The sequence below is a fragment of the Solanum dulcamara genome, chromosome 1, assembly GCF_947179165.1.
Source record: "Solanum dulcamara chromosome 1, daSolDulc1.2, whole genome shotgun sequence".
Taxonomy (NCBI): Eukaryota; Viridiplantae; Streptophyta; class Magnoliopsida; order Solanales; family Solanaceae; genus Solanum; species Solanum dulcamara.
In genome coordinates, this window is record NC_077237.1 from 75,454,464 (window position 1) to 75,526,552 (window position 72,089).

Sequence of the window (72,089 nt, forward strand, 5' to 3'; positions counted from 1 at the left end):
ACATCTGAAGACGTAATCATTTCTTTTATTTACCAAGCTCACCTACGACTGCCTTTATACATACCGTAGGACCTTGTACGGCCCATAGGTCGACTCGTAAGAGCTAGCACTAGAAACGTTTTCTGCATCATTTCCTTTCAATCACACTTTTTGACTTTGAGGTGCTACAAATTTTAATCAATAACTGATCCAAATCGAATCATGAACACCCTAGTCATTACAAGTATTAAACTATGCTCATGGAGAATTTTCTTAGGTTTAAATAGTTTTGTCCGGTTGTCAATATTGGCATGCAAGATCCATCCACTGATGTTGCCTTGTCGGAAGTAAAAAAGACAAAGTTGGACAGTCTAAGATTAAAGGACCTCAAAGCCAAAAAGTACATTTCTATGGCTATTGATCACCCAATACTGAAAATCATTCTTTTCAAGGATACTACTAAAGAATGGCATTCCATGATGAAGAAGTATCAAAAAATGAGGAAGGAAAAATGAGTGCAACTTCAAGCACTATGTGGTGAGTTTAAGGCCCTACGTATACAAAGTGGTGAGTCGATAATAGATTATTTTTATAGGACGTTGTATATCACTAATAAAATGTAAATTCATGGAATAAAAATTGAAGGATGTTACCATCATTGAAAAAATATTTCGCTCAATAATATTAAAGTTCAATTATATTATTTGCTCTGTTGAAGAAACGAAAGATATCCATACTCTTTCTATTGATGAGTTGAAGGATTCTTTGTTGGTTCATGAACAGAAAATAAACCCGCAAGACAAGGATGAGTAACATTGAACACAGTGATGTCTTCAAAAGAATCAAGAAAAATCCAAAGGGAAGGAAACAAATTGGCACCGTAAAAAAGAAGAAGAGAGAAGGGTTAGCTTTTAGGGTTTATTTAGGACCAAGTGTCGTGTCTTTACATGGTTAAAGTTCCATATTGATTGAGGAATCGACTAATGGTCTTCCTATATGATCATGAAAAATCCTCCCCTCATGGCTAACTTTTGGGGGTTGAGTTAGGTCTAGGTGTCATATCTTTTCATAGTAAAAAAGTCAGGTTCATCCTTGTTTGGACTTCCGATTAAAGATGGAAATGGACTAATTTTTTTTGGTCTGGACCTTACCCCATTAACCCCCTAATACTATAAATATATCCCATTTTCTTTCATTTTTCTCACAAATTCATAAAATATTCTATTAACATTTTATAAATTCTCTCAATTCTTAAACTTTCTTATTGATTATAAATTTTATATTTGTGCTATTGGTTAGTTGGAGTTCGGAGATTTTTTTGAAGTAATTTGCAAGCTTCAATTGGCATCTCTCAATTCCGACTTTTGGTTATACGCCTATTTTTACATAGACGTTCGGTACATTCGTTCCAACTTTAATCTCTTTATTTATTTATTTATTAAGTTACTATATTTTTTTGTTATATTTATAATTCTTGTTTTTATTATATTTTAATTATTTTAAACTTTAAATATGGACTCAAAAAAATAGTGGAAAAGGAAAACAACCAATATCCTCCAAGAATAAATCTACTAGTATGGGTGGAAGTAGTTCTATACAATTACCCCCTTGATTTAGAATTAATTTTGATGATTATACTCATGTTGATGAAATTTCTTTTATGTCACATCCAAGTCCAATAGATTTTAATTCTGAAAATGAAATAGACCATGAGACATTAAATAGATGTTATACAAATTTGGAGGAAGAATTAGAGGAAGAAGTCGAAATACAAGACCATGAAAAAAATGACACCCCTACTAGTCCGGTTATAGATTTACCGCAACAAAGTGATCTTTCACCTTTACCAACATTTTCTAAGGCCGCGACCGGACGTCCTAAAAGATCTTTAGTTTGGCAATTTTTGATACAAAATCCAGATAAAACAACTGCCAAATGCATTAAATGTAAAAAGGTCAAGAATCATTTGACTACGGGAACGCATGGGGAGACGGGGCGACTTACTACGCATTTGAGAAAGTGTAATAAAGAATTTGCTCATCTAGAAGCTATTAATGGGGCTAAAATAAGAGGTACACTTCTACTGAAAGAATCTGTAGCAGGTTCTAACATGGTTCAAAGTGTGTTAAATATGTCTAACCCGGCTAGCTCAAGCAGACAATGCACATATAATAAAGAAAAAGATCATTAAGAATTAGCTAAAATGGTTGTTGTTTGTAGTTTGCCTTATAGTTTTTCTTCACATCCCGTATTTATTTATTATATTCAACAAGTGTATAACCCATCTTTTCAAGGTATTTCAAGAAATACCATTAAAATGATCTTTTTAAATATCAAGCTAAACATTGACATTATCTTCGTTGCTTATTTGCTTATTTTGATGGTAGAATAAGTGTTACTTCTGATATGGCTCGTAGTCCTAATGGTAATGATTATTTTACTATTACTGACATTGGGTTGACCATGATTGGATTATGCAAAAATAAATAATTGGTTATAAATATGTTGAAGAGAATAAAACTGGTTCTTATATAGCGTTAAAATTAGGTCATATTTTGAAATATTTTGAAATATGTGATAAAATAATGAGTGTTACTTTAGATAATGCTTCTAATAATTTAAAGCAATTGATTTTCTAAAACCTGGAAATTTGTCCAATTGATAATGATGTTTTTCATATTAAGTGTGCTGCGCATATTTATAATTTGGTAGTAAAAGATGGTATTTTGCAATTTGGAGATTCTTATAACAAAATTAGAATTGGTTGTGATTGGATTTTTAAATCTAAAATAAAGGCTAGAATTACAGTCACGATCCAAAAGTTGAGATCATGATGTCACACATCTCAAACCCCATCCCGATGTGTAAGTCGAAAAGTAAAACCATACGAGATTTCCAAAGGAAAGTCAGGCCATAAAAATATACAATAAAAGGACAACAACAACAAAATTATTCTCAAAACCTAGTGTCATAAGTGTAAGAGCATCTAGTACAATAATCGAGTCTGATACACATCATAAGTCTTCAAAAAATAGTAAAGACTGAAAATAAAAGTTAGAACTAATGGCGGTCGGAATCCTAAGAACTCACCACTAATCTGAATGATAAAATATCCGCGAGAGAAGAAGATCAACTACCACGCGGGATACCCTGACTAGGATCTGCATCAAAAAAGGACACCAAAGTAGGGGTGAGTACAATCCACATGTACTTAGCAGGTTTAACCGACTGAGTTTAAGGAATTAATCAAAAGCTATGAAATAAACTAAGGAATGTTTCCACCTGCACGCAGAAAAGTCCCACTCTGGTTACGCTGCCGCCAATTTATATAGAACAATGTAAATAAAGTAAACACATAAATACAATTCAATATCACAATCCATAGGTAGAATGAATATCACATGTATCAATGCAATACAATACATTGTGATGATGCAATGATATGATGGTACGGTGGGATCAAGGCGGTCTCACAACTTATTGTATACACCTGCCGAGCTGTGTTACCAAGAAAGACCCATGGGGGTCTCACAAACCATATACCTCATCACAATCTCAATGTATCAACTATCTCGCCACCCAGCTCGTGCGCAAGGACTAATGATATTAATATCCCATTCGCTTGCCACCTATCTCGTGGTCAAGGATACAAAAAAAGTCACATTTTCTTTCTCAAAAGGATTTACACGGTTCTCAACTTTCCAATGATCAATGATAGTATGAATGAGGATGAATGCAATCACAATATATAAGGTATTGAGGTAATATTCAACTCAACATGTTGTACAAGGTTCAAAGTTCTCAAAACTTAACATCCATGCCTTATATATTGTGATTGCATTACTCAATAGACAGTAATGGAAGGAAATACATCGAATTAAGTGTTTACCCCTTTCTTGACAATATCTCAATACTCAGGCATGCTCAAAACCCTCAACTCAACCCCTTAGGCAGGCATTACAAGTCAATTGTAATGACCCTCAAGGTCATTTTTGAAAATTTGTAAAATGACCATTTTACCCCTCCCTTTAGATACCCCGAGTCGCTTCTGATTATTACCAAGTGTTGATTTTTAGAAAATCCTATAAAAAGTTAAGTCCTTGGAAATTTTGAGTTTCATAAGTTTTAAGTATTAAAAAGTGGTATTTGGGGTCAATTGGAGCTACGGATCTCGAAATGGAATTCCGTTTATTCCAGCAGCTCCGAAATGTCGAAATAGGCTTAGGAGACTTTACAGAATCAGTTTTGGAGTTGTAACGAAGATTTGAGGCCTTGAGTTGAGAATTTAAGGAACTTTAAGCCAAGGTTTGACTTTGGTCAACTTTTGGAGTTTCGATGCTCGGAATGGAATGACTATCGAGGCAATGGATACGAGTTTGGGGCCATTTGACGCTTTTGACTTTGAAACTTAGCCTATGGTTGACTTTGGTCAATATTCTTGGAACACACGCTCGAATGAAAATTTTGACAACGCGGTTAGTTCTGAAATATTGATTTTGTTCTAGAACGACCCTTCATTCATTTTTCGAGGCTTCCGAACTAATATCGAGGCTCGTTGTGGAATGAGGCTTAAAATGACTCTTGGGTGTGGGATCCACTTTTTATTAAAATGATCTCGTATGGGAATTTTAAATACGCCATTGAGTCCAGAACGTCGAATTTAGTGTGTTAGCATATTCAGTTTATTTCTTAAGTTCTAGAGCTCCAAATTGGGTGATTCAAAAGGCAAAATTGTGAGGTTTTTCATGGAAAACGCATTGGAGAGATTGAAAACTGATTTGGAGCATTCGATTCAGGTAAAAATCATGATTTTATTTGCAGCAATATCCATTTTCGGAATGGATTTTTGAAGAACTTTGATAAGTTATATCTTGACCAATATAAACCCGATTTTGGTGATTCAAGGGTCTAAATTCAAGAGAATTTCGTGAGGAATCTCATGGTAATCTCAGAAACGCTAGGAGAAACTTCATTTGAGATACAAATGCATGTTTAGTTACTGATTTAGTCATTTTTAGAATTAAATTTTGTGGAATTTTGGAAAAGTGTATCTTGGTCAATATAACTCCGTTTTGAGTGATTCTTGAGGTAGATTGTGGGATTTTCGCAAGGATCATCATAGTGCAATTTTTTTGGGTTGAAAGAGTCTCGTATTTCCAGAATCTACTGATTTCGATGCTGCCATTTTTGGTCCTTTAGTTCGAATTTATGAGTTTTTGTTGTTTGATCGTCTTGCGTAATTTTCCACCCCAAATTATGTTATAAATCTGATTTGTGAGTTTGGGTGATGTTAGAACCTGTTTTGGGGGTTAAATCCGAATTTCATATGTGGGTCCCACATTTTCCGTTTTAGATTCCAAAATGGCCCGTCTCCAAAAATTATGAAATTAGTGTCTAAACGACCGTATTGACGTCGTGGTTCTGTTTTTTGACAGTGTGGAAGCATTTCGAGGTAGTTCAGAAGGGGAAAACTCTGGTATAGTGACTTGAAGCCCGCGTGTTTAGCCTACAGGTAGGCTACGTTTTTTCTTTATTTAGATTGAGGTGAAATATGTGAAAGCATGTTGAAATAGTTGGAATATGGGTTGGATAGCTTAATTGTATATCTTAGGTGGTTAGAAATTATGCTTTAGGCTTGTTATTACCTTTCTTTAGATTGAGCTTGAATGTGTGAAAGCATGTTGAAATAGTTGGAATTTGGGTTGGGTAGTTTGATTGTATATTTTAGTTGTTAAAATCATGCTTTAGGCTTGTTATCAGGTTTTTCTGATATTTAGAAGCATGTGTATCTTGTCGTTATTTGTTAGTATTATAAGGAGAGTTAAATGCGCATGTTGTTGATACTATGGAGTATGTTGGCCTTCGTATAGGACCACACCGATGTATTACGACGAACATCCGGGTATCCAATCCCGATCTCGGCCGCACCGATGTTTTACGGTGAGCATCCAGGTACCCAGTCCTGGCCTCGACCGTACTGATGTATTATGGCAAGTATCCGAGTACCCAGTACCGGCCTTGGCCACTATGAATATTCGGGCGAGCATCTGGGTTCCAGTCCCAGCCTCGATCCCTAAGGCACCCCTTATTCGTTGACTTTTGGAGATTTTGGGATTGGAAATGATGCAGTTATTCGGTTCCTAACATCGTAGATTTTTGGTTCCTAGCCTTAGTAGTTGTAGCTATTCTGTGTACTCAGCGAACTTATGGGGGTTCATCCGAGTTTTTATTTAAATTGTGCACGAGTGTCCCGATTGGGCTTATGGGGGCCTAGTTGGGTATAGTTAGTTGTAGCTCTAATAGATAGTACTCTTTTCACTTTAGATGCTTATGTTGATCCCTATTTAGGCTTATTCCTCTTTTTCATATTATTTTCACCTTTTATGCTCAGTCGACCTATGATGCCTACTCGGTACCTGTTGTCTTGGTACTCATACTACACTCTGCATCTACTTTCGTGATGCAGGATCGAACACCAGCTACCATCATGAATAGATCAAGCCTGTTACAGTCAGCTTCGGAGACTAGGGTGAGTACTTGGCGTTTTTGGATCATTCCTGTCTCTTTCAGTATGGATGACCCGTCTTTTGCCTTTTGAGACTAGTCAATTGTTATATTTATTTCTGGTCCACTTTTAGGACTTGTACTCGTATTTTATTTTATAGCAGCTGTGTACTTATGACTTCCAAGTTCTGGGAGGTATCTTTAGTTGTTAAAAATCATGTTTTAGTTTATTTTCGCTTAATTTTTCTGCCTATCTTTATAATTCGCTACTCTTATTTGGTTTCTTCCCTCAAACACATTACTTGAAGTTCCGAGTTGAAGAGTTGGCTTACCTATTGGTGGGTTATAGTAGGTGCCATCATGACTTGAGGAATCGGATCATGACATCAATTAACCTCTTCACATCTCTACTCAGTTAAGTCATAGATTACACAATCCCAATCATAGATAAAATGTCACAAAAGGCCCCCATACGAGCTACACAACACATATAAACCCCCATACTGGCATCACAATATCAATTATCACTCCCAAGCTATACTACGACCCCATCCCAACATCTAGAACATAGAATTTGACTAATCACCCCAACTCAGCCTAAGAGAATTAGCCAAACCTACCTCAATTGTCGAAACCGCACTCGAACGCTCTATCGAATGATCAATCTTTGAATTCAACGCCCGAAATGATAATCCACTATCAGAAATAAAACATATACATCATAAGGAGTCTAATAACACCTATATTGATAGGTTTCAAAAGTAGGGGTAAAATAACCCAAAAATTGATTAATTTCAAAAGGGTTCAAATCTGGATTTTATTGCAAAATCACGTTCTACTCATTGAGGGGAGTTTGTGGGTGAAATACCCATAAAAATAGGCCAAGAAACAAGGTAGAGATCAATGAAACCCAATAGAAATGTAAGCATCAAATCCCCCAACCATACTCACTTAAAACTAGACTTATTCAGGGATTAAAGGAAGGAAATTCATAGATAAATGATGGGGAATTGCAAAAGAGACTTTCCCATAAGATATTCCTCAAGAAATCTACCCCAAATATCCTTCTCCAAGCTCTAAATCAACAATAATGGTGATTTTTCAAAAATGAGACTGTTTTTCACAACTTCACACTGTTCACACATAATTTGTGCATCGCAATCGTGCGCCACTTACTCTCGCGATCGCGAAGGACTTGGAAAAGACACTTCGCTATCGCGTCCCCACCTCCTGCGATCGTGATAAAAAGAGAAGTAAACCTTTGTGATCTCATGGATAACCTTCATAATTGAGTAGATTAATTATTGGGTAGGTCGCAAATGCGAAGAACAAAGTGACCTGCATCAGAAACTAGATCACAACTGAATGTTAAGTCTAAAAATGCTCTCGATTGGACCCTCATAAATTATTTGGGGTTCGATAAAAATAAATTAGATATTCTACTACACTAAAATTGATATTTCAAACTCAATGAAATCATCATATTTCTAAAAAAAAATTGTTTTGCCCAAGATACCCTCCCGGACCCCTTATTGGCCTAAAGCTCAACTTTTGGCCTAAAAACTCGAAATGACGATTAAGGTCCAGGGTCTCTAAGTCAATATTCAACTAGACCAAACTCATCATTTTGGATACAACGAAACTGACAAAATTCTCATTCAACGCTCAGATCTCAAAATGTTGACCAAAGTCAAACCTACTCATTTAAAACCTCACTTTTCAACTTGAGACCTCAAATTCACATATTAACCCCAAATCTGATTCTGACGACTCCACTAGACTAACTTCCACATTTTGGAGCTGGTGGAAGTAATGGAATCTCGTTCTGAGATCCGTAACTCTGATTGGTCTCGAAAACCACTTCTTCACCTTTTAACTCTATAAAACTCAAAAATTGCCCAATTCACTAACTATTAAGGCTTAACACATTCAATCACACGAACTGAACAAATAATACTTGGGGTCACTAATGATAGCGGTAAAATGATAATTTTGCACAAATTTTTGAAAATGACCCTTAGGGTCATTATAATTACAGAATTCAAAAATCTTTGTAATGAATGTGGTTTGTTATAGAAAAGTTCCAAAAGAAATGTCTACTAGATGGAATTCATTATTTGAAATGCTTGAAGTTGCTTATATTTATCAATCTCCGATACAATTAGTTTTTAACACTCATAATGCGGACCCAAATTTAAGACTTAGTAAAGAAGATTGGGAAGATGCAAAAGAACTTATTGATTTTTTAAGAATTTTTATATAGCTACAAATGTTATTGCTGATCAATATTATCCAACAATTTCTTCTGTTTTGGTAAATATTTGTGCTATTTCATCCCAATTTGTAAAATATAAAAGAAAAGATAAGTTTAGAGAATCAATTGAATTTATGATTGAAAAATTCAAAAAATAATTTTTCCCATTCCTCAAATTTATTTGACAACTACTTTATTTAATCCATCTTACAAATTAAAAAGGTGTTGAAAAAATGGTTGAAAAACTTTATGCTAATTAAGAAATTGAACCTAATGAAATTTCTAGTGTTAAAGATTATAAAAGTAGCATAATAACAAATGCTAAAAAACTATACGATACATATAGAGCCATAGAAAAAAATGGTCCATCATATATACCTCTATCTCGTAGACCTAGAAAAGATGATATAGATGATATGATGGATGATTATCTTGGTCTTGAAACTTCTAATAATAATGATTTTAATGAATATATTAATTAGGGACTAAAAAAGATCAGGGATAAGCATGGACAACCTCAACTATTATACTGGTGAAGGAATCACGGAGAATAATTTCCGAACCTTGCTAGAGTTGTTTGAGATTTGCTAGTGATTCAAGTATCATCAGTAGCTTTGGAGCAATCTATCGGTGTTGTTTAGAGATTGGATTAATGCTAAAAGACAGAATTATGAACTACCAAAATTATCTAGTCAAATAGAAGACAAAATAGATGAAATACTTGGAGATAACAGTGATGATGGCATGGAACTAATAGAGGAAGAATGGCAAATACAAGTGGTATGACCCCGACCCGCCCTGACTGAAACTCACACTAACCCTCCGGTGGAAGAACTAATTATACATCCCAAGCTAACACACTTGTGTGATATAAAATTTAAGGATTTGCAAAAGAAGGATTAAATCAAAAAATAATACCAAGTCTCCATAAACTCAAAAACTAAATCTAGACAACAAACTAAAAATGCGAAAATATCCTAGGAACTGAAAGTCATCGTACCAAAACTTTAAAACTAAACAAGTCTAAGACAAGGTGATATAACCCTAAAAGAAGAAGAAACATAGTCACGAAGCTTAAAACAGAGTTTGAAATTTAGTCCTGGAAAAAGGACTAGAACCAAGGAGAGTCTACAACAGTTTGAAGGAAATAACTTACCCTTGGACTCGAAACAACTACTCCTCTAGGTGAAATCTCTCCGCAACCAGCTGAATATAAATTGTACAAAACAAAAGACAGAGCAAATGTAGTATCAGTACACAAAATCAATGGTGTACTAGTAGGATTACACGGTTAGCCAGTAAGAGGATCATGGACAAGTAAACTCAACATGATAAACACATGTATACATAATAACTAACTCATATCACCTCAATAGTACTCAGCAAGATCATAGTTCATAACCTTAATATCATAAAACTTCACATAAGGGTCCACTCAGGGGACATGCAAATACATAACTTGTGTCGAATTATGACACCTGGTCCATGATTTGTGTTGGCACATGACACCTAATCTAAATACGTATCGAAAAATGACATCCGATCCAATTTATCTGTCAGAACGTGACATTCGATCACAACATACAAAAACAACCACATTATACTCAGTATTCAACATCATATCACCAAGAATAGATTCATCACGAAACAGGCCAGTAATTGATCATTTCACATATAATCTAACAGGTTCCCCTATTCATATACACATATGCAAATCATGAAGCAATTTAACATGTACATGAAATCCATATGGGAACAAACTATCACCTATATAGAATTCAACCTTCAACAACTCAAAGATGCAAGAGCTTTCCCTTTTCGGGTTCTTTCTGCTAGATCTTGGTATAAAAACAAGTCACATATACAAAAGGATCAATAGAATAGTCTAATTCACAAGAATTATAACATAATTCCCTCCTAGGCAAAAACCAACGATCCTAACCTCACCCTAGGGCTATTTCACACCATTAGTTTCAGTTCACACCCTCCCCCAAAGACTACCTACAATAGTTTCTAGCTTCTAGGAATCAAAGGATGAGTTTAGGGAGTAAAATTCTAAATTTAACCATGGAATTCTTTGGAAAATTGATAAAAATCGCCCTAGGCCGTCTCCTATTATTTTAGAAATTGTTTTTGGCGAACTGGATTATTTCTGGGGGTTTTCCCAACTTAAGTGGCGACTGTCCCGCCCTAGCTACACCATCCCGCTCTGGCGGGATATGCGGAAATAGTGAGCTCAGAGTTTGAGCTCCAAGCCCTCATTTCACAACGCAACCCCTTCCAAAGACGTATTAAATTATACCCTTCATGCTAAGTTCAATTTCGAGAGTTTTAATCATCAGAATGAGATTCCACAAAGCCGTAAATGCTCTATATCATCTTGGCTATCATCTTACCTAATCAATCTAGAGATTCATTTGCCCACCATTTGCAAAGTCAGCCTTGACTTCACCTGACTCAGAATCCATCCAAGTCTGGCGTAGGCTATATTTTTCCAAAGTTAATACCTAAAGTTTTCTGACCCAAAATCCTTCCCCATTTGTCTATCCTTAACGACAAAAATAGATCGTTACAATAAGTTCCAGATAATGTTTCTCAAGAAATGATAGAAAATTTAAGAAAATAATATTTCGAAAATTACAGATATTAATATAATATTCGAGACCTAGTTGAAATAGAACCCTTCCTAGAAAGTGGTTGCGTAGATTAGGTACTCTTTCTAGTATTTGTATTCGTATAATTTTATTTATTTGAATAAATAAAATGGCTATTCGCCTTGATTTTCTTTTAAAGTATTCTTTTATTTAATTCAAGTGTGCAACTCATTATAAAATTTAATTTTCATTTTTCAACTATCTTTTTAACATTAGCCTACTACAAAATAAATTTAAAGTTCCTATTGTTCACTACTTTTTATTCTTTAAACTTTAAAGTTTAAACTTAAACTTAAACTTAACTTTAAACTTTAACTTCAAACCTAAACTTAAACTTTAAACTTAAACTTAAACTTTAAGCTTAAACTTAACTTTACTTAAATTACAATTCTTACAAGTTACAACCTTGAACCTACAAAATTCAAATTGAAAATTGAAAGTTTTATAAAAAGTTACAAACTTTTTGTAAAAAAATATAAATATAATATTACACTAAGCTACTACTTATAATATTTAATGAGTTATTAATAAATATTTAAATAATATTTTAAATAATAAATATTTTTAAAAAAAAGTAATGACTCGGTTCTAGTACTGGTCTGATTCAGTTTTAGAGATTTAGAATAACTCAGAAGTGGTATTTGAGATCATTCTGACTTTCGAGTCTCGAAATGGAATTCCATAGATTCTAGCAATTCCAAAACATTGAAATTGGTCTAGGAAAGTTGACAGAATCGTGTTCGGGTTCATATCGTGGATTTGATGGATTGAGTTGGAAATATTTGAGTTTTTTGGTCATAGGTTTGACTTTGGTCAACATTTGAGGATTGGATGCTCGAAATTAAATTTTAATGACTTCATTGGATTCGAAAGGTGATTTAAGGCTTAGGGAGAGTTCCTGTGTATTTTCGGAAGCTCCGAGGGAGTTTTGGTCTTTTGAGGCATAATATTGGTTTAGTTGCGACTTTTTGGTTTTCGAGTTAAGGAGGCGTTGAAATTGAATTCCGATGATTCCGTTGAGTCCGAAATGTCAAATTTAGTAGTGTTACATATATGATTTGTCTATATAGGGTTCCGAATAAATTCTAAGGGTCATTCATAGACTTTGAGACTTAAGGAACATTGTTGTTATCTGGTGCCTGAGAATCCTTCTCCGCGTTCACGGAGAATTTCCCGCATTCGCGGAGACTTGGTCATATTCGCGAAAGGACAGTTGTCCCTTCTTCGTGTTCACAGAGCTTATGCAGCGTTCACGGAGAGACTTCTGGTTAGCCTCTGCGTTCGCGGAGTTAGTGATCCACGTTCGGGGAGAGAAAATGACCCTTGAACAATGTAAAGTCGGTGTTTAGCCTATTTTCACCATTTTTGGTGATTTTGAAGCTTGGGGAGGCGATTTTCCAGAGGGTTCTTATGGGGAAACTTTTGGGTAAGTGATGCTAGCATCAAATCTTGATTACCCATTGATTATTTAAGATTTTTAGCATGAAATTGAGCTTTTTAAATTGGAAAAATTAGGGTTTTAAGAACTTGAATTAGCTTCAATATTTTGATGATTGTGAGCTCGTTTTAAGTCCGAATCCACTTCTATTTTTGCTTGTAAATCCCAAATACTTTGAGGATTTGGGTATTTCAGATTAGTTTTGTCCTGATTTTTGATGATATGGATATCATTAGTTTCGTATTTTTATTGGAAACTTAAATTTGCATATATTGTGTTGATTTGGAGTGCATTCGGAAGGAAAAAACTTACATGGATTGATCGATCGCGTATTGTCTAAGGCAAGTGGACTCTTAAAACTCCGTCAATCTCTTAGAATTCCCAAATATCTCATTGTATGTGTTGGGGCGTAATAGGGATAAGGTTACGAGTTTTATTATGATATAAACTAATATAAAATGAATTGAAGGGGTTAATAAAATATGATGTATGATATTGTTGAGTATTGAATATTACATGTCGAAATCTAGATATCTATGTGTATTTGATTAAATACTTGATAGTCTAATTGTGATTGCGGTTGTTTGAACTGATTATTCCTCATTACTTGTGTGAGCATGTTGTTTGCATTGGTTCTGAAATACTGTGATGAGAGGTATATGATTGTGAGACCGAGGTCAATTTTGATCAGAGATATAATATGGCCCAGGTCATTTCTGGTGAGAGATTGATAGACTGAGGTCATTTATCCGGCGGGATTATGTCTCCGAGGTCATTTCCCATAAAATTTTATTGCCTAGGTCATTTTAGGTGAGATTATGTGGTCGAAGTCATTTCTGGTCAGAGATTTTATAGCTGAAGTCATTTTCGGTGAGATTGTGAGACCAAAGTCATTTTTGATCAGATATTATGAAACCGAGGTCATTTATAGTTAGAGTTTATTATTTTGAGGTCTTTGCCGATAATTGCACACATGATCATTGAGTGTACATATATATATCCTACATATCTGTGTTGGCAATTTGATGCCTATTTGTGACTAGTGAAGTATTTGTACGATATGACTTGTGATATTGAGTTGTGATCTAAACCTTATTGAACTGTTTAGTATGAACTGTTAGGTTGGGTTGATTTCTGTGCAGGTTATAGTCTGGAGGTTCGGTTGGGTTGGAAAAGGAGTCTGTGTATTCTATTAGATTTACTTAGTTTTTCTAGTTAGCTTGCTGGGTACCGTATCGTTTGGAACTCACCCTTGCTTCTACACTTGTGTAAGTTCTGAGCCTAGACTTTGATCACCGTCTCTTTCTAATCATTCGAGGCTTCCAAGATTTTTGGGAGAGGTAGCCATTGACATTCAGCATACTCTCTGATTTTTTGTACTTTTATGCTTCTCTCTGCTTGAGAGTTGAAGACATATTGAGGCTATATTTTATTCAGTTTTATTTTCTTTAGCGGTTTGTATATGTGACAACCAATCTTTGGGGGTAATTTAAGTTGAAAGACTTCCGCTTTTATTTATTATTTACCTATTTATACTGTTTTCGCTTTATTTATCAAAATGTTGGGTTTTAGGATGACTTGTCTGGTGGGAAAGAACAGGTTCCATCACACCTGGATTTGGGTTGTGATAAATTGGTATCAGATCCCGAGGTTCATAAGTCTCACATGTACAAACCAAGACTAAGTAGAGTATCGAGGATCGGTATAGAGACGTCTGTACTTATCTTCGAGAGGCTATGAAAACTATTAGCAAACTTTCTTTATTCATTCTTTTTTATCATGCCAAGTCATTACCGCTAGTGCTGAGTGTGATATGTTATTTTGGCAGATGCCGAGGACCACATCTACGTCTATTAGTAGAGGCGAGGCCATCCCCAAGGCAGCTATAGAGACCCTAGCTAAGGGTAGAGGTATGGGCCGAGGTTATGAAGCAGTTGCTGGTAGAGGTCGTGCCCCAGGAGTGGCACCTGTACGAGGTCATGCTAGAGAGGCCTCCACAGAGGCACAGGTTAAGATTGTTGAGGACCAGGTTCCTTTAGAGCCTGCACCACCGTTGCTTCAGGAGACCTTATTGAGGATGCTGGGTATGCTGGAGAGTTTCACTCAGGGTGCTGCAGGCACACCATAGGGTTCATAGACTAGGATTGGTGTACAAACTCCAGAGAAGCATCAGGTTCTAATGGTTCAAGATCATATGGGCCAACCACCATTGATTCCTGCACCAACTATTGGTGCGCAAATTACTCTAGATATGGTTATGATTATAGTAGATCAACAGTGCTATGAGAGGTTTCAGAAGATGAAACCTCCTCAGTTCCAGGGTGGTAAGAGCAAGGATGCACATGAGTTTTTGATATTGTGTAGAGAGATGTTAAAGGCAGTGAGGATGACTGATACTCGAGGTGTTCGATTTGCTACACTACAGCTCCGTAGGTCAACCAGGGAGTGGTGGAGGACATTTATGAGGTCCAGACCAGTTGGATCTCCTCCGGTTGAGTGGGGAGTTTTTGCTAGTTCTTTTGAGGATAGCTTCATCCCATGGAGCGCATGGGAGGATAGTAGATTGAGGTTTGAGATTTTGACTCAGGACGGCATGTCAGTTGCCGAGTATGAGGCTCATTTCTGCCAGTTATCGAGACATGCTATAACGTTGATCCCGAATAATGCAGAAAGAGTCCACAGGTTGTTGAAGGGTTTGACCTTGTCTATTCGATCCTATGTGTTCAGATCAGCACATGAGGGGAATTGCTTCCAGTCCATTGTTAGCACCGTCAAAAAGGCAAAATTAATGGTCAGAGAGGAGTTTAGGGACCCCAAGAGGACCCGTGCTAGTGTTCAGTTTTTTGGTACCTCATCTGGAGGTAGAGGTTCACATAGGGGTGGCAGTCAGTTTTAGTGTCAGGGGCCTGTTTATGCTTCTATGCTAGTATCCGATAGTGGGCAGTTAGTTCGAGGGTCTCAGAGTTCGGATCGATGTGGTTATGTTATTCCATCAGGGTTTTCATAGCAGTATTCTATCTTGAGGTCGTGTTTTAATTATGGATATTTAGATCATTTGATGCTCCATGCCCACTACAGTCTCATTCAGGGCCCCAACACACTTATTCAGCGGCTCTAAAGAGAGATGCGTGCCTACAGCTAGAGGTCGAGGTAGGGCTCAGACAAGTAGGGGTGGTAGATACTCTAATGGTGGTGCTGTGGTTTTGTGAGGTAGAGGTACGGTTCAGGAGGGTGGTGGTAGAAGAGCTCAATGCTATGCTTTTCTAGGGAGACCCGAGGCTGAGGCTTTTGATGCGGTCATTACAAGTATCATTTCGATTTGCCATCATTCTGCATATGTGTTATTTGATCCTGGATCTACATTCTTCTATATATCTACCTATTTTGCATCTGGATTTAATTTGACTTATGATCGCATACTCGTGTCGGTACATGTCTCTACACCCGTAGGTGAGCCCTTAATGGTAGATCAAGTATATCGATCCTTTCTTATTTCCTTTGTCGGGTATGATACTTGGGTAGACATAATTATACTGGGGGTGGTAGACTTTGATGTGATATTGGGCATGGATTGACTCTCTCCTTATCGTGCTATTGTTGATTATTATGCTAAGATTGTGACTTTAGCGATAACGGGTGTCCCCGAGGATTGAGTGGAAGGGCACTAGTAGTTCCTATTATCCTAGTAAGATCATCTCCTATATGCGTGCCCAGAGATTGATTGATAGAGGATATATGTCCTATTTGGCTTTTATTCGGGATACTAGTATTGAGACGCCTCCCATGGAGTCTATTCCTATAGTTAAAGAGTTCACCAATGTGTTTCCTACTAATCATCCGGGAGTTCTTCTGGATAGGGATATTGACTTTGCTATTGACCTAGAGCTGGGCACTAAGCCCATCTCTATAAATATTACAAAGATTTGATTACATTTGCAATCAAGGGATGAGAGCTTGAATTTATCAAAATTTTGAATGTTTACACCACTATTAATCTTTCAAGTAACAAATTTGAAGGACGTATTGCAAGTATCATGGGAAACTTATTGCACTTCGTGTGATGAGTTTCTCTCATAATAGATTGTAAGGTCATATACACCATCACTCAAAAATTTATCTGTAATCAAATTAGTAGACCTTTCGCTTAATCAACTTTTGAGAGTGATAGCAAATGAACTTGGTTCTCTTATGTCTCTTACATTCTTAAATCTTCCCCACAATCATCTCTAATGATGCATCCCTCAGGTACCTCAATTCACTACATTTAAGAACAATTCATATGAAGACAATGATGGTTTACATGGATTTTCTGGTTTGAACGGTGGTGACAATGATCGCGTGTCACAGACAAATAATATTATATCTGCACTAGATAATGAAAAAAAGTGATTCTGAATTTCTCAATGACTTTTGAAAAGTTATTCTTATGGGGTATGGAAGTGGACTATGTATTGAATTACCCATAGTATATTTCATAATCTCAATTGAAAATTAGAAATGGCTTGCAAAAATCATTGAGGAACTGGAACACAAAATTATTATGCGAAGGAGAAAGAAGCACCAAGGTCAAACGACATTATAAAAGAAGAAATAATTGCTTCTAGACAAATTACCAATCAAGAAGAATTTCCTTCTGCTGAAGTTTCACTGCTTACAGCAAGGAAAGCTTCCAACTCATATTCTAAATCACTGTCATCTCCACTGCTTCACAACTTTTTCAGTGACCTTTTTTGGCGAGCAAGCTACTTAAGCATTTCCACCATCATATCTTCATATTTATCCTTTCTATAGTATATTTCTCAAATTTCTAGCTTACGTATACACATCTAAGTTTTTCATTTTTGCATAAACTATATTTTGTTTGGGTGAAGAGTTTTTCCCATTTTCTATTCTCTCTCTTTCTCCTCCTCCTCCTCTTCTTCTTCTTCTTCTTCTTCTTTTTTCTTGTCTTTTACTTGTTTACCGACGAATACCTCCAGATTTGTTCAGATCTGGCCTAGATCTATTAATTTCCAGCGACGTCCAGTGGTTTTCTGAATTTCGACATGAATAATATTTTCCGACATGAACAGGATTTTTCGCGCGTGAACAGTATTTTCTAGTGCGAACCAGGTTCTTTTCAACTGAAGTTGGTACCTCCAATTTCTATATATTCTTTGTTCATACACTTGTCGTTATATTTTGCTGACTTTAGACCATTGAATACTTTAGTAGTTCATACGCGTTTTCGTGGCTTTGGGTAATGATGGTAGACTAGGGTCATGTTCTTATTCAGGGTCGGAGATGAGGGTAAGGAGGGGTAAGTGGGTTAAAGGAGCGTCTAGACTGAGAGTAGGTTCTTGGAACATTGGGACATTAACGGAAAAGTTCATAGAGCTAGTTAAAATTCTTAATAAAAGGAAGATTAATATAGCTTGTGTCTAAGAGACCAAATGGGTAGGTACTAAAGCTAAGGAGGTAGACGAGTATAAGCTTTGGTTCTCTGGTAGATCAAAGTATAGGAATGGGGTAGGCATTTTAGTAGATAGTGATTTAAGGGATCAAGTGGTGGAGGTTAGGAGAATCACTGATAGGATGATATCGATTAAGGTGGTCATTGAAGAAACCACTTTGAACATTATTAGTGCTTATGCGCCACAAGCAGGCTTAACCGAGCAGTAGAAGAGGCACTTTTGGAAGGATTTGAATGAGTTAGTGGGAAGCATACCGCCTACTAAGAAGCTTTTCGTGAGAGGGAATTTCAATAGGCACATTGAGTCTATTTCGAGAGAGTATGATGATGTGCATGGAGGCTTTGGCTTTGGGGAAAAAATGGAGGAGGAGTTTTACTTTTGGAGTTCGCAAGAGCATTTAGGTTGGTGATAGCCAATTCGAGTTTCCCAAAAAAGGAGGACCACTTGATAACCTTCTGTAGTTCAGTGGCTAAGACTCAGATAGATTTTTTACTCCTTAGGAAGGATGATAAAGGTCTTTGGAAAGACTGTAAGGTTATTCCGATAGACAACGTTACAACCCGACATAAGCTCTTGGTGATGGATTTAGGGATCAAGATGACGAAGAAGAAAAGGGTCGGGGATGATCAACCTAGGATCAGATGAGGGAGTTTGACCACGGTTAGTGCCCTGGAGATGGGAGAGAAATTGAAGGATATGGAGGCCTGGGATAGTAGTGGGGATGCGACCAGTATGTAGGATAGGATGGCTATTTGTATTAGGGTTTAGCAAGGGAAGTGTTGGGAGTCTCAATAGGTAGTCATAGTCGACATCGAGGGGACTGGTGGTGGAATGGAGAAGTGCAAGGGAAGGTGGAAGTAAAGAAGATGGTGCATGCAAAATTGATAGAAAGCACGGATGAGGTGGAGAAGTAGATGAATAAGGAACTTTATAAGATAACGAGGAAGGAGGAGAAGTCGGCGGTTTCGATGGCAAAAACGATAGCTTTTGAACGCCTTTACACTGAACTAGAAGAGAAAGGCGGGGATAGGAAATTGTTCAGGCTAGTCAGGGCGCAGGAGAGAAAGGCACATGATGTGGATCAAGTAAAGTGCATTAAGGAAGAGCATGGAAAAGTATTGATAGACGAGACCCTCATTAAACAGAGATGACAGTCCTACTTTCATAAACTCTTAAATGAAGAAGGGGACAGAGAAATTGTGTTGGGAGATTTGGAACATACAGGGAGGCATTACAATTTTGGGTATTGCAGGAGTATTACGGTCGAGAAGGTTAAGGGTGCTGTTCGTAGGATGCGCTGGGGAAGAGCAATCGAACCTGATGAGATTCTTGGGGAATTTCGGAAGAGTGCGAGCTCGGTAGGTTTGGAGTGGATGACTAGGTTATTTAATGTCATTTTTAAAATGACAACGATGCCCGAAGAATAGAGGTCGAGCGTAATGATCCCTCTATACAAAAACAAAGGGGATATCCAAAGTTGCAACAACTATAAATGTATCAAGCTACTAAGCCACACTATGAAAGTGTGGGAAAGAGTGGCGGAGATGAGAGTGATGAGAGACGTGTCTATTTCAGAGAACCAGTTCGGATTTATGCCAGGACGCTGAACTATAAAAGCCACCCATCTTATGAAGAGACTGGTGGAGCAGTATAGGAAGAAGAAAAGGGATTTGCATATGGTATTCATCGACCTAGAAAAGACCTACAATAAAGTTCCAAGAGAGATACTATGAAGATGTTTGGAAGTTAAAGATGTACCTGTGGCATACATTAGGGTGATCAAGGACATGTATGAGGGAGCCAAAACCAGGGTAAGGACAGTAGGAGGGGACTCAGAGCACTTTCCAGTTGTGATGGAGTTGCATCAAAGATTAACTCTTAGTCTATTTTTATTTGCCTTGGTGATGGATGGATTGACACGACAAATTCAAGGTGAGGTGCCATGGTGTATGCTTTTTGTGGATGACATAGTCCTTATCGATGAGACTCGTAGCGAAGTTAACGCTAAGCTGGAGGATTGGAGACATACCTTAGAGTCTAAAGGGTTTAAGTTGAGTAGGACCAAGACAGAGTACTCAGAGTGCAAGTTCAGTGAGATACCTTAGGAGGTTGGCGTGGAAGTTAGGCTTGGTGCCCAAGCCATCCAAAAGAGAAGTAGTTTCAAGTATCTTGAGTCTATCATGCAAGGCAGCGGGGAGGTTGACGATGATGTCACACATCATATTGGGGCAGGGTGGATGAAATGGAGGCTCGCTTCTGGAGTACTATGCGACAAAAAGGTGCCACCACAACTTAAGGGCAAGTTCTACAAAGTGGTGGTTAGACCGGCTGTGTTGTATGGGGCAGAATGTTGGCCAGTTAAGATCTTCATTCAAAAGATGAAAGTTGCCGAGATGAGAATGTTGAGATGGATGTGTGGCCACACCAGGAGCGACAGGATTAGAAATGAGGCTATTCGGGACAAGATGGGAGTGACCTCGATGGAAGACAAGATGCGGGAAATGTGACTGAGATGGTTTGGTCATGTGAAGAGGAGAGACACAGATTTCCCAGTAAGAAGGTGTGAGAAGTTGGCCATGGATGGTTACAAAAGAGGTAGGGGTAGGCCGAAGAAGTATTGGGGAGAGGTGATTAGACGGAACATGGCGCAGTTACAACTTACCAAAGACATGACCTTAGATAGTAGGGTGTGGAGGACCCACATTAGGGTAGAAGGCTAGTACATAGTCTCGTTATTCTACCCTATTCATAAGCGCATTAGCACATTACAATTTCTTGTGCTCTCATTTCTGGTATTTCTGTTATTATTTATTACTTTCTGTACTTTGATTACTCTATTTTATCTGCGACGCTTTCGTTATTTATTTTCCTATATCGCTTTGAATTTCTTAACCTTATCTGACCCCTTTTTATGCTTTTTTTGAGTCGATGGTCTCTCGAAAACAACCGTTCTATCTTGGTAGGAGTAAGGTCTGCGTATACTCTACCCTCCTCAGACCCCACGTTGTGGGATTTCACTGGGTTGTTGTTGTTGTAGGTATTCAAGCTAAGCTCTACACTAATCTTTTTAATTTAATCCAATTACTAGTTTTTTAATTTATTTATTTATAACAACAACTAATCGATGCTCTATAGTCTATACTAAGGATACTTTTCTTTCTAATAATTTAAAGAAGCTGATGATTTTGAAAAGGATTAATTCGATTTTAGCTATATGATTGAAAAATTAATTATATTCATTTGACTCACTAACTTAATTTCACCTCATCATATCAAAAACTTGAAATTTCTTTTTTAATGAAGCTTACGTGGAATGAGTGCAGATTTAACGTGCCTTATATATCACGAATATAGATTAATCGATGCCTAATATAAATATTAAAAATCGAATGAGAGTACTTAATAATCGCATGACTACTTAATTTGTCACATGCAATAAATTAGCCTCAGACTTGTATATATACCTCCTGATTTTAGTTGATAACTGACCTTACATCTAATTGATGCTTTTAGACAAACTTATGAGTGGGCATCTATTAAGGAAAATAGATATATCTTTGTCTTACTGTATGTCTATGTCCTAAGATGAGGCAAATAGGAGTATTATTTTGTGTTTTGACATTTTTTTGGAACGACTTGTTCTTCAACTCCCAACAAATGCTTCACTATTATGTTTCATCTTTTTCACAATCTCAAATTCTTAATGATATGTCTTCCACCTTCTCCGTGATCTTCCCACATAATTGTAACTATAATATGTGAAATATAATGTAAGAGGAAATTATTTAATAAATTAAATATAATGGAGAATCATCTTTATTATTTATAACATGAATAATGATATCAAACTAGTATTTTGTTGAGTGTGCTATAAAATTAATAGTACAAATAAATAAATAAATTAAATTATCGTATGTCCAAATAATGACATGTTTAAATAGAATATGTAATTGACGATAAAAAATTAAAGATACGATACACTCTTAGAGATGGCAAATAAAGCTTGTAAGTCAAATTTTCATAAATCGGCAAACCCTATACCACCCCACTCCGCATAGCAAAAAATTCTATTTTCAATCTGCTCCGCATAGCTTTCTCACTATTTATTTTCCTTAGGCCTTTCTGCTACTTACATTTGTTTTGAGTATTTTTTGCCATCTATACATACGCTCTTCCTGAGAGAGTGAAGTCACGAACCAAGTATTTGTAGTACTTGACTGCGAAGACAATACCACGCGCATTTGTTCGTTTGAGAAGAAAAGAACAAACATGCGTTTGTTGTTTTAATAAAAGGAATCTTTGTGTAGTAGCTTAAACGTCCCACATTAAAATTACTTTTTTTAATTAAAGACAAACAGTCCTTAGTATTAGTAATTAAGCACTCTGCGCCGATTTAATAAAAAAAATTCTGATACTTTATAAAGCCAATGTGGAAATTAATTCATTGAATGGAACTATGGAAACGTGGGCCCCAATACTCAACAAAGGCGCCCAACTTGGGTGCTTTTAATAAAGTCCAAATTTCTCACTTAATTATTTTAAGCACTTGTTTGGAAAGCCATTAGATATAATTGGGGCGTAATTACATTTTTAATATATTTGATAAATGAAGTAATTATTTAGTTTGAGAGGAATTGAGTGTAATTGAAGGAAAGTAATTACACTATTCAATTCTCAAGAAAGAGTAAGGAATGTAATTAAATGAAACTTTTAAAAATTCTTCTTTTATTTATATTTATATTTTTTCATTTTAATTTATTTTTTTATTTCTATTATTTTTTTCAAAATAATTTTTATTATTCTAATAGTTTCTAAAAATATATTTTTTATTTTATTATTATTTATATTTGATTTCCTTCTCATTCTCAACCTTTACCTTTTCATGTAATTTTCATATTATTTATTTATTTATTATTTTATTTTTTATTTGCATAATTTTTTTTAGTATTCTAATTTTTAAAATTATATTTATGTACGTTGTTTTAAAATTTGATATAAGAGTATTATGTTAAATTTTTTGTTTTGAATTTAGAATTTATGTCATATTTTCAATTTTATTTGTTTTAGTAGTATTGACTTGATATTTATTGCAAACCATTTATTTTTTAGTTAAACTTGATAGATTATTTTTTGGTCAAATATTTTAATAATTTTATGACATTATATTTATAATATTAACATTTTTGTCAAACGTACATTTCATGATGTTCTACTTTTAGTTTTTTTTTACTAACTTAATTAAAATATACTAATTTAAAAAATATAAATAAATTAAAATTTATAATATTAGTTAAGAGCATATGTTTATTAATTAATATTTAATTTAATATCATTTATAAAAATAGTTATTTTTCTAATATCAATTTTAAGTTTAGTTGATTAATTTTTATTTTTAAAATTTAATATAACCTTGTAATTAACTTGTGCAATCAAACAATACAATTGTAATTACACTGTGGCAAACAAACAGGTCATCGTAATTATTAGGTTGTGTAATTACTAGGTTAGTAATTACTACCCTAGTAATTACACCAATTTCAATTACCAAGTGGCTTTCCAAATAGACCCTAAATAATTATTCCATTTTAATATTATTTCTGTTTAATTTATTTATTTGATTTTAACTTGATATGGAATTAAGAGAAAATAAATAATGTAAGATTATTGCATTTTGTATCTTACAACTATAAATATATGGTATATATCAAAATACCTTTTAAGTCTTATAATTATAAAAACAAAGAATTATTTGAAAACAAGATATTTTAAAAAAAAAATAAAAAAATTATAGACTAATAAATTAAAATGAATATTACGATATTAAATTATTTGCTTTTATAATGACTTATAAGTTTCACACATATTCTTATTTCGCCATATAATTCATTTCAAATATTGATTATTTTTCGTGAATCGAATTAGCCTCCTTTTCTTAATTCACGTATCCAAACTTAAAATATCAATTAATTAGGAATTTCTTAAAAAAAATAATTAAGTGACGTGATTGTGAAGAAATGACAATAATTTTAACGAAATAGTGTGTAAAAAAATTTAAAAGTCACACCAGATGGCATTTTCTAGAATAAAAACACTGGGGTTGTTTGTTTTTTTATAATTTTTTTCTGAAATTATAATATGAGAAATACAATGCAAGATGAAATTATTTAGTGAATATAATGAAGAAGCATCTTTACAATTTTTTATTTTATCGCGTGAATAATAATACTAAGTTATTCTGACTGTACTATGAAATACTATTATAAATATAATTCAAGTAGTTTTTAAATTAGTTATGTCAAAATAAAAAATTCAATCAAACATGAAATAAAATAATTCAACATTTTATTTGGAAATACTTCCCTAAATGAGTTTTAAGTTCTTCTAAGTTCTAATAAACACCGAATTCAATCTATTTAACAATGAAACAAAATAGAGTATTAATTCTGAAAAGTTTAAAACAAAATATTAATTATGAAAAGTATTTAGTGGGCATTTGATACATATATAGAAATTATGTTTTGCCATAAAATTTTGGAATTAACTTCCAAATTTGAAAATACCAAAAAAATATTTTTTTTCACTCCAAATCACTTATACAACAACAACAACAACAACCCAGTGAAATCCCACAACATGGGGTCTGGGGAGGGTAGAATGTACGCAAACCTTACTCCTACCAAGGTAGGACGGCTGTTTCCTGGAGACCCTCGGCTCAGTAAAAGCATAAATGCATAAAAAAATGTTAGATAAGAATAGAAAATTAAAAGCTTTATAAGAAAAACAACAAACAAATAACGAATAGATAACAAATAAATACAAATAAATAAATACAAATAACAAATAACGATTAAATAAATAAATGAAAGCGTCACAGGTAAAATTGAGTAATCAAAGCATAGAAAGTAATAAATAATAACAGAAATCACTTATAAAAAATAAAAATATAAAATTTTATGTTCATGATCAAACACATTTCTAATTTCCAAATAAGCACCGATTATTTTTTTACTTTAAAAATATAAACTACTTCTTCCATTTGATTGTCTTGTTTTGACATGACACAAATTTAAGAATGTAAATATGATTTTTGAATCTTGTAATTTTAAATTAAAGATGAGTAAAATGTATTAAAATGTAGATATTCTCTTTGAAAAAAGGCTAAAAAGGAAAATAACACAAATAAATTAAAACAGAGGAAGTGCTTTTTCTAAATACTCCCAATTTTTGTGCCAAACAGACCCTTAATAATTGAAAAATGGGATCACTTGGTACTTGTACTACTACTCTATGCAGCAAATTTGCTCAGTGCTAGAGCTTATGGACTAAGGTATAAACATAAAAGGAAAAAGAAAAGAAAATTCTCTAAGACAACAAAAACAGCTGTTTTCCCTTCACTACTCTCCTAATATTATCCAAGTGACTACTTTTTTTCTTTTTCAATAAGTGACTACTTTTTTCAATCCCTATATTATTGCAAGAATAGAATAAAGTTGCAACCTGATAAAAAAAGGAATAATAAGGTTTTGGGGAAAGGAAGTTATTAGTTCAGTGCCTTGTAAAGGCACAATCTTGAATGCTCTCAATGCTGACTAACATGGGTTCTTGGATAGCAATGTTGCTGATGTTGTTATTCTGTTTATGGGTTTCTTGTGGAATTGCTTCTGTTTCATATGACCATAAAGCTATCATTCTAAATGGCCAAAGAAGAATCCTCATTTCTGGATCCATTCACTACCCAAGAAGCACCCCTGAGGTATACTCTCATGTGAAAAAAAGAATGTTGATTTTGATTCAAGATTGTTCTTTTGGCAAATGGGTGTCTTAAAGTTTTATTATTTTTTTATTTTTTTGTATCTTTTTCCTTGTTTTGGGGTTACACAGATGTGGCCAGATCTTATTCAGAAGGCAAAAGAAGGGGGAGTTGATGTTATACAGACTTATGTTTTCTGGAATGGGCATGAGCCTGAAGAAGGGAAAGTGAGTGAAGTAGACTTATTTCATCATTTTTTCCTGTTTTCATCATTTGCTGTTAGTATTTAACTTACTTTTACTTTCCCTTTTCAGTATTATTTTGAAGAGAGGTATGATTTAGTGAAGTTCATTAAAGTGGTGCAAGAAGCAGGACTTTATGTCCATCTTAGGATTGGGCCTTATGCATGTGCTGAATGGAATTTTGGGTATGGCTCAAATTATGATAACCCCATATAGGCATAAAGTTAAGTTCTTGCTTATATTACTTGTTTCAATTTCAGGGGTTTTCCAGTTTGGCTGAAATATGTTCCAGGTATCAGTTTCAGAACAGACAATGAGCCTTTCAAGGTCAGATCAAGTTGTCATATGAAACTTTTTGATTGCAAACAGAAAATGGTTTCTAATTTGGGTGTTATTCTTTTTGTCTAAATGCTGTAATGTAGGCTGCAATGCAAAAGTTCACTACCAAGATTGTTGATATGATGAAATCAGAAAAACTCTATGAATCTCAGGGTGGTCCAATTATTCTATCTCAGGTTGTTAAAAAAAAATCAGTCTTTTGTTATCATTTTCTCCACTAAATCTTGCAAATTTTGTTTGATGAAGATATTTGTCTTTGAATTTTTTTTTGACAGATAGAAAATGAATATGGACCTATGGAGTGGGAACTAGGTGAACCTGGTAAAGCTTACTCAGAGTGGGCAGCCAAAATGGCTGTGGATCTTGGCACTGGTGTCCCATGGATCATGTGCAAGCAAGATGATGTCCCTGATCCTATTGTAAGTGGATTCTGTACAATTTCATTAATTTTCTATTCTCATTCTTTGTATTTCATGCTATTTTCTCATTTATAGTGGGGTTCTTACATGCGAAAACTATTGTTAGTTGTCACCCTAGATGTTGATGAATTAAATAGAATAGTTTTAATCCCTGCACATGGGGTGTCTTTTGTTCCTACTCTTACCTGTTTTCTTGTCTCTTAAAAATATATTGTGTGGCCTTTGACTTGTAATCACTGACTTGTTTGTTTCTTAGTGTTTTGCAAAAGAACATTCTATACCTGTCTGAATCAAACTTACAATCAAAGGATTCATTACTTGCCCTGTTTCCGATTGCTACCTTTACTAATACTTTGAAACATCCTGGAAAATAATTTGTGTTGGCATGTCTTCTTTTCTTTTTTCTGTTTTTAAATAAAAGTTCACTGGTATTTTACCTTAATATATCACTTTCCCTGGTCAGATTAATACTTGCAATGGTTTCTACTGTGACTACTTCACACCAAATAAGGCATATAAACCCAAGATGTGGACTGAAGCCTGGACAGCCTGGTAAACTGCATATTCATCTCTCATAAGTAATGGGTGAATTATATCTTATTTTACATCTTTGCTAGAGTTCATGACGGGATGATGTTCTGTTTTGATGATGCTGGCAGGTTTACTGAATTTGGAGGTCCAGTTCCTTACCGTCCTGCAGAGGATATGGCATTTGCTGTCGCAAGATTTATACAAACGGGAGGCTCCTTCACCAATTACTATATGGTAAGTCATTGGACTTTGACATTTAGAAGTATACTTTTGAATACAAGAAATATACATTGTTATATGATTCTTTTTTTCCTCCTTTTCCTCCAGTATCATGGAGGAACAAACTTCGGAAGGACTTCTGGTGGCCCATTTATTGCTACTAGTTATGACTATGATGCGCCCCTAGATGAATTTGGTGCGTTCTTTCTTAAAATCCATGTTTGGATTGAACATCTTAATGGAGATGGCTAAGGCTCAAAATTCTGTTTCCTGTTTTGTTCCATAACCATTTGAATTGGGAGAAGGGGGATTTTTTTCCAGCTCTTTTTACTTTTCTTGGTTTTCCTTTTTACTTTTCCTGTTATTCCCTGTTTACATTATTACACTGCTTTCCATAAGTTTCTTCACTCATGCGTGAGGGTCCGCGCTTCAAACAGAAGCACAGATCATTTGGCCAATAAGTCACCGTTTTCTGCTGTTGTACACCTTTAATTACTTATAAACGAGTCATTTTTGTACTTAAGGCTGAATGTTCTGATCACTAATTTCAGGTCATTTTAGTTCAGAAGGCAATGTACATGTTGTTGTAGGTCATGCAAGCTGCATTTAAAGCAATGCCTACTGCTTCTCCCAAAAACTTAAATGACTTTCCCAAGTTTGATAGAATAAGTTCAATTCCTTTTGGTAGCTTTGCTGATACTAACAGTTCCATCAAATTTATTACTTGGAAGTCCTGTTCTTAATCATAAATGAAATTATGTTTCTCAGTTAGTCTATGGCTGTTGATAAAAACTTACATGATACTATATTGTTGTTTGGTTAGTCTGAGGTTTCTTTAATATCAAGTCCATGATTAGAACTAGGAAGAAGATGTAAAAGATGGGGAAGAAAAAAGCAACTGAAGTGGAAATAATTGTTTAGCCAAAGTGAACTTTTTTCCCTTTGATCTTCAGGGTCAATACGGCAACCTAAATGGGGTCATCTGAAAGATCTACATAGAGCAATAAAGCTTTGTGAGCCAGCTTTAGTATCTGCAGATCCAACTGTGACATCCTTAGGAAACTATCAAGAGGTGACATTTATTTGGGTTCTTCTTGAACCAGTCAGCATTACCAGAATTGAAGTGAAAACAAACTTTCATTTTCTCTTATAGGCCCGTGTTTTTAAGTCGGAGTCTGGGGCCTGCGCTGCCTTCCTAGCAAATTACAACCAGCACTCTTTTGCTAAAGTGGCATTTGGGAACATGCATTATAACTTGCCACCCTGGTCTATCAGCATTCTTCCTGACTGCAAGAACACTGTCTATAATACTGCGAGGGTGAGAAAAAAAACTCTTCTCCTGAAGTACTTATGTTATTAGTGCATAACCATTAAAATATTTCACAATTTTTAATAATTCTTACTTTCTTGAGAGAATGCCTTGTACCTAACTCCACAGTCAGAAGTCTGACAGCGCACTCTTTATTCAATGTGAAGGTTGGTGCTCAAAGTGCTCAGATGAAAATGACTCCAGTCAGTAGAGGATTCTCATGGGAGTCATACAATGAAGACGCAGCATCGCATGAAGATGATACTTTCACTGTTGTTGGGTTATTGGAGCAGATAAATACCACAAGAGATGTATCTGATTATTTGTGGTATATGACTGAGTAAGTGCTTCTGTAGCTTCTGATATTGCTTCACAAACAAAAATAGGAAGTTAATTACACTCAAACTACTTTAGATTGTTCACATGTTTATGATTAATCATGTTTACCCGCAGCATTGAAATTGATCCAACAGAAGGATTTTTGAATAGTGGAAATTGGCCTTGGCTTACAGTCTTCTCTGCTGGACATGCATTGCATGTGTTCGTGAATGGACAGTTAGCAGGTGTGATGTCTTTTGTTACATACAATTGTGGTTTGAGTCTCTTTTTGTTTTGGTGTTTTTAGTCGGAGGTTTGATACTTTTTATTGTGTGCAAGTAACAGCCCAAGTGAGGAAACAATTTGGTGTAAAAACCTGATGTCCCAATCAGGCGGCACATTGTTATTTAACGTTTCCGTTCATCCAAACTTTTTGCAGGAACTGTGTACGGCAGTTTAGAAAACCCAAAACTAACTTTCAGCAATGGTATAAATCTGAGAGCTGGTGTGAACAAGATTTCTCTACTAAGCATTGCTGTTGGCCTTCCGGTTTGTCCCTGTTTCCCCACTCCCTTCTTTCTCTATTGCCTGTGCATATGATCATACATATACCTGTTTATCTTCTCATGGCAGTTGCTTGGTTCTACGTGCTGCGCTAAAGTGAAACTGATTTTGAGAGTTGTACTAATGTATTCCCCAAAATATGCTCATCATGTGTCTTTCTTTTACATGTGCTTGAATGTAGAATGTTGGCCCTCATTTTGAGACATGGAATGCTGGTGTTCTTGGACCGGTTTCACTTAATGGTCTTAATGAGGGGACAAGAGATTTAACATGGCAGAAATGGTTCTACAAGGTTTGTCTTTTTAGATGTTCAAACAAAATTATTTGCTTAAATGCCTGTCTACCTGACTTTTCATTTGTTTGACCAGGTTGGTCTAAAAGGAGAATCCCTGAGTCTTCATTCACTCAGTGGTAGCCCATCTGTTGAGTGGGTTGAAGGCTCTTTAGTGGCTCAGAAACAGCCACTCACTTGGTATAAGGTGCATAACTCATATCTTATCTATCATTTTAGTATTAAAGTAAAAGTCATCCTTCAATAAGACAGGAATATTAGGTTTTTCTAAAGCTTAGGCATGACTTAAAGGAGTAAGCTTTACGGGGCAGTGCTAACATTTACTGTAACACGGATCATATCAAGAATTCAAATTTCTTTTCCTTCAAAAGGCCTGAGAGAAGCCCTTTGCTGTGCTTGCAGACTACATTCAATGCTCCAGCTGGAAATGAGCCTTTGGCTTTAGATATGATTACTATGGGCAAAGGTCAAGTATGGATAAATGGTCAGAGCCTCGGACGCCACTGGCCTGCATATAAATCATCTGGAAGTTGTAGTGTCTGTAACTATACTGGGTGGTTTGATGAGAAAAAGTGCCTAACTAACTGTGGTGAGGGCTCACAAAGATGGTAAGTAATGACAAACCTTCGTGAATTTTCCTCTGATATAACAGCAACAAGAAGCTCCAACTTAACTGAAAATCATAAATTCAGGTACCATGTACCCCGGTCTTGGCTGTATCCTACTGGAAACTTGTTAGTTGTATTTGAGGAATGGGGAGGAGATCCTTACGGAATCACTTTAGTCAAAAGAGAAATAGCAAGTGTTTGTGCTGATATATATGAGTGGCAACCACAGTTGTTGAATTGGCAGAGGCTAGTATCTGGTAAATTTGACAGACCTCTCAGACCTAAAGCCCATCTGCGGTGTGCACCTGGTCAGAAGATTTCTTCAATCAAATTTGCAAGCTTTGGAACACCAGAGGGAGTTTGTGGAAGCTTCCAGCAGGGAAGCTGTCATGCTCGGCGCTCTTACGATGCTTTTGAAAAGGTATTTATGAATCATATTTGATAAATTGACATGAGAAACTGATTGGTCAATTACCACGTGTTTTCCTAACGAGCTCGTATCTTCTGTTTACATTACTTTCTCTTGTTTCTTCTGATTTATTTAAGCAGTCCTGTCTGAAGGGATCTATAAACTCGGCTGATTTGTTTGCATCTTAAATTGGTTATTATTACTGTACTTGCAGAATTGTGTTGGGCAAGAGTCTTGCTCAGTACAGGTAACACCAGAGAATTTTGGAGGCGATCCATGTCGAAATGTTCTAAAAAAACTCTCAGTGGAAGCCATTTGTAGTTGATGATCCTGGGGATACAAGTGATGGAAATGTTTAATCACTCCTTTAAACATTTTTCGAACGAGCTACTAGACATCCATAAATCCACACTACCATTTTTTAGCTTTGCTGGGGTTAAAGTTGTACAGTTAAGCAACACACCTCTTTGATCAAAGCTCACCTGATTACGAAGATGATTGGCGAAAGATTCTGTACATGTGAGGTTTTGTCTAACTGCACATTGAGATGATTCTTGATGTGTCGATGCACAAATTTTGTTTGTGCTAGAGAGAAACTTGGAAAGGGAAAGCATTTTTTCTTTCATGAACTTCAACATTGTACAATCACAATGTATGTAGGAAAGCAATAATTCATTGCTTTGCACATTGAGAAATGCTGTTTCAGTACCATCAATCTCTTTCAATTACTATGTTCTCACTTTTTGTTCCTCAGCATGTGCTGTCTGCCAAGATATTGGATGTTTCATCATATTTAAGGTCAAAGGTGTTGTTTCTTGACAGCTATCAGCTATGCAAATATGAAAATGTTATCTTAATCACATGCACATGCCTGTAGCTAAGTGTTTTTCACCCTCAACTTGTCAAAACTTTTCATTTAGATACATAATATTTAAAGTTGTCAAAAATATGCCTATTAAACACACCTTAGCGACATGGCTGGTCCCGCGTCCGTACTTTGAATGTGTTTGTCCGAAAGATGGGATTTCAACCATTTTTGAACACTTCTTTGACAACTCATATAAACATAATTATATGGTGAACATACCCTGTTTCTTTTCAAATTGAATAGAAGCAAAATAACTGTGTAAAGATCACTTGTGTGTTATTTTTATATCTTGTATATGTAAACTAAAAATAAATTTGTAAAAAAAAAGTCAAGATTAATAACATTAGACTTTTTAGACTTTTAAATAATATTGTGACTTACCCCTTATCGCTTCTGGTCTTTGAAATCAAAAAAGAAGGTTGTAATAACAAAATGGACATTTGAGATGTGTGAGTCAAGAATGTTAGTATCGCCCGTTCTTGAGTCGTATAGTTATAATTTCGGCTGAAGGGATCATTCCTATGGGCTTGACTTAACCAAGGAGCAGTGACATTGTCATTATTAGTTGATGCTTCCGAAGGCTATAACTCATGGAAATGGGATGAAACTTCATGGAGGCGTGAAGGAACTCAAGAGGAGCTGTTAGGAACAAACGACACCAAACTTAAAGTTCACATGAGATCATAAACACCCATTATGATTCTTGGGCAGAAACATGTCTAGTCCCGACACTTGGGTTTATTCCTTTAAATCATATATAAGGGGGTTTGCATGGTGATAGCCTATCATCCCTCCCCGAGCGTGTTAGACAGTAGACCGCCCCAAGTGTGCTGGCTTGAGGGGAACCTCAAGGGCCTGCCTTGGCACCTCTAGGGAGTGTCTAAGGGATCCATGCGAGTTTGGGAAATCTATGGACGGGTCATGGCCTAGGGTCAACATTGGACGTCAATTAGTTGAGTGCTGTTACAATGCTTTTCAATATTGTTTTTGTGAAAAGAGTTAGTTATAGTTGGTTAGTGCAGTAGCTGACAAGTGTATGTGTATATATATCCCTATTGGTACTCGTTAGAATAATGATTCAATAAAGATTCTCAATTACATTCTCTCCTTCCTCTTTCTAATTCTTCTATCTTCTTTTCTAACTTTTTCTCTTTCTCTGTTCTTCAAGCTTGTGAAGCTATATGATCTTCAACATCATCAACAGTAATCATCTAAATCTACATGGTATCAGAGCAGAAAGATCTGCCAAACTTCAGCGATCACAAGTTTGAAATTCTTTTTTTCCTCCTCCTTTCTTTCTCTGTTGAGAATTTTTCTGTTATCTGAAATTCGTGTTGCACGCTCCTATCATTAATTGAAAATTGTCATCTTCTTTGAGACAAGAGAAGTTAAATATACAATGAAATCTGAAAAACACCTGAAAATGCAGCAAGGGGTATTTCATTGAACAACAATAACTCCGGCTACTCATGGAGTAAATTAGGTCATAGATCATAACCACCCATTGTTTTTGCATCCCTTTGATGTAAGTGGTATCTCTTTAATATCCTTATACCTTGCTGGATCTGAGAATTATTCACTATGGAGTAAATACATGAGAATTGCCCTTGTGGGGAGAAACAAGCTGGGGTTTGTGGATGGCTCTCGGAAGAAAGAGAGCTTTTAGTGAGGAGTTGGGCTATCAATGGGAAAGATGCAAATGCAATTGTTCAATCTTGGTTGATAAATATTGTCTCTAGTAATTTGTTAAGAGGTATGGTCTATGCCACCAAAGCACATGAAGTTTAGGAAGATTTCAAAGAAAGATGTGACAAACTAGATGGATCGAGAACATTCAATCTACATAAAGAAATAGCCACCTTAGTGCAAGGATCTTTGTCTGTGGCTACATACTTCAATAGGTTTAAGGAGCTGTGGATAGAACATGAAGCATTGGTACCTCCTCTTAGTTGTAATTGTGAAAAATCTAGAGATTTTTTGATGTATCTGTAGATGCAGAAGCTTTACCAATTTCTAATGGGACTGAATGACAATTATGTTAAGCAAGGAGTCAAATTCTCATGACGACTCCCTTACCCAGTGGTGGACCTATGTTGTGTATTATGGGTGCTTAAGCACCCACTGCCTTTTATGACAAACATTATTATTTTTGTACAAAATGTAGTAATTCATTGAAATATATTAACTGACCACCCATTCTATATATCAATTTTCGAGCTAAAAATAGTTGAGCACCCATGATACAAAATTTCTGAATCCACCATTGCCCTTACCCTTAGTAAACCAGGCTTATGCCATGATCGTAAGTGATGAGTCTCAGAAATTTATGACTTCCAACTCATCTGTAGGTCTTCGTGGTGCAATTCCTGCATAAGAGGGCATGATCCCACTACTATGTACTTTAGAGTTGCAAACTCAGAGTTCAAAAAGAAATACAATATGTTTTGTGAGTTTTGCAAAATAAAGGGGCCACTAAAGACATATGTTACAAGCTAGTTGGATATCTTAATGATACTAGGTTCAAGAAGAAAGGGGAGTAGGTCAATCCAACTACAGATCAGGATCTTCTGTTTCTCACAATGCTTACACAGAACAGGCCAGTGAAGGGCATGGATATGAGATACAAGAAGGGCAGAGTCAAAGCTCAGGGCAGAACTTGAACATAGTGCAAACACGAGCCTATGCATTTTCTCAGAGTCAATATGATCAGATTGTCCAGCTACTTAACCAAACTCAGCTGAATTCCAATAGCAATTGCACTCAAGGACACTCAGTGAATGCTGCAGGTAATAACATAGTATACCTAGTTACGAAGCTTTCCTTGTGTCAAAAATCCTTAAACAATAGATTATTGACACAGGGGCCACAAATCATATGGTCTCTGATATGGATATGCTCAATAGAGCATCCATAAGAGAAAACATCCAAGAATGTTGAGCCGGGTATGTAAGCCATGTATCTGGGAGGAACAACACTAAAAGAAGGGTTCAACTACCGAATGGGAAAATGCACTTGTAACTCACATTGGCTCAAGCCCAATCTCTGATGAGAGCACTTTAAACAAGTGTTCTTACTACCACAGTTCAAATACAATCTATTATCTGTCTCACAGGCAACAATAGAGTCAAATTGTATAGCTTCTTTCATCTTAAGTTTTGTGCTTTTTAGGATCTCTCAAATGGGAAGGTGAAAGAGATTGGTAAAGAGTGTGAAGGACTATATGTTTTACTCAACCAGACTACTGGAAAGCTAAGAGTTTTAACACTATCTGCTCAAGAAGGAGTATTTGTTAGTGATGCTGATATAAACCTGTGGCGTAAGAGATTAGGCCATGTATCTAGTACAACATTTACTAATATGCTACCTATGAAGAATCATAATACAATTGATATTTTCAAACAATGTGATATGTGTCCATGTGCTAAGCAATGTAGATTACCTTTTCTTACTAGCACTAGTAACTCTGTCGACAACTTTGATCTTGTTCACATGGATGTATGGGGTCCCTATAAGGTTCCAACTTTTGATGGAAACAAATAATTTTTGACTATAGTAGATGACTACTCAAGAATGACTTGGATTTATCTACTAAAACTGAAGCCTGATGTATGTGTAGTTCTTCCTTTATTCTTGAAGTATGTTGAGACTCAATTCAATAAAACAGTGGAAAAAAAATGTCAGAGGACACTGAGTTTGTAAATGAATCTTGCACTACTTTGTTCAGTAATTTAGGGATCATATGTCAAAAATCATGTCCTTATACCCCTGAACAAAATGGCATAGCCGAACGAAAACATAGACACATATTAGAGGTCACAAGATCCGTCAGACTGCAAGCTCATATACCTCTTAGATTTTGGGGTCATTGTGTGCAAGCCTCTGTATATTTGATTAAAAGGCTACATTCCTCAGTGAGTAATATGTCCCCATATCAGAAACTGCACAATAGAAAACCATCTCTAATTCATCTAAGAGTTATTGGTTGTTTATGTTATGCTAAAAATGTGAGAATCTGACAAAATGGCGTCTAGAACAAGATCTGTTATACTAATGGGAGACTCAGAAAAACAAAACGGATATATATTATATGATTTAACTAAGAAGTTTCTTTTTGTCACCAGAGATAGTGTGTTCAATGAGTCTGAATTTCCTTTTAAGAAAATCTCCACTGAGAACTCTGTGTTTGTGGATAACATGATCCCTTAGTCAGAAGACTATGTAGGGGATAATTACATTCTTAGAAGTACCACTCCTCAACATGGTGCATCTCAGCCTGTTAATTCTTAACACAATGCTACTTTTGCTGAACCAATTTCTCAGCAACCTATCCTTACCAACTCATTGTCTCTACCTACTACAAGGAGTAGGCCACAGGCAGTGCCAACTAGAAAATCAACTAGAGGCGCTCAACCTCCTATGTGGCCTAAAGAGTTTTGTCTCATTATTAAGTATTATCATCAGAGCAAAAATCTGTACCCTTTAGCTAACTATGTTTCTTATGATCACATGTTACCTAATTATAGTGCTTTTCTCACAACTTTCTCTTCCATATCTGAGCCAAAGTCCTATGCTGAAGCATCAAGAGATCCTAAATGGGTAGATGCAATGCAAGCTGAGATACAAGCACAACAAGATAATCAAACTTGGAAGGTGGTGCAACTTCCAGAAGGAAAGAGTACTATTGATTGCAAATGGATATACAAAGTAAAATACAAAGCTAGTGGTGAGGTTGAAAGACTGAAAGCAAGGCTAGTTGCTAAGGGATATATCCATAAGTAAGGAATAGATTTCCAAGAGACTTTTTCCCCTGTGGCAAAGATGGTTACTGTCAGATTAATGTTAGCAGTGGTAGCTTCAAAACATTGGCATATACATCACATGGATGTTTATAATGCTTTTTTGCAAGGAGATCTTAATAATGAAATTTACATGGACATGCCTCAGGGGTTTGTGAGTCAAGGGGAGAACATTGTATGCAGACTGACAAATTTTTTGTATGGACTTAAACAAGCCCCAAGGCAATGGAATGCTACGCTCACATAAACATTGTTGAACTCTCAGTTTCAGCAAAGAAAATATGATCACTCCCTATTCACCATGAAAACATATTAAGGTATCATTATTGTACTCATCTATGTAGATGACATGCTGATAACAGGTGACAAATTGGAACTCATTGAAGACACCAAAAGAACTCTTCAACAAGCCTTCAAAATGAAGGATCTAAGGAAACTCAAGTATTTTCCGAGGGTCTTTCAGAAACAGCCGTCCTACCTTGGTAGGAGTCAGATCTGCGTACACTTTACCCTCCCCAGACTCCACGTTGTGGGATTTCACTGGATTGTTGTTGTTGTTGTTGTTGTTGAGTTTGCAAGATCAAAGCAAGGTATTCTCATGCACCAAAGGAAGTATGCTTTAGAACTAATCTCTGAGTTAGGATTATCAGGTGCTAATCCTTCAGGTACTCATATTGACAACAGTTTAAAAGCTAACAACTAGAGAACATGATGAGCAGGAAAGTGGTCTCACATGGAAGCTGCTCAAAGGATAGTTAGATATATCAAGGATCAACTAGGAAGAGGCTTACTACTATCAAGCAATATATCTAAGGATCAACCAGGAAGAGGCCTACTACTATCAAGCAAACCATAAGACACTGCCACAACATTTTGTGATGCTGATTGGGCAGCTTGTCCACAAACAAAAAGGTCTGTCACTATTTTCTTAGTTAAAGTTGGTGAATCTATGTTGTCTTGGAAATCAAAAAAAACCAAACTACAATCTCAAGAAGCTCAGCTGAATCAGAATACAAAAGTTTGGCTTCAACAGTTGCAGAACTAGTATGGTTACTAGGCATGCTTAAAGAAATTGGTCTTGAATTCAAACAACCTGCAACAGTCTACTGTGATAATAAGGCAGCACTACAAATTGCTGCCAATCCAGTCTTCCATGAGAGGACCAAACACATAGAGATAGATTGTCATTTCATAAAGGAAAAACTACAGCAAGGACTTACAAAGATAGAGTAAATTAACACCAAAGAACAACCAACTGATATCCTTACAAAGGGGTTGACTAAAGATCAGCACGTGTATTTAAGCTCCAAGCCAAGGATGATCAACATTTTCTCACCACCTAGCTTGAGGGGGAGTGTTGAGATGAATAAATAAAGAGCAACAAACTAGCCTAATAGAAGTTGTATAGGAAGTAGTTAGAGTAATTAGTTGAGTATTGTTACAGTACTCTTCATAACTATTTTTGTGAAAAGAGATAGTTACAGCTGGTTAGTGTGGTAGCTGATAAGTGTATGTGTATACACACCCCTATTGGCACTCCTTAGAATAAGGATTCAATACAGATTCTAAATTACTTTCTCTTCTTACTCTTTCTTATTCTTTTATCACCTTTTCTCTGTTCTCCAAGCTTGTGAAGCTGTATGATCTTCAGATCATCAACAATAATCATTTACATGTTTTGATTGATTGATCGAGGGACTCTCTCCAGAGCCTCGTGCGTTAACTTGTTAGTTTGGCTCGGTTTCAACCTTCTAAGCAGGGGTCCGTTGGACTAGATGTGCGCTCGAAAGTGGGATGGAAGTATGTCGCGAGGGACTGACATGTATATAGCCAACCCCGGGTATGCGCGGGGACAAGCACCGACATATGAAATGTGCCACAGGTTGCATTAGTTAGGTCAAAACCGGGCATATGATACGTTTCTTATCTCGGATTGGGAATATCTTAGAATCATTACCCTTGGTATGACTTGGAACGATGTTGCTTCTAGAACCATTCTGTTACTGGGAGACCAATGGTGTCTAACTCACATGATCTTTCTCCCCTGTAGCAGCTCACTTTCTAAGTGGAGCACATTTACAACAGTTCCTGACCTGACATCAATCAGCTTCGAGCCCAGTGTCGTATCTCATTGACGTGATAGTAAGCCTTTTCAAAGAAGGAAAATGGATCAAATTCTCTCTCTTGTAACTCAGAAACACCATTGTGCAATTTACATTCGTGCGTTCTTTCATACTCTATCGATTTAATCCAAAAGAAAATGAGCTTGATCAGACCTAATTCACTTGCATTAACCCTTTTTTTTCCACAAATTTAACTTCATTTGCACCCTCACGATTTTTCCAACAAACATGAGAATACAGTCTTAGATAGTGGAATAAGAAAGACAGAGATCTATTATATTCAATACGCGGTCAAAGAACAACTCCCTGGAAAGCTAATCTTTCATTATTAATCTCGGAAGCAGTGATCCCAAACGGAAAGCCAACAATTTTATCCACTTCACCAATGGCATCCGACAGAGTGCTACTAGTCGAACCTTGGTCCTAAATACAAGCTCAAAGTATAAGAACCTGAACTTGTTTGGCTTGCAAGCACATAAATCCTAGATTATTTTTTTTTTTTTAAAAAGAAGACATTTTAGTATATATACCATTATATTATATGTTTTCATATATAAAGATATCCCCAAGCAAGATTGTTCAAACTATGTTCAATTATAGCCATGTGCACCAAGCTTGCAGTAGACACAACTTCTGGTAACATTATACCAGATGTATTGCTAAAAGCTACAAATAATGTGTCAACAATGTAACCAACAAAATTTCTGGTAACATTCTACCAGATATATTGCTAAAAGCTACAAATAATGTGTCAACAATGTAACCAACAAAATTTCTGGTACCATTCTACCAGATGTATTGCTAAAAGCTACAAATAATGTGTCAACAATGTAATCAACAAAATAAACTAAAATGATAAGCAACAAGTCAAGCCTGTGAACCCGAAACAAAATGATCATTAGTAGGCTTGAAATTTCAGCCTTTGTCCTATGAAGCAACGAAAATAAAAAAAACTTTGCAACTCTTTCTACGTATCAAAGTCATCAAAAGTAAGACCATTTTCACTATACCACTACAAATTATGAGATATGGTCAGTACTCAATCTTCACCAAAGGATTATATTTTCCGGACAAAGCAGAAGCAAGTATAGAAGCCAACTGTTCCTGTTAACACCAAGGCGGCATATGATGCATAATTATCAGAATCTAGACCACCTTCGCTATAATTGTAACAACTTATGAGCTATCTCTTGATCAGTCAATCTTCACCGAGGAGTAGATCCTCCGGACAAACCAGAAGCAAGCGTAGAAACCAATTGTTCCCGTTAGCACAAAGAAGGCATATGATGCAATCAACATGTAACCGAAATATAAGATTCCTGAAACCAGTTTTGTGATTTCCAACTTGCTGAAGAAATAGAAAACAGAATAGAGAAAGAAGTACAATGCCGAGGATCCAGCAGTCAGATAAGCTCTCCACCACCAATAATAATCTTCACTGCACAACTGGAAGTAGCAGAGAACCATTGTTATCTCCGCACAGGTGATTATCAAGATCAGAAAGACTATAAAAAGGAAGCCAAAGATGTAGTAGAACTGGTTCAGCCATATGGAAGTCAAAATGAAGAACAACTCAATGAAAACAGCCCCAAATGGAAGAATGCCACCGATAAGAATTGAAAAGGCCGGTTTCATGTACCATGGCTGCTCCGGTATTTGTCTAGGTATTTTGTTTGTCTTAACTGGTTCTTCAGTGACCACTTTTTTATTACCCATGTATCCGCCAACAAACACTAAAGGCACTGAGATTCCAAACCATAAGCACACAAGAGCAAACATAGTTCCAAAAGGCACTGCTCCGGAAGATTTTTCTCCCCAGATGAGAGCGTTCAGCACAAAGAAGACAGCAAAAAGTATACCAGGGAACATAAAAGCAGTTCTTAAGGCAATCCTCTTCCACTCTGCTCCCCTGAATGTTCGGTAAAGACGTGCAGAAGAATAGCCAGCAAACAACCCCATGAAGACCCAGAGCAGAACCATGACAGTCATAAGTCCGCCACGGTTAGAAGGCGACAAGAAACCCAGCACAGCAAACATCATTGTCACTAGTGTCATCGCAAATATCTGGACACCAGTCCCAACATAAACACACAATAATCCACAATTAATAGGAGGGCGGAAAACATCTCCGTGAACAAGTTTCCATCCTGTTTCTTCCTGAGCTTCATCTTGTGTTTCCAGTTGATTATAGTTAGCAATATCTCTGTACAAAGTTCTCATCATGATCATTGCAATCATACCAGAAAGGAAGAGGACAATCATAAGGGAGTTTATGATGGAAAACCAGTGAATCTGATCATCATTCATGAGAAGGTATGTATCCCAACGAGAAGCCCACCTTATCTCACTCTCCTGCAGAAAACAGATAAAAAATCAACAAACCATAAATAATTGTTTTGTGCCTGAAGTAGGACAGATAACAGTTCAATAAGAAGAATACCTTGAAGGAAACATCATATGAAAATACAACTTCCTTATCTGTATCTACTTCTTGGGGTATAACACCACCTAGAATTAAATTTTTTGTATTTTGGTTGCACGTCGTCACTTGAGGGTTCTTGTCATTCCACTCCTTGTACTCATGCTTAATGCTATCAAGAAAAATCAAGTGAGAGACGAACATCCAGGAATAATCATACCTTCACCCCCAAGAATAAAAAAATTGAATACAAACAGAAAGAAACAGGTTTGCATCTAAACCTATTTGGAGTGACTTCAAACCCAACAATACGAGCTGTATCAGTTTCAAGATCCTTGTGGTACATGACTCGAAAGCTTAAGTGGTTGTTGATAAAATACTTCCCCTCTTTACTCTGGCAGAAGGAAGTAAATGTATTAAGGGTTAGATTACTTAGCAAGGATTATGTCATCATTCTATATTAATCCAGTGATTGCACTAACCCCAGCATAATTTCCCTTGAACCCAACACGGAAACCATGCTCATAAGTAGTTGACTGACTCCCATCTCGCCTTTGTCTAAGAACAGCAACAGGAAGGTTATCCAGAATCCTGCATTATTTATTTGAATGATCAAAGTTTAATTTTTGCGGCGGTGTAAAAGCATGAGCAAGGATATAATGCATGGTGGGACATTAAAGTAAATTTATCGTACATATTGACTCTGTACTCATCATCAATCTTTTCCTTGAAGTTCTTTGCATATTCAGCATGAAGTTTTTGTCGACAAACCACTTGGCATGGCTGTTCTTGTCTCATTTGGAACTGTGAATCAATTTACAAGATATAACCAACTCAGCTAATTAACTTGTAAGTACACGAACAAACATTTTTTTAGCGCCATTTTCAAACTAGATGGAAAGAGCATATCCTTACAGTATAAACTGAATTCTCTATTCGGTCCCCTCGAAGAACCTCACCCAAATTCTCCGCACTATTCAATATTTCAGTAGGTTTGCAATACTTCAAGAAGTAATAGTCATATGGTAGTTGTGTCTTTGTAGATGATAGCTTGTTTACTTTAATATTAAGTGGATCACCCTGTAAATACACAGATAAGAACAACTTTGTTAGACAAGTATACATAACAGAGAAAAAGCAGTAAGTTGCATAGAGTTGTCCCTTCCACGCAGTTTGTTCTTTTCCGCTAGAAGGGGGACGAATCAAACAGTAAGAAGAAACACATATAGCAACACCCAAACAAAGCAAGAAATAGTATCTTTCGAGTGATCTCCTCTCGGATGTTTCTACACCAGCAACTAGCACAAAGTGTTAACAAACAGACGAAACTGAGACAAGAAAATCGATGCAATGCCCCATATTTCTTGGATAGGATTTTCAATAGACAAACATATAAAGACTTCAACAGAAGCGGGTTTAATAAAAAGAAACGTCAAAAGGGCCTCGTCCTCTTTGGAAAGGAGATCTCTGAGCTTTAGAATGGCCTCGGTGGAAGACAAGATGCGGGAAATGCGACTGAGATGGTTTGGACATGTGAAGAGGAGAGACACAGATGCCCCAGTGCGGAGGTGTGAGAGGCTAGCCATGAATGGTTATAGAAGAGGTAGGGGTAGGCCGAAGAAGTATTGGGGAGAGGTGATTAGACAGGACATGGCGCAGTTACGGCTTACGGAGGACATGACCTTAGATAGGAGGGTGTGGAGGACCACCTTAGGGTAGAAGTCTAGTTCATAGTCTCATTATTGTTCTCTATTCATAGGCGTAGTAGTGAATTACGATCTCTTGCGCTTTTACTTCTGATTTCTGTTATTTCTGTTATTATTTATTACTTTCTATGCTTTGACTACTCTATTTTATTTGTGACGCTTTCATTATTTATTTATTTGTTATTTGTTATTTGTATTTATTTATTTGTATTTATTTGTTATCTATTCGTTATTTGTTTGTTGTTTTTCACATAAAGCTTTTAATTTCCTATTCTTATCTAACATTTTTTATGCGTTTATGCTTTTACTGAGCCGATGGTCTCCAGGAAACAGCCTTCCTACCTTGGTAAGAGTAAGGTCTGCGTACATTCTACCCTCCCCAGACCCCATGTTGTGGGATTTCACTGGGTTGTTGTTGTATTTATCTTATCACACATTTGCTATGAGTTTAATGTATTCTGCCAAAGGCATTCATTCAAGCAGACCAGTTAGTAGGGGCACACACATTCACTGCCTCGACGCAGTCTATATATAGATGATAAAAAAATTATGTATGCATGTATATATATATAACAGGTGAAAACTGCCTTCATTGTAACAAAGCATCGTGATAATATCATATAAGACACTAAAGATGCCTAACCAGCAAACAATCCAGAGGAACTTGAGCAAATTAATAAAAAAATGACTTATTTTCCTAGGATTAGTCTATCAACATAGGATATACATTATCACTTCCATTTATAAAACAACTAATCAATAAAATCACCATATGAATTCACGTCCATTACTACAATCACATCCACTTTACAAGCCAAACATTTTGGCTTAATCAAAACCCCACATTAAAAATATGGTATACTATATCAGAGCTACACAGCAGTTGGTGTAAATCAAAATTATTCAAGAAATGATTATGGGAAGGACATTACTAGACACCCAAAATCGAAAAATGGGGTAGAATTTACTGGAAGCCCAAAACTGAAAAATGTCTCAAGCATTCAAGAAATGATTATGGATATGAATTACTTGACACCCAAAACTGGAAAAAATGTCTGAATCATTCAAGAAATGATTATGGGTAGAAACTACTGGACACCCAAAATTACTAGATGATCCCAACACCATTCTTTTTGGTTTAAAAAAAGAAACACAAATCAAGAGGGGAAAAGGGTGGTGTACTGTTTGAAAATCGCGAGGAGCAACACCAGGAAGATAAAAGGAATGCGTGAAGGAGATGAGGAAGAAGATGGAGATGAAGAAGGTGGTCAGCCGACATGATCTTCGTCGATCCATATGAAATTCCATGCTTCCCTACATACAGAGCTGAAAACGACAAGAGTGATATCAGGAGAAAGCTTTATGCAAATTCCAAGCTTCACCCTTTTCGATAAGTATTATTAATCTCATTTTTCTCCTATTTTTTTTTTCTTTTATATATTTGTTAATTAAATGTTTTCTTATTCAAGGTTAATTAATGTTAAAAGAAAATTGATTTTGCGCCTAACTCTAACCTCAAAAATTGAGATAATACAAATTTCAAGCTTCGCATGCAAGTGTATGTGGTCGTGCAAGTAATAAAGGGCTTTTTTTTAGAAGCCGAAGGTCGAACCCACATAGACTTGTCGATTAACTATTTTACTAAATTATACTAAGTCTAGCTTTTTTTCAAGCGTGCCGAAAGAGTTTAATTGATATTTGTATATTAAAAGTTGTAAGAATTAAATAATGAGATTAACTAACAATGATTGAAGATATTCCAAGGCTGCAGCTTAACTAAGAATTTATGTGGCATATCTCCTCAATGGATATCAGATGGTTATCAAATCACTAATTTACAGGGTTGATATTATAATTATGATCTTCCGACCTTTAATCACCTATTATAGTTGACAGTCTATCTGCTTCGTTGAGAGAGGATAAACTGAATCAACTGTGGAGCACTAAGCTTTCTTCTTGTTTCGTAATTAAACATGGTGTCTAGGTATATCCCTATCCTAGCTAGAAATCGATCCTAGCTTTTGTGCAAGAAAAGATCATGCTCCTTGTATTTCACATTTAACCCTCTATTTCTTTCACGAGTTCAAGAGCAGACAATATATTTATTCCATTGGTGATCAAACATCAAAATAGTAATTCAAGAACACAAGAGTAATTTATAACGATAACCAACTTCATCCAAAGATTCAATACTCAACAATCATTCATAACTATAGCCTCATAACAAGGTTTCTTAGTCACTCCTACTAATCACAATCTCAAAGATAATTGTTTTCATAAAATAATATCTAAGAAAGGAAGAAGAAAAGAAACCTAAAGGTGAATTCTATTCTTTGCCTTCTACTCTGAAAAATATGACGGCTCCCTTACAGAAGCTGCATAATGTTTTATTTATAGGGTTGGGGAAATAAATCCTTTTTCTTTTTGGATTTAGAATCCTAAAATCTGAAAATTTTCTTCGGGGCTTCGTGGGACGGCACACCACCATAGCGCCAGACCTAGGCGCCAACAATTAGGGGCCAGGCGCGGCACGCCAATAGTACTCTGGACTTGGGCAACAGTAGTTCAGGGACGCCCCAACAGTGCAGCTCAGCCCAGATTTTCTCTTGATCGTTCTATTTCTCCCAATCCTTTATTTGATTCCAAGCTTTCAGCCTCACTTCAGCTCCCAATTAATTGATTCTTCCATCAATTTTCTACATCGTCTAATCACATGTCTTAGTGCACAATTTCACAATATTCATCAAAACGTACATAATTACATAAGAGTAAAGAATTCTCTCAAAACTCAATGTATATGTGGATAGAATACGATAAATTGATATATAAATGCACCCGAGATCAATATCCCTAGGTGATATGAATTTCTTGGATAACAATGTATCTACTTATTTGGGTATTTAACATGGAATGGTATCTCAACCTATAAATCATTCACCATTTAAGATACACTTGAATAGAAGAATATTCTCCTTCATCTACATAGTATATCTTCTTCTCTTTATAGATATAGTGTATAGAGCTTAATTTTACAAGAGCTTACCAGCACGAGTCAATCTCTATTGCTACCTTCAAATTTAATTTTTGATGGTACTGCTTGTTGAGGTAAATATCACTTCATCCTTTCTTTTTTTTATTTTGCTAACTCTCTGATTGTATGTGATGTCATATGTTAAAATTATAATTTACTATAGTCACACTACTTCCTAAGGTAAGGGGAATGAGTCCAAAAGTGATTCATTTTTGGACCAAAATGAATGATTAATAAGGAGGTGACTTAAGACTTTTTTTTTGTTCCTTTATGACTTGGTCGAGTTCAACCAATTGCTCAGAGAAATTTGATTTATTAGTTGATAGTAGAGTTGGAGTACGAGTAAATTACTTTCTATTAAGTCTTATATGAGACTCTAGTAGTTCAATAAGTAGTACTTAATTATTCGTGAATCATGTGCTAACAAAATTATTTGTACTTATGTTGTATTGACAAAGTAAAACATGGTTATAATTGACAGTAAGAGGATGTTGTTTTAATATATCAAAATATCAAAAATTGGATTTCCTATGACCTATTATGTCATTGATTGAGGATAAAATGATGTATTCAAGTTTTATCGAATCAAGAGGTAATACATCGGATTAAAGTCTCAATGCACCATGATATTACAAGATATTAGGTTCAAGTTTCATTAATTTATGGCCTAAGATTTTTTATATGAGTAAGAGATTGAGTTTAAGTCATAATGCACCATAGTGATGATATGGTGATGACTAATACAAAATAATATAATTTTGACTAAAATTCATGAAATTCGCCAATTGATTTGCTCCATTCTCTTATGTAAATGTGGTAGTAGTGCATAATAAGTCTGAAAGATTACAAGTGATTGAATGTATGAATATGGGTGTGGTAAAATGTTAATGGTCACCTTCAAAATGTGAAGGTAATTTTTTCCATTAAAGTGGTATGAAAAGGTTACTGGGCACATTATTGTCGATGCTATTCACTCGATTTTTGGGTCAAAATCATTATGTAGGAGAGATGGCCGAGTGGTTTAAGGTGTAGCATTGGAATTGCTATGTAATCCAATTTGAAAGGTTTTGTAAATCCTCCATCAAAATAAATGGTACAAAGTGGTAGTGTACTTGACCTTTTAAAGTGATGTTAAAATGGGTCAAATAAATTTGATAAATGTTAAAGCGTGACAATGATTTTATAATAAAAAATTATGACGCACGTATAAATGATAATAGTCAACTTCCCGAAGAGATTGTAACTTGTAGTAAACATTGTGCATGCTTGTCCATTCTTGAAAGTCAATGTGTCAAAATATAATAAAAAGTATGGATAACGACATATTCATGTATGGTTGGATAATGTCATAACTCACCTTTACAAGAGGTTTGAGAGAATAAAAGAAAATATTTTGACATAAATGGTCATTTGGTAACATATTTTATGTCACGATCTAACCCATCGGGCCATGCGGGCACCTACTCTAACACCTAGATAGGAGAATCCTTACAAAAATAACATACAGAAGTATAACAATTACTAAATACTAGCCTAAAAAGTCAGGAATACACTATAATTGAATTTTTAAAACTCTAAGATTTATTACCAGAAACTAACACCCCCAAGGATACTAGCCTAAACAGGTACAAGAGTTTCTAAAAATACAAAGTATAAATAAAGTAATGACAAAGCTCCCACTATAAGGAAGGAAGAGTAGAAGCTATTGAAAATCATTTTCGTCTTCACCTAAAAATCATCACTGACCCTGCAATCAAAGTTTGCCAAGTGGTATAACAAAAATAGTATCAGTACAAACAACACATACTGGTAGGTATCATCAGTTAACCTGATACCCACCGCATAATATAAATAAATCAATAATAAGAAAACATGCTCTTAAGAAAATACACCGCCAAACCTTTATGCACAACTCTTATCATTTCCGATAACCTCATTAAATTCGTTCAAAGCCTAACTCTCATCCCTTCTAGTTGGTCTGCTGCCAACTCTAATACAAATCAAGACCTAGACCTTCTATCACATAGAGTAGTTTCCAAACTATAGGCCACTACTAATTCTGCCTAACAAGTCTACTACCTTTAGCTTTAACACTAACACCTGACCCTAGAATAATTAACATCTCACTTGGAATAAGTAAACATTTAAGGGACCTAAACTCCTCTCTGATCCTCACTATCCCTATGTGGCGGGACCTAACCCTCTGTATCGACCTCACCACAGTGGGATTCCTCCAGCCAGAACAGCCTAGCCGAATATAGTAACTCTGACTTCTCCCCCCATCCCCCTTTTCACATGTACTAATAGGACACCATCAATATCTGACACTAAGTCACTAATCTTACTAAAACACACATCAACTGCTCTCCACTTGTTTACCATAGCCTCATACCTACGATACAGATGCATCTAGCAATCATAACATAATCTGAACAGGCATATATATAGAAGCACATTACTAATTTACCATTTTAAGAGATATATACAGTTTCACACTATAAATCTCAAAGACGACAGTCAATATGATAACACTTGGACCTTCGGTCCTCTGATATAAATTATTACACATGATGGGCATGCTTAATTATAATCCGGTCAGTTTTTCTACCATCACACATATAGTCAAGATCGATTCAAAGATGATAGTCACATAATGGTTCTCTTATGGATCCCATACCCAAACTATTATGTGTCGACATGACACCCGATCCAATAGTTAGTATGTGTCATAACGTGACACCTGATCTAATATATATATCGGAATGTGACATCCATTTCAATATATGTATCAGAACATGACACCCAATTCAATATATGTACCAGAATGCGACGCTCAATCCAATATCACAATCACAATGCACAATCACAATCCACAACGAATAGTTTATATAATTGCACAATCAAGTAATCAGGCTCATTGCATGTAATTGTTCACAAATATTCATTTAATTAATTTCATTCTATCTTTCCCTTCATTAACAATTATTTATCAAGTTTTCTTTATTTAAGGTATCGCTTTTAGGTGGAGCAAGTTCAAGGTTATGTATTTCATAGTCTTGGGATTGTAGACCCATCACAACAACATATCACTCATCCAACCATAACAATTAAATGCATAGCAAACATCACAACATTAATCAGTCACTATTAAGGGTCTCTTTATGATATAGACTAAACCATAACCTACAAACATAGGTAATCCAATAGGTTCATGACATGAGATCTATCAACACTAAGTCATTCACATTCACCCTTTTATTTCATGATTCGCATTACTCAAGTAATTCACAAGGAATAATCAGCATAAACACATAAAATTATCGGTATAATCACATTTCTTTATATACATCAATAGCTCATAACCCACAAATCTCAAGATCTCCTAAAAACCCAGCAATAGTCTACATTTAATCCCGCAAGAGTCATTGTCCTTCTAAATAATTTTCACCAAGGTTAACATTCAAAAATTGGACCTTTATCACTAGTCACATAATAATCATGATCCACAAAATACATTCCCACTCTAAACATCAATTGACAATCATTTAACCATCAGACTCCGTGCCCGAAGTCCTAGGCATGAAATCTCCCGTTAATCAACATTGTATTAAGCAATGGAAATAAATTTATAACTAATCAATTGAGAAAACCTAGCCTACCTAGACTCCAAGTAATTGTAGAAGGAGTATAGCATGATCCCTGACTTTTGGACAAATAAATATAAATAAATTACATAATTATCTATAGGGAAAAGCATAAATCCCCCCCCCCCCCGAAATTGTACCGAAAAGTCAGTTAATCACTTAAACTATCATGGCGATCTATTACACACATAAACTGCCTAAAAGTAAATTTATTATTCCTCTCCTGAAACTGACTACACCACTCTCACAGTATGTGGTGGTGGTTGTGGTGGTGGTTGGGGGGGGGGAGGGTAATAAAATCAATTTTAGATAGTTTAGGTGTGTAATAGGTCGCCATGATAGTTTAAGTGTATAACTGACTTTTTGGTACAACTTTAGGGGGAATTTATGTCGTTTTCCTTATTTATATAATATTGATACGTGATTATACACATTTATACAATATTAATATATTACATAGACACTACATAATTATTTATACATCATATATACATATTTATACATCATTTATGTAATATCAATATATTAAATATACACTACATAATTATTTATACATCATATATACATGTTTATGCATCATTTATATAATATTGATACACATCTATTCACTATTTATACAATATCGATACATTACATATACACTACATAATTGCTTATACATTATATATACATATTTATACACCATTTAATACAATATTGATAGAAGAAAAGAATCGCATTGAAAAAGGTTTTTCTCATAAAAAGAGTTTTTTTAAAAAAATGCAGCAAAAAACAATAGCAAAATAATTTATTTTTTTAAAAAAATAACGCTGCAAAGGAAAAAAGAAAAGGAATAAAAAATGGTTTGGCTTATGCTGATTTGGGTTTTTTAGTCTTGAGCCCATGGCCAGCCTTGAGCCGATTTAAGCTTTGTAGTCTTGAGCTTATGGTTTGCCTTGGGCCGAATTTGACTATTGTTTTGGGAAAAATTATGGAACTAGTCAAAATTTATAACTTATTTTTGAAAACAACTAAAATTTAAAAATATTATTAAAAATTATTGTATTACACTTATATATAAATTAGAGGTATCCTAATTTTGTCCCTAATTTTTCTCAACTAATACCCACTTTTTTGGCTAAAATTAAAACAAAAATATTAGGGAAAGAAAAAAAAACTACTACTCATGTTCTCTCTCTTCCATCCCTCAGAGGTTTCATTCTAAAATTCACATTCCCGATTCTCTCTCTTCAAACTTCACTCTTTTTTTTCCAGAAATCGGAAAGAACTCCCACAAGACTTATATCACAATCTCATTGATTCAGGTAAGATTCAAAAATAGTTGTATTACAAACACATTATATTCCACGAAAAAATCTCACCATTATTTATTCTATATTCTAGGAATATCTTATAATCAATGTCGAATTTATAGAACAACAACTAATTGTATTCAAAATTATTTGGAATTTCAAATATACAATATAGAAAAAATATGAACCATTCAACCATTCGCGACTTGAATCCCCAAAAAATTATAAAGTAAAAGATTGTATTTCGCAACTTAATTTTTCCTTGTATGTATCCCAAACAAATAACAAAAATGTATTAGATTGAATTTACGATTTGTATCTATCCTCTAAATTGCATTTAGGTGCAAATGTGTATTCAAAGCAGATAAGCATACAAATTTTGTATCAAAAAACATACAAATAAATAAAAATAAAAATTCTAAACTAATAAGCATACAAATTTTCATTTTTTGTATCAAAATCAAAATGTATTCAGAATAAACTTTAAATTGTTATATCCAAAACACCTTGAATTCGACATAACACTATCAAATTTTTGATGTTCGAAATAATTTGAAAATCAAATTGGAATTGCATACAAATTATGTATTTCACCAAGTTTTTTTGGTTGATTCTTCATTGTATCGATCTCCTTTTTTTTCACCAAAAATTTTGACGAGTCGTCTTTCCTTCTATGAAGAAGAAGAATCAACAATGAAGAATTCAAAGTTGGTAACGGAGCATGAAGAAGACGAGATAATTAATATCTGTAATTATAAATTGTCCATATTTTTAGCTCTTAATATATAACATAAGTAATTATATATTTTCAGTACTATTTACCTAATTTGAAAGATTCTCTCCCATGATATTCTCTAATTTGTTGAGTCTTAGTTGTATTCTAATAAGTTAAACCCAAAAAATATATACATAAATCAGCTTTATAGCAAATCAAAATAAAACTATTTTCAATAAATATTGACAGTGTAGGTAGGAGGTCATATCAAATGCTAAAATTGTAATGACCTTGATGGCTATTTTCAAAAAATTTCATGAAATTACCATTTTACCCCTCTCGTTAGTGCCCCCGAGTGTTGTTTGATCAATTTATGTGGTTGAATGTGTTAAAGTCTTAATAGTTTGTGAATTGGGCAAGTTCTTGAGTTTTATAGAGTTAAATTGTTAAAAAATGGTCTTCAATACCAATCAGATCTACATATCTTGGAATGGGATTCCTCAATCCCATCAACTCTGAAATGTGGAAATTGGTCTAGAAAAGTCGTCGGAATCAGATTTGGGGTTGATATGTGAATTTGAGGTTTTAAGTTGAAAAGTGTGGTTTTAAATGAGTTGGTTTGACTCCGATCAACGTTTTGAGATCCAAGCATTGAATGAGAATTATGTCAGTTCCATTATATCTGAAACATCGAGTTTGGTGTAGTTAAACATTGACTTAGAGCCCCAAGACCTTAATCTTTATTTTGAGTTTTTAGGCTAAAAGTTGAGTTTTAGGCCATTAAAGGGTCTAGGAGGGTATTTTGGTCAAAATGACTTGTTTTTAAAAATCCAAAAAAATTCATTGAGTCCAAAATATCGAATTTAGTATAGTAGAATATCTAATTTATTTTTATCGGACCCTGAATAATTTTTGAGGGTCCAACCGAGAGCATTTTTGGACTTTTCAATCTGCTATGTTCTGGTTTCTGGTGTTGTACATTTTCTTCATCGCGATCACGATGTGGGGTCACACGACCGCGATGTACTGGTTTTTTAGGCTTCGCGATCATGAGGGTGGGCTATGCGATCTCGAAAGGTTTCCTATTCCATTTTTTTCGCGATCATAAGGGGTTTACGTGATCGGGATGGGTAAAAATGACCTGAATAATGTTTAGTCGTGAAATCAGTCTCATTTCTAAAAAACCACCATTGTTATGGATTTTGAGCATGGAGAAGGCGATTTTGTGTATATTTCTTGAGGATTATCCTGTGGGTAAGTTCCTTTTTCAATTCCACATCTTTTATCTATGAATTTCCTTTTTTAAATCCTTGAAATAGTCTAGTTTTAAGTGAGAATTGTTGGGGGTTTGTTCTTAAAATTTCTATTCGGGTTTTATTAATTTCTACCTTGTTTATTGGTCTATTTTTATGAATTTTTCACACACAAAATCCTCTCAATGACTATAATGTGTTTTCGAAAGAAAATTCCAGATTCAACGTTTTTTGAAATTGATTAATTTTTGGACTATTTTACCCTCAAGTTTGAAATCTATCAATATGGGTGTCACTAGAATCCTTATAACATGTATGTTTCATTATTGCTAGTGGGTTATCATTTCAGACGTTGAATTCGAGAGTTGATCGTCCGATGGAGGTATTTGAGTGTAGTTTCAGCTATTGAGGTAGGTTTGACTATCCTTCTTGGGGATGAGTTAGGGTGATTAGTCAAATTCTATGTTGTAGACTTTGGAATCAAGGTTGTAGTATAATTTGGGACTATTAATTACTTTGAGATGCCCGTGTGGGAGCTTATTCATATTGTAATGCCCGTGTGGAGGCTTATATGTGTTGTGTAGCCTGTGTGAGGGATTTATTTACTATCTTATTTGCTTTGAGAGTATGTGATTCATGATTTGACTGTTAGAGAGGTGTAGGGAGACTATTTGACTTGTAATGCCTGCCTAATGGGTTGAATTGAGGGTTTTGAGCATACCTAAGTACTGAGACATTTTCAAAAAAGGGATGAACACTTAATTTGAGGTATTTCCTTCCCTTTACTGTCTATTGAGGGTGAATATCATGTTTAAGTTAAGTTTTGAGGACTTTGAACCTTGTATTACATGTTGAGTTAATGTTGCCTCCATGCCTTATGTGTTGTGACTACATTCATCTCCATTCATCATATCATTGATCATTAGGAAGTTGAGAACTGTGAAAATTCTTTTTAAGTAAGAAAATGTGACACCTTTTATTATCCTTGACCACGAGTTAGGTGGAAAATGGATGAGACATTAGTATCATGAGTCCTTGGACATAAGTTGGGTGGTGAGGTAGTTGATAAATTGAGATTGTGATGAGGTATATGGTCTGTGAGACCCTATGGGTCCTGCTTGGTAGCATGGCTCGGCAAATGTATATGACAGGCTGTACGACAGTCTTGATTCCACCGTACCACCACATCACTATAGCATCTCATTGCATTGCATCTTGGGTTATTTGCCTTATCTGATTAACTAGGATATTGAAATGTACCTATGTATTTACTTTAATCGTGTCATTCTATATAAATTGGTGGTAGCATAGCCGGAGTGAGACTTTCTGTATGTAGGTGGAAGCGTTCCTTAGTTTATTTCATAGGTTTGATTAATTCTTTATACTAGTCGGTTAAACCTACTGAGTACATGTGGATTTTATTCACCCCTACTTTTATGTCCTTTTTTGATGCAAATTTTAGTCAGGGTATTCCGTACGACAGCTGATCTCTCTCCCTCTTGCGGATATCTTAATATTAAGATTAGTAGTGAGGTCTTAGGATTTGGACCACTATTAGTTCTAGCTTTTATTTCCAATTTTTACTATTATTCGAAGACTTATGATGTATATCAGATTTAATTATTGTGTTAGATACTCTTTACACTTATGACATCAAATTTTGGAATATTTTTATTTATGTCTTGTGTATTGTTTATTTTATGGCCTGACTTTCCCTTTGAGAGTCTCGTATGAGTTTTACTTTTAAGTTTACACATCAGGTTGGGTGTTAGGATATGTGTCATCATGACCTCAATTTTTTGGTCGTGATAAATTGGTATCAGAATGCTAGATTCACCAATCTCATGAGTTAAAAAGCAGGGTGTCTAGTAGAGTCTTACAGATCGGTACATAGATGTCCGTACTTATGTTTAAGAGGCTACAAAATACTTTTTAGGATAAATTCCTTCTTTTGATTCCTTTTATTTGAGTTATTTCTATCAAGTGTTGTATACCTCTAATCTATTCCTTTTGCGTAGATGGTGAGAACTAGAGCCAGAGTCACCGAGGGTAAGGCTGCATTTACTGCCTGAGCCCTAGTTTGCGAGCAAGACAGAGGATGTGGTGGAGTTAAGGGATAAGGCCAAGCTAGGGGAGCAACACCTATTCGTGGCTGAGGTAAAGAACCATCACCAGAGCCGGTGTATGAGCACGAGGATGGTTATGAGCAGCAGACTGAAGAGTAGAGGCCAGCCCAGCCTCCTACAATCACTGATAGCACTCTGATGCTTTCGAAGTTATTTGTTAGATTATTGGCTAGGTTGGATGGTGCTCTGACTCCTGGTGTTCTTCCAGGTACTTCAGGATCTCCTATCGCAGTTGGTACTACGCCACCAGTTCAGGGGTCTAGTATGGGATTTCGGACTCTGGGTTCTTCTTTTGTGCATTTTATCGTACCTCCGAGATTTGCAACTCTGCTAGTTTTCTCTAGTGCTGCCATATCGGTAGCTGAGCAGAAGAGCTTTAAAAGATTTGTTCTGTTGGAACCTCCCATATTCGATCGTATAAGAAGAGAAGGCCTATGATGTTTTGACTGAGTTCTAGGACTGGTTGTTCAACCTAGGTATTCTTGAGGCACACGGAGTAGCTTACACTTCATATCAGTTTATAGGGGTGGACAAGGAGTGATGAAGATTGGTTATTGCTCGTAGGCCTCCTAGTTCCCCTATGATGAGTTGGGAGTAATTTTCAGAGGTATTTCTTGAGAGGTTTGTATCTTATATACTCTGTGATTAGCATAGATATAAATTTGATAGATTGGAGAAGGGCTCTTTATCCGTATCTGAGTATGAGGATCACTATTATACTATGTCTAGTATCCCCACTAAGTTTGAGCGGATTCACAAGTTGGTGAAGGGATTTGCTGGTTATCTTTAGGAGGCTACAACCTCTCTTGTGCTATCTGGTGGTACCTTTCAGAGTGTTATTGACCGCGCCAAGATGATAGAGAGCATTCGACATGCTAGACAGGGCGGGGCCAAGAGTATTTATTGGCAGGATAAATTTAGTGGTCATTCCTATGAGGGTAGAGAGTATTCAGGTTCAGATACCATGGTTATCAGGGCAGACCGGTCCAGGCAGCTATTCAAGGGCTTTGATGGTGTAGGAAGTGATCTAGATTGGGTCAGAATGATTATAGTGGTTCTTCGAGCTTTGGAGGGCATATTGACACTTATGGTTACCCTCCACGGGGTTCAAGTCCTCGAGGTTGTTTTATGTGTGATGAGTTTGGCCATAAAGACCAAGATTTCCCAAACGTGCTTTATCTACTGGTTGGCCTAGGACACTAATTTTTCATTCTACTCCCGCTCCAGCTGTTTGAGGTAATACACAGTGTACTAGAGGTGGCACCAAGGGTGCCAAGGATAGAGCTAGAGGTGGCACTCATGGTAGTTCACAGGTAGAGGTGACCTTCATCTATGCTATGTTATACCAAGTAGATCCTAGGTGGAGGACTCTGATGTAGTTATTATAGGTATTATTCCGGTTTGCTAGCATCCTCCTTCAGTATTTTTTGATCCAATGTCTACCTATTCTTATGTGTCGACCTATTTTGATGTGGGTAGTGATTATGTGTGTGAACCTCTTACTATGCTTAGTACTATTTCTATCATGGTAGGTGAGTCCTTAGTGGTGGATCGGGTATATCAGGGGTGATTGGTGATATTTTGGGTAGATAGACCCGTGTAGATTTAATTTTATTAGACATTCTTGATTTTGATGTGATATTAAGAATGGACTGGTTATCTCCTTATCATGCAATATTAGATTCTTATGCAAAGACCGTGACCTTGATTTATCCAGTTTTCCTAGCTTGGTGTGGAAGGGTAATCCGAGTTCGTATCCTAAAGGGGTGATATCTTATATGCGTGCTTGTCGTCTAATAAATAAGGGTTGTTTGTCTTATGTGTCTCATGAACGTGATCTCACTAAGGAGTCATCTCTTTTAGAGACTACGAAGGTGGTAAGGGTGTTTATGGATGTGTTTCCTATAGACTTGCTGGGTGTCCCTCTTGATCGTGATATTAATTTTGTGATTGATTTGGATCCAGGCATAAAACCCATCTTTATTTCTCCTTACCGGATGGTTCTAGGGGAATTGAAGGAATTGAAAGAACAATTGGATGATTTGTTGAAGAAGGGGTTTATTCGGCCTAGTGTATGCCGTGGGGTGCACTGGTCTTATTTGTGAAGAAGAAGAATAGTAATATAAGGATGTGTATTGACTAACGATAGTTGAACAAAGTCAATATCAAGAAAAAGTATCCTCTTCCTCACTTTGATGATTTATTTGACCAGCTTCAGTGTGCATTAGTGTTCTCTAAAATTTATTTAAGGTCGGGTTACCATCAGTTGAGATTTTGTGAATTTGATATCCCAAAGACTACATTCAGGACTCATTATAGGCATTATGAGTTTGTGGTTATGTACTTTGGTAGACTAATTTCCTGACTGCCTTTATAGAGTTGATGAACTGGGTATTCCGGCCTTATTTGGAATCATTTGTGATTGTGTTTATTGATGACATTTTGGTTTATTCTAAGAATGAGGCGGACCATGTTAGTCACTTGAGGACAGTCCTTCAAAGATTGAGAGAGGAGAAGTTGTATGCAAAATTCTCTAAATATGAGTTTTGGATCTAGTCTGTGGCATTCTTGGTTATGTGGTGACCAAAGATGGTATTATGGTCGATCGGGGACAAGGTTTCAGCGGTTCATGATTGAGTTAGATTTACTTCAATTACCAAGATTTGGAGCTTTATTGGGTTGATAGGCTATTAGTGTTGGTTTATTCAAGACTTCTCTTCTATTGCAACCCCATTGACTAGACTAACTTAAAAGACCATGGCATTTTAGTGGACTGATGAATGCGAGGCGAGCTTTCAAAAGCTCAAGGATTTATTAACTTCATCACATATTCTAGCCTTACCCAAAGAAGGTGTGGCCTTCATTGTGTTTTGTGATGCTTCAGGAGCCGGCTTGGATGGTGTATTGATGAAAAAGGTAGAGTTATAGCTTATGATTCTCGACAGTTGAAGATACACGAGAAAAACTATCCTACCCACAACTTAAAATTGGTGGCGGTGATATTTGTTCTGAAATTGTGGAGGCACTATCTCTATGGTGTGCATTGTGAGGTCTTTACAGACCACCATAGCCTTAAGTATATATTTTCTCAGCCGAATCTGAACATGAGGCACTGTAGGTGGTTGGAGTTATTGAAAGACTATGACATCACCATTCTTTATCACCCAGGCAAAGCTAATATAGTAGAATATGTCTTGAGTCGCAAAACATTTTGTATGGGTAGGTTGGCCTTTCTTAAGGCAGATGAGCGGCCGTTGGCTTTGGAGGTTCAGTCATTGGCTAGACAGTTGTTCTAACTTGATATTTCTACAAATCATAGCATTTTAGCCTTTGTGGAGGCTAGGTCTACTTTGATAGACTAGATTCATACACATCAATTTGAAGATGACAAGTTGAGGGACATTTGAGACATAGTGTTAAGTGGTGAAGCAAAATCATCCTCTCTTGATCCAGGGGGAGTTTTAAGAATTAATGGTCGCATTTATGTGCCAAAAGTTGGTAATTGGGTATGTATGATATTGGAGGAGACTCATTGCTCCAAGTAGTCTATTCATTCAGGAGCATCAAAGATATTTCATGACTTGAAACAACACTATTAGTAGTGTGGCATGAAGATGGACATTGTTGATTTGGTGGCTAAATGTCTGAATTGCCATTAGGTGAAATATGAGTATCAAAAATCAGGTGGTCCTATGCAAAAAATGCTTATTTTGAGTGGAAATAGGAGTGTATTACCATGGACTTTGTGTCTGGATTACTTATGGCATTAGGTAATTATGACTCTGTTTGGGTGATTATGGACCGATTGTCCAAATCAACCCATTTTCTTCCGTTGAGGACTAGCTACAATATGGAGCAGTTAACTAGGATCTACCTTCGTGAGATTATTAGGTTGTATGGGGTGCCTATCTCTATTGTTTCACACCGGGGTTCATTGTTTACCTCTCACTTTTGGGAGGCATTGCAACGTGGTTTGGGTATGCGACTAGACATGAGTTCAATATTTTATCCCATACTGATGGCCAGTCTGAGTGGACTGTTCAGGTGTTGAAGGATATGCTTAGGGCCTGTGTGATTGATTTTATTGCCCGATGGGACCAACACTTTCCCTTAGCAGAGTTTGCCTATAATAACAGTTATCACTCCAACATTCAAATAGCACCGTTTGAGGCTTTGTATGGTCGTAGGTGCCGATTATCCATTGGGTATTTTGATTCTATTGCAATTGATGCATTGGATACTGACTTGCTTAAGGATGCTATGGAATAGGTACGCTTGATTCAGAGTCGACTATTGAAAGCCTAGAGTCATCAGAAGAGCTATGCTGATAGGAGGGTTCATCCCTTAGAGTTCATGATGGGTGATTGTATGTGGCTTAAAATATTGCCCATGAAGGATGTGATAATATTCGGGAATAAGGGCAAGCTTAGACAAGGGTTTCTTAGCCTATTTGAGATTCTAAGGAGAGTGGGTGGGGTGACATATGATTTGGCCTTGCCCTCTAGATTATTAGTTGTTCATCTGGTGTTTTATGTCTCCATGCTTCGCAAATAGTTTGTGAATTGGGATCACGCAATCGTGATGTACTAGGTTCATGAGCTTCGCGATCGTGAGGGTAGGCTATGCAATCACGAAGGTTTTCCTATTCCATTGTTCTTTGCAATCGCGAGGAGTCTATACGATCACGACGGGGGATGTCTTTTGTTCTTCGCGATCGTGAAGTTTAATGACTCTCGATTGCGAAGTTTAATGACTTGCGATCAGGATCTGTAAAAATGACCTAACTGTGTTAAGTTGTGAAGTCAGTCCCATTTCTGAAAAAGCACCAGTGTTATCGATTTTGAGCTTGGAGAAGGCGATTTTGGGTAGATTTCTTGAGGATTATTTGCGGCTAAGTCCCTTTTTCAATTCCACATCTTTTATCTGTGAATTTCCTTTCTTAAATCCTTGAAAAAGTCTAGTTTTAAGTAAGAATTGTTGGCGGTTAGTTCTTATAATTTCGATTTGAGTTTCATTAATTTCTACCTTATTTATTGGTCTATTTTTATGGGGTTTTCACCGAAAAACTCAATGTGTAGAATGTGTTTCCAAAAAAGAAAATTCCGAATCGACCCTTTTGAAAATTGATCAATGTTTGGACTATTTTACCTCCAGTTCTGAAACCTACCAATATGAGTGTCATTAGAATCCTCATGACATGGATGTTTCATTCTTGATAGTGGATTGTCATTTCGGGCATTGAATTCGAGATTTGATCATCTAGTAGAGGTGTTCAAGTGCGGTTTTGGGTATAGAGGTAGGTTTGACTATCCTTCTTGAGGATGAGTTAGGGTGATTAATCAAATTCTATGTTGTAGCCTTTGGGATGAGGGTTATAGTATAATTTGGGACTGTTAATTACTTTGAGATGCCCGTGGGAGGGCTTATTTGTGTTGTGTAGCCCATGCGAGTGAATTATTTGCTATCTTATTTGGTTTAAGAGTATGTGATTGATGATTTGCCTATAATGGAGGTGTGAGGAGACTATTTGACTTCTAATGCCTGCCTAAGGGGTTGAGTTGGGGGTTTTGAGCATACCTAAGTACTAAGACACTTTTGAAAAATGGGTGAACACTTAATTTGAGGTATTTCCTTCCCATTATTGTCTATTGAGGGTAAATATCATGTTTATGTTAAGTTTTGAGGACTTTGAACCTTGTATTACATGTCGAGTTGAATATTTCCTCCATGCCTTATGTGTTGTGAATGCATTCATCCTCATTCATCATATCATTGATCATTGAGAAGTTGAGAATTGTGGAAATTCTTTCTGAGTAAGAAAATGTGACACCTTTTTGTATCCTTGACCACGAGTTAGGTGGCAAGTGGATGAGACATTAGTATCATGAGTCCTTGGCCACAAGATGGGTGGTTAGGTAGTTGATATATTGGGATTGTGGCGAGGTATATGGTTTGCGATACCCCATAGGTCCTTCTTCTTAGCACAACTCGGTAAGTGTATACAACAGGCTGTGCGACAGTCTTGGTTCAATCGTACTAACATATCATTATAACATCTCATTGCATTACATCTTGGATTATTTTCCTTATCTGATTAACTGTGATATTGAACTGTAACTATGTATTTACTTTTATTGCGCCGTTCTATATAAATTGGCGGCAGCGTAGTCGGAGTAGACTTTTTGTGTGCGGGTGAAAGCATTTCTTAGTTTATTGTATATGTTTGATTAATTCATTATACTCATTTGGTTAAATCTACTGAGTACATGTGGATTGTACTCACACCTACTTTTGTGTCCCTTTTTGATGCAGATCTTAGTCAGGGCATTTCGCGCGGCAACTTGTCTCTCTTACGGATATCTTACTATTCAGATTAGTGGTGAGGTTTTGGAATTCGAACCACTATTAGTTCTAGCTTTTATTTCTAGTCTTTAATGTTATTCAAAGACTTATGATGTATATCAGATTCAATGATTGTGTTAGATGCTCTTTACACTTATGACACTAGATTTTGAGATATTTTTATTTGTGTCCAACTTTTATTTTATTTTGTGGCTTGACTTCTCCTTTGGGAGTCTCGTATGAGTTTTACTTTTAGGCTTACACATTAGGTTGGGTATTGGGATGTGTGCCATTATTACCTTGATTTTTGGGTCGTGACAAAAATATTGTTGTTTTGAAAATTTTCATTTTTTGGTAAATAGAAATATGAATATATTTAATATAAACTAATTACTTTATTGTATCTATTTGAAACTAGCCCTAATTTTAACAGTTGAATTTATTAGATGGTCATGTGTGCTTTGATATCAACTTACAATTGATTTTTGTAAGGTTGTTTACTCGAATTGTTAGATTAAGAGCACAATTCCAAACTATGAAATTATGTTGATAATGTTGATTGGTTAACAGAAATTGTATCCCTCTAATTATAATTAAACCATTGGTTATGAAACAAAACTCCCAAATAAAATTTGGTATGAGATGTGTTATTTAACATGTAGCAACACTTCTACGTATCAAGCCAGTTTCTCCTATACGATTGGTTCAAGGTCGGGAACCAAATAATTTTTGTCTAAAACTTTGAATGTGTGATATTTGATTTAATAGTACCATCACGCACAAATATGAATCCCCAAATAAAGTTAGGGGTAAATATTAGATTTCCTAATATTAGGGGAGATTTGATTAACAACTAAAAATTATGTATGGAAAAGATTATCTAGATTCTCATTCAATAGAAAACGTGAACTTGAAGTTCAAGAAAGGATAATTATAATTGCAAAATGTTGCAAAGTTCATGCAGATATTTTTGCTGACCTTATGTTATAATTTAGTTGTAAATGCTTCAATAAGTAGTCTTTCAAGGACAAATTTTATAACATGCCAAAAGTGTGATAGACCAATCGATTTTAAATGTAAAATTTCTTGAAGAAGGAGAGAACCAAATGATCAAGATGGTCATAATAATGAAGCAAGTGTCATAAAAGAGAACCACGACGTAACGCTTTATAAAACCTTGACAAAAATTCTGGTACCTAAAAATAATGAAAAATGAAAAGATCTCGATACATTGTGTCGTATTGGAGTTGATATCAAACAACTTGTCATGATAAAAAATTCGAGGTCATGATGACACACATCTCGAAACCCAACCTGGTATGTAAGCCTAATAATAAATCACATATGAGACTCCTAAAGGAGAGGTCAGGCCATAAACAAAAAGGAAAAAAAGTATAACAAAAAAATATCCCAAAACTTGTTATCATAAGTATAAAGAGCATCTAGTACGATAATCGAATCCGAGAAACATCATAAGTCTTTGAACAATAGTAAAAACTAAAACAGAATATGGAACTAATGGCGATCTGGATCACTAAATCTCACCACTAATCTGATACGACACTTTCCACTACAGAAAATCAGCTGTTGCTTGGAATACTCTAACTAGGATCTGCATCAAACGTGATACAGAAGTAGAAGTGAGTACAATCCATATGTACTCAGTAGGTTTGACCGACTAAGTATAAAGAATTAATCAAACTTATGAAATAAACTAAGAAATACTTCCACTTACATACGAAAAAGTCCCATTCCGGCATCGGTGCCACCAATTTATATAGAAAAACGCAAGTAAAGTAAACATATAGGGAAAATTCAATATCATATATAATCAAATAAGTCAAATGATTCAAAGACCAATGCAATGAGATGATGCAATGATGTGGTGGTACGGTGGAATCAAGGTTGTCACACAACCTATAGTATACACCTGTCGAGCTAAGGCTTTCATACAAGTATCCATGGGGACTCACAATCCATATACCAAATCAAATTCTTAACATTTCATCAACTTACTACCTAGATCGTGGTCAAGGATATAAAAATGTGTCATACTTTCTTTTCTCAAAAAGAATTTCCACATTTATCAACTTTTCAAGATCAATGATATGATGAATGCGGATGAATTCATCACAACACATATGGCATTGAGGTAATATTGAAATCAACATGTAATATGAGGTCCAAAGTTTTTAAAACTCAACTTATACATGATATACACCCTCAAGTAGAAGTAATGGAAATGAAATACATTGAAATAAATATTCACCCCTTTTGAAAAAATTTCATTACTCAAGTGTGATCAAAACCCAACCTCAACCCCTCAAGTGGTCATTACAAGTCAAATAGTGTTACACGCCTATATGATAGCAAATAAGGTCCCCACATGATCTAAACCACACAAATATGCCCTCACACGGAAAGCACGGTATAATCAAGCCCCCACACAGATAACACAGTATAAACAATCTAAAATTACATTACGATCATATCCCAAAGTCATAACAAATGAGTGATCAATTACTCCATCCCACTCTCAAAGAAGGATAGCCAAACCTACCTCGAAGACCGAAACTTTACCTGAACATTCTAATTGGAGTTATACTCACAAACATCAACTCTAAAATGATCACCAACTATCAAGAATGGAAAAAGTTTATCAAAAGGAGTCCAATAATATTCATATTGTAAGGTTTTAAAACCGGGGTCAAAATCATCCAAAAGTCACCTCAGAAATGAAAAGTGTAAACTAAAATATTATTATAAAATTAGGTTCTATGCATCAAGAGGAGTTCGTGGTTGAAAAACCCATTAAAATTGAGTAGAAATTAAGTTCAAAATCACAAAATCATTAGCTTTGAAACTTGGGAGAAAACCCTCAAAATCCATATTGAAATCTTAATTTTAAAATGATTTTGGAAGATAAAATTGATAGAAAATAATTTAGGAATGATAGATAAACTTACCCAAGTGAAATTCCCTAAACAATCTCTTCACAATTCGTCTCCCTCATGCTCCAAACGTTCAAGTATTGTGGAAATGAGAAAATAAGATTAATTTCTAAAGTAGGCACTGTTCAGAAAATTTTTACACATCGTAATCGCGATCCATAAACCTCACAATCGCGAAGCACATGAAGGATTACTCATCGCGATAGTAGACCTCCTTCTTGCGATCGAGATGCTCATGGACCTTATACATCGCGATCGCGATGAAGAAAATACCCTGCATAAGAAACAACAACTCTAGTTTAGAAAAAGTCTCTGAACGGACCCTTGAGATTCATTTATGGTACGATAAAAATAAATTGTACATGCTACTATACTAATTCGATATTTCAAAGTCAATGGAATCGTTAAATTTCCAAGAAAAGGTTGCTATAATGAAACTACCCTTTCATATCCTTTTAGGCCTAAAACTCAACTTTAACCTAAATTTCCAAAGTGAATTCTAAGGTCTCGGAGCTCTAAGTCAACACTCAACTAGAATAATCGATGTTTTGGATGCAATGAAACTAAAGGAATTCTCATCCAACGCTCGAATCTCAAAATATTGACCAAAATCAACTATCTCAATAAAAACTCCACTCAAGATCTCAAAATCACCAAAATCTCACCTAATCGCATCAAAAAACACACAATCATTCCCACAACACAAACAAATCATGAAAATGCTAGGGGGAATGACACTTACACAACCGTCGATGGTATTTGTGATATAATATAGTGTTCAATATTATAAATGGTGATGATGATCTTGATTTTGAATCTGTCAAATAGTGGACAGATAAATAATTAGTCAAATAAATATACGCAATTCAAGTATATTTTGTTTCACTTGAAAAAAACTGAAATTTTAGACTTATAGTGCAAAATCAAGGTGTAATGTCAGTGGGGTACAAATAAATTATTATGTAAAAGTATAACAGTAAGATATAAAGTACGACTTGAGACTTGGGGAATAAAAGTTTTTTGTAATAGTCCTGACATTATTTTATGAAGATGTATTCTCTTAGGTGGATGCAATGAAGTTTCTTTCAATATGGAAATAGATGAAAAAACTTGAATATGTATAATAAATGATTTTGATGCCTAGATTGACGATAAAAGTTATGTAAGAATCCTTGAAGGATTTCAAATATGTAAAGTCATTCCGCTGAGTAGTACTCTAATGGTTTTAAAATCATCTAGCTTAAATAAAGATCAGATTTGATCTCATGAAAATGATAAGAAAGTGTCACGTATTAGTGCAATTAGTGCACTTATGTATCCTGCTATTTCCTTTCATGTATATCTCTGCAGGAAATACATAATTTTACTTTTATGTGAAAATATTTTGAGTGACATCAAATATTTATATGAATTTATTGTCTCTAATTAATATTGTTGAAGAATTATTGGTTATGCAAAATGCAAGAAAGTTATTTGACCTTAATAAAATCGTATCACACTGAAGTTATACGAAATTATTCTACAAGACAATCAATTCCAAATAAAAGTGTCCACGACATGATTGCTGCTATGAATAAGTTGAATGAGCAGTTACGAGGTCACATATAGAGTGATTTTCAAAAATGTATTTGGCTACGCATAAAGTTTTATTATATCCATGAAATCAAAAATAATATATAAGGAGGAGTTCAAGGATGTAACATCTTCATGAATGTGATTTGATCACAAAAATACTGTCAATATCTACATTTGAAAAGATGGTATATAAGATTAGGTGGCATCCTCACAAGTTATTAAGTAATGATTTAATCAGGAGGAGTATACTACGCATTGTACTATTTTTTTCTTAATCGAGGTTCTGTCCCATTGAGTTTTTTCTGGCATGGTTTCTAATGAGGTAACAAATAATGCGTATTAAAATATATGTGTACTCTTTTTTCCTCACTGAAATTTTTTCCCACAAGATTTTTTCTAGTAAGGTTTTAATGAGACACATTATCTATGAATATACAAGGAAAGTGTTATATATCCGTTGAACTGTCCCCGGTCCATCGTACTAGAGTGATTAGAGAAGTATGAGTGGATTGTCTATTTAGTTTATTCATGAACTATTTACATTCATGTATATATATATATATATATATATATATATATATTCTCTAGGTTATTTGAATCTTTTTTGATAACAATGTATCTACTAGTTTGGACACTTAACATGGTGATTTTCGAAGTAACATTCACCATTGTAAGATACACTTGAGTAGAAGAAAAATTCTCTTATTCATCTGCATATCTTGTCTTATTCTCTTTATAATTTTATTGTTCTGAGCTTAATTGTTTCAATAATATTTACTTTGTCGTAATTTCTCGGATATTATTTGATTTTGAGAGTCAAATAATTTGATTTTTTATGTGAATTGAGACATAACATCTTTAAAACAAATTTTACATATTATGAAAACTAGGAGAATTATAATGATAATAATAATTTAACAATAGTTTTTTAAAAAATATTCAATATAAAGTTAATAAAATTTGGAAGTTTGAGATATGAATTAGGAACTTACCTGGGAGAATTAATTAAGGGTAAAAAAAATGTGTTAAAATTTAAAAAGAGTGACAAGAGTTTTAAATATTGAGAGTTGGTGATAATTTTATGGTTAGTAATTAATGAGCATTATTATAATTTCACGTGTTTTTCTTGTTCTTGTTGTTCTTCTTCTTCTAACAATCCTATCTCTTCCAATTTCGCGTGTATTTTTGGGTATTACTGTGCTTAAAAAAAAGAGAGAGAGAGAGTAGAACACCATTTTTCTTCTTTTTCTCTTTTAATTTGAAAATTATTTTAAAATTTCTTTAATTTGGAACTAAATTGTGTTGGTTTGGCATTGAGCATTGCTTGAGAGGTGATTTTTAATCATTTTGGTAAGTAGATGCTGTTATTTTGTGTCTATTGCTCATTTGTTTTTTTATTACTATTGAATTCGTTTTAGCAACTGTTGGATATGTTTCAGCAACTGCTTCATCAATAAATGAATCAAATGTAGCAAATGATGAAACAAATGCAACTATTGTATATGTTACAAAAATTATTACATTTATTTTAGCAGTTGTTGCACTAATTGCTGCTTATATTTTTTATCAGTTGTTAAAACACATTCAACAATTGTTGTTGTAGGTTCTGCAGCAGTTCCTGCATATATTTTAGCAATTGCTACAACAATTACTGAAATAAATACTGTAAACTAAACATGTTAGGCAACTGTTGTTTTAGATGCTTCAATTACTGCAACAATTAATGCAGCAGTTGCTGAAACTTATTCAACAATTATTGTATTTGTTTAGTAATTGATGCAATAATTGCTGAAACTTTTTCAATGATTGCTGCCATAATTACTAAATAGATACAATAATTGCTGAAAGTTATTAGCAATTACTGACTAAACTGCAGACATAATTTTATGACCAATTGTTTTTTGAATCATAATATAGGTACATATATTTAACTCCAAGAATGGAGAACAAAATATATGTCGGAATGGATTGGAATGATGAATGGGTTGAGTCCAACAATTATTATATTTGGCGTTGAAAAAATAAAGAAATGATAGAAACGATGGCGATGATTGTGGATCGAGATATCATATATGATGATTTTGCAAAGAAAATTATTTCCTGCTGTCATTTGAATTGTGAGTTGAAAGATCTTGTTATCACTTACATGCATTATAGTGGTGAAAATCAAAAGGTAGCTCCTTTTAGAATAAAAGATCAATCTAGTTTGCGTCCTTATTTTGAATATGAAGGTAGACCCGTTTTAAGGGTATATGCATATGAAACGTTGATTGAAAATTGTCACGATCAAGAAATGTTAAATGATCTTCAAGAAAAAGAAAGTATCGATGAGTATACTCCTTATATTCTTATTCCTACTCCTACTCCTGCTCCTGCTCTTGCTCCTTCTCCTGAGTTTGACCATAATACTCCGGGAACTGCACAGTCATCTAATCATGCTTAATCTGATAAAACTAGTTTTTACATCAATATGTCATTCAATAATAAGCAAGAGCTAGATACTGCCTTGAAAATTTCTTCTGTGAAAAAAGATTTTAGAATAAAAAAGGTAATCAACTCGCGTATCATGTATTGTGTCAAATGTGTACATCCCGAATACAACTGGTGGCTGAGAGCTATAAAGCTTAAAAGTTCTGATAGATTTTGTATCAAAAAGTATGAAAAAATACATACATGTGGTTCAAAACATCTCACGAGTCATAACCCATATGCCACAACAAAAGTCATTGGTGAATACTTCAAGGATAGGTTTCCCAAAGGTAAAGGCCCTTCTACAAAGGATATTTGAAATTCAATCCGTAGTGAATTGGAATGCAAGGTTAATTATTGGAAGGTTTGGAGGGGAACTGAGATTGTAAAGGCTTTGGTAAGAGAGATATATGATCACGGTTATGCAGTGCTTGATACTTATCATTATATGCTTATAACGTTAAATCTGGAAGGTAAGACAGATTTGAAGCTTGATGAAAATGGTAGGTTCAAATATTTTTATTGCCTATGAAGCTTCGATTCTTGGTTTTCAACATATTCGACATGATACAGAGGATCATATTTTTTTGATGGAATTTTATGTAGCGGACACTGAGTACGATGCCTCATATCAATACTTTTTCGAGAAAATGAAAAGCTTTGTGGATGATACCCCAAAATTATGCATAATATCTAACAGAAATTCAAGTATTAGAAATATGGTTGAAATTGTGCTTTCTTTGGCTCATTATGGTTGTTGCATGAGGAACCTCGTAGAAAACATCTGAAACAACTTTCACAATGAAAAAGTCGTCTACCACTTTTATAAAGCAGCAAAAGCGTATAGTGTAGATGAATTCAATGATCACTTCAATCATATAAAGGATATGGTTCTAGGGGCCGTCACACATTTGAAACATGTTGACTTTCAAAGATTAAGCAGAGCAGTTTTTGGGAAACAGGTAAACTGCTGAAACTATTAAATTTACAATAATTGCAGAAACTGCTACATCAGATGCATAAAACAAGTGCTACAATTGTGAAACAAATACAATAATTGCTGAAACTGTTGCTCTGTATAATATATTTTAGTAATTTTAATTTAATTAACAATTTTGTTTATTATTTTTATAAGTACAAAATTATAACGTCAAACATTGTTGATTCGATTAACACAATGTTTCTTGATGAAAGAGAATATCCCATTAGTACTTTTTTTGATGAAATAAATTAGAGATATGGAGAAAATATTTATGAGAGGCGCAACATGTTCATCAATCCATTAACCATTTTTGTTCCTGAGATAGAAAACAAGTTTACAAAAAATGTGAATTTGGGGAACAAGCTATTTACATTATCACCGGTCACAATGCAGTTGCAAAGGTTGATTTATGACGCAAATTTTGCACCTGTAGAGTTTTTGATCTTGACAAAATGTTGTGTCCATATGTTATGATAGCTCTTCGATGTCAATATGATGATGATTATGGAAGGCACATTTATGTGTACTCATCTCCATATTACAAGGTAGAGACATACCTTTTTGCATATTTGGAAGAAAATTAAATCCGTGCCACCCGAAGATACTTGGGAAATTCCTATAGAATTTTTAGAGAGAGGAATACATCATCCGCATGTTGAACCAGACAAGGTGGGAAGAAGGGACAAGAAGAGACGGAAAAAAAATCGAAGAGTTATTTCCAACCAAAAACATAAATGTTCCTTATGCAAATGGGTTGGGTGCATAAAAGAACAAAATGCTCAGAGTGAAATGCTCCATAAGAATAGATTTGATATCGTAACTACTATTTGTTGTTAATGAACTTTTTTAAATTTATATGTAATATTGGTATTGAACAATCTTCTTAATAAATGGTTTAGTTCTCAAAAAATTGCATGTGAGACTGTTGAATCCTAAACAAGTAGGCAGCTCTTGCAACAACTATATTACTTGCTGTGAATTTTCTCAGCAAGTGGGCAGTATACTTCAGTAATTGCTAAACTTGCTGAAAACAATATCAGCAAGTATTTAGTCTACTTTATCAACTGTTTTACTTGTTGAGAAAAATCTCAACAAGTAGACAGTTTTCTTCAGCAATTGCTTCACTTGCTAATTAAAATATCAGGAAGTAGAAAACTAAGGTTAACTACGTGCGTAATTACTTGATTTATAGTCTATTACTAATAAATTACTATGTAATTGTACAAAATCACCACCAAACTCAAGTCTAAGTACTATAATACATAAACTTTGCTTTATTTATCATTTAATATGATTGACATAATCAATTAATAGTTAATATTTAGTAGTTTGCTAAAAACTAACTCAACAAGTGCAGCAGCCGCTGAATCAAACAACTACTTGTTGATGAGTTGTCTCAGCAAGTCGCAGTATGATTCAGCAACTTCTGTACTGGCTAAGACAAATTTCAACAAGTTAAGTAGTATGTTTCAGCAACTATTGTACTTGCTGGACAAATTCTTAGCAAGTAGACAGTATGACTCAGCAACTGTTGGACTTGTTGAAACAAATCTGAGCAAGTTACTGAATTTGTTGCAGCAACTAAGATATTTTCTCTCATTCTTATGTATAAGATCAACACTAAACTCAAGTATAAGTACTATAATACATAAAAAAAATATTTTATTTATCATTTATTATGAATGATATAGTCAATTAACATTCAAATTATTCAATTAAGATTGACTACACATGCAATTACTTGATTCATCATCTGTTACGAACAAATTACTATGTAATTGTACAAAATCACCATCTAACTCAAGTCTAAGTATTAATATATATATATATATATGTGTGTGTGTGTGTGTGTCATGACCCAAGCCTAGGGCCTAGACGTGACATGGCGAATGAGGAACCTGAAAGTACCTCAAACAAGCCTCTTAGCAATCTTTTAGCCTTTCATAGGTAATGATGATAAATAAATAAGCGAAAATCATAATAGTAAATCTTCAACTTACATATGTCCAACAATACTTCTAACTATTAGATTTAATGGGGCTAAGACAAGTTCCTAGCTCACCCTTAATCATAATAGAAGAAATGTCATAGTAAAATATCTCAACATATCATAAGATAGAAAGATAAAAGAGTATTATTCCCAAAACATGGGAACTCACCAAAAGTAGTCTTCAATTAAATCTCAACTAGCCACGTGGAGGAGAACGAGGAGGAGCACGGGTCCCTACATGGTGATATCATGTAGACAAAAGAGTATGCGTTAGTACTTTGAATGTACTGAGTATGTAAGGATGCATGAACATTAAGGAAACATTATAACATTTATGTAATATGGAACATAATGTAATGCATGCATAATAAATCATAGAGATATCCTTTAAAATATTTATTTTGTGGGAAAATGACCATAACCGATATTTAAGATCATGCGAGCTATTACATAGAATCCAACATAACCCCCTACGTTGGCTGGGGAGACTACTTTCCAGGTAGAACTCCATCAACTTCATTCATT

General features: G+C 35.2%; 2 protein-coding genes across 2 annotated transcripts; one reads left to right on the plus strand and one right to left on the minus strand.

Annotated features, from left to right (window-relative positions):
* The first annotated feature begins 25,707 nt into the window (after positions 1 to 25,707).
* LOC129901463 (beta-galactosidase) lies at positions 25,708 to 32,011 on the plus strand. Its single transcript, XM_055976686.1, has 19 exons — positions 25,708 to 26,035; positions 26,164 to 26,259; positions 26,347 to 26,459; positions 26,535 to 26,601; positions 26,697 to 26,789; positions 26,889 to 27,032; positions 27,496 to 27,584; positions 27,692 to 27,797; positions 27,891 to 27,978; positions 28,736 to 28,854; positions 28,936 to 29,100; positions 29,259 to 29,431; positions 29,545 to 29,654; positions 29,849 to 29,958; positions 30,155 to 30,265; positions 30,342 to 30,452; positions 30,668 to 30,873; positions 30,958 to 31,294; positions 31,497 to 32,011. The coding sequence occupies exons 1-19, from the start codon at positions 25,856 to 25,858 to the stop codon at positions 31,605 to 31,607; spliced, it is 2,529 nt and encodes an 842-aa protein (XP_055832661.1). The 5' UTR covers positions 25,708 to 25,855; the 3' UTR covers positions 31,608 to 32,011.
* Positions 32,012 to 39,835: 7,824 nt separating this feature from the next.
* Positions 39,836 to 44,578, minus strand: LOC129901545 (transmembrane 9 superfamily member 7-like). The gene is made up of 7 exons (XM_055976796.1): positions 44,377 to 44,578; positions 42,404 to 42,568; positions 42,183 to 42,292; positions 41,971 to 42,079; positions 41,770 to 41,882; positions 41,510 to 41,660; positions 39,836 to 41,421 (listed from the first exon to the last, which is right to left on the minus strand). Exons 1-7 carry the CDS (start codon positions 44,500 to 44,502, stop codon positions 40,264 to 40,266), a joined length of 1,932 nt encoding a protein of 643 aa, XP_055832771.1. The 5' UTR covers positions 44,503 to 44,578; the 3' UTR covers positions 39,836 to 40,263.
* Positions 44,579 to 72,089: the final 27,511 nt, after the last annotated feature.

Coding starts and splice junctions, on each gene's coding strand:
- LOC129901463 (XM_055976686.1), top strand. CDS start 25,856: ATGCTCTCAATGCTGACTAACATGGGTTCTTGGATAGCAATGTTGCTG. Junction 26,260..26,346: donor ATGAGCCTGAAGAAGGGAAA/GTGAGTGAAGTA, acceptor TTCCCTTTTCAG/TATTATTTTGAAGAGAGGTA. Junction 29,432..29,544: donor TATTTGTGGTATATGACTGA/GTAAGTGCTTCT, acceptor GTTTACCCGCAG/CATTGAAATTGATCCAACAG.
- LOC129901545 (XM_055976796.1), bottom strand. CDS start 44,502: ATGGAATTTCATATGGATCGACGAAGATCATGTCGGCTGACCACCTTC. Junction 42,569..44,376: donor CTCCTCGCGATTTTCAAACA/GTACACCACCCT, acceptor GTGTATTTACAG/GGTGATCCACTTAATATTAA. Junction 42,293..42,403: donor TAGAGAATTCAGTTTATACT/GTAAGGATATGC, acceptor ATTGATTCACAG/TTCCAAATGAGACAAGAACA.